We start from the raw sequence: 58,369 nt of genomic DNA on the forward strand, positions 1-58,369 counted from the left end.
AAGCTCAGAAGGTTGGAGCAGGTAAAATAGGTAAAGAAACATTAGCAGCGATTTGAATATACAGTTTCATGAGCCTGTAAATATAAATGTAAGAAACTATACATGTTTTGCAGATTAGACAGATTTTGACAATTGTCTGAATCACTAAAGAAATACTGAGACGTTGCGCCTATCCCTTTAAACAAGGTACCTTTAAACCTAATTTTAGTTTAACTGCATTTCCCACAATGCAAAGAAATCGGAGGGGCTGTGGGCCTTCTTCGTATTCAGGTCAACCAATCACACATATCACAAGGCGAGCGCGTACTTCGAAATTCTTTTACGTTGTGCAATGAGCTTCTCACTTTTTTCAGTTTATAAATTTCAGCCAATCGACGCTGCTCTTCTTCGCGCTGGCCAATAAAGGGCTCCCTATGCCTGGCATGGGCGGTAACATTCTTAACCAATCAGATTGATTGTGGCGTTTAAACGATGAGCGCGGGCGGTCCTAGGTCCTAGTTGTGGGGCGGGTCCATGTACTGGGGAAGCGTGCTCGAATTTGAATTACGGCAAAAGCTAACAACTTGTTAACTTATTGGTGTATTGCTCCGCCACAGAACGTACAGAGACTATTGCTATACTGTATAGCTTGTCGTTTAGTGAAAACTCCTTAAGTTCGTATGTGTCCGATATTTGCTGAGCATCACCGAAAAGTTTAAATCGCTTGAGCATCAGAAGTGGTTGTTTGACGAGAGAGATTTCTACACTTGCAATGAAAGCGGGCGGTAAGTAGTTTTATTCGTCTTTCTACTAATATACGGTAATTTAAATATCTACATGTATTCACTGTTTTATATGCTTGTATTATGTAGCTAGCTGTAAATGTTAGCCAGCACACTGTAGTTTACGTTACTGTGCCGCTTCAAACCGTTTAATGCCCGTAATATTTCTCTCTCATTCTATCGTGCCGTCACTGTACGCATTTGTCTTGATTAAAATTGTATAATGTTAAACTTACTGAAACTTAACATTATGAAACTTCGAACTGGTACCCTAAAGTTGTGTACGAAACAGAGGAGGGAAATTTGGGCGCTCACTTGTTCCAACTTCACGTCACTGCTACAGCTGCTATTTTTTCAAAACGATTTATTACATATTGTTGTGTGCTTGTTATATTGGTGCTCTAATCATGATATTTCAGTGTATTGAAATATTTTTGCGCTAAACCCCAGGGTTTGCCTACAACACCCGGAGATGCTTCAGCTTACGTTAACTATTTGAATGTGATGTCATAACGAGTCCTGCTCTGCCAGGCTTCTAACCAAGGAACTCATCAGTTTCTGTCTTGCCTGAGATGATCTGCAAATATTAGTTTGACATTGTTGTGTGAATTAGTTTGCCAGCTCTTGCATTAAGATGTGAAAATCCTGATTTGTAAGAACACTGTGCTGGTTTTTATACTGACTGAGAATTGTACTAAAGATCAGATAGATGCTTGTTAAGATGAAATATAATTTTTATATGAATGTTTTAATTCTAATTTAATGTTTTTCCATTTTTTTTTTATTTTTATATCTTTTTTTTTTCAGTCCTCCACTGCCGTTGTTCAAAATGTTACTCTGTCCCAACAAGAAAGCGGGTGCGTAAGCGAAATCCAGCCTTAACCTTGCTGTCTCTGCCAGAGGAAGTCCTCCTCTGTGTGCTCCAGTGTCTCTCTGCTGAGGACCTGTTGTCTGTCAGAGCGGTAAGTAACGTACTGAAACCCAGCCACATCGTCTTTGTGCCATCCCATTATAAATGTATTATGCCTGATTCAGTTCATCAGATGTTTCCTACGTTTCAGGGCTAATTGTCATCACTTTCTCTGTAGGTTCACTCCCAACTGCGGGACATTGTTGACAACCACTCAAGTGTATGGGCCAGGGTCAGTTTCAGGGATACCTGGCCTACACCCAGCACCTTATGGCTATTTGAAAGGTACACATACTTCTGTCAATGGAAAATGATACTGTGCTCGTCTACATTATGTAGGGTTAACATGAAATCTCTCTTTCTCCTTAGTGCTGCTGAAAAAGGCAATTTTGAAGCCGCAGTGAAACTTGGGATTGCTTATTTGTACAACGAAGGACGTGAGTTCGCTGATTTTCTAATTCAGTTGTTTAGTCATACAGGTAGTTTTACCATTTGTCCTCCTTTTATACTTCTGTTTCTAAAAAGAGCATCCTTGTAAAACCGAAACTAGGCAACATGAAAATCCTGTTTATAAGCACAATAGTTAATCGTCCTCTCTCACTCCATTAGCATTGCTGAGTGATGAGGGGCGAGCGGATGTGTGTGGTCGCAAGGCCTCTCACTTTTTTAGCCTGGCAGAGAGCTTGCGCTCTCCTATGGCAGATCCCTTCATCTGGGTTTTCATCCGTCCACCTTGGTCGCCCACTGGCAGCTGCTGCAAGGCTGTAGTGTTTGACCATCTCAAGGCTGAGTGTGACAACAACGTGGTAGGTTCATGCCAAATTACACCAGCAAACATGCTCTCTTTCGGAACAATCTTAAATTAAGCTGTTGGAGTGTTCATTAATGTCCTTATTTTACAGGAGAAGAGGGGACCTTTATTGCACTGTTTGGCCAGAGTTTTGCAGCTTTTTGAGGTGAGTGTGAGAATCAATACAAGGGTCTGGGTGTGGTTAGTCCAGTACCTATTAGCCTTTTTGTGTTTGTGTGGAAGCAACACAGACACACACTTGTTGTTTTCTCCTTTCTTTTACTGCCTCAGTCTCTATTTACTCAATCACAGTATTGATGTGCTTCATTGTTTAGCAAATGATTTTGTGCCTGAATAGATTAAAGGTTGTTATTTTTGTTTTTTGGAATGTAGACAAGGCCACATAAGATCACTGTTTGTGTGTGGGAGGAAAACAGTTTAGCATTTGAGTAAGATCTATCATTCATGTGGAATATTATCTTCTTTCTTTTTCCAAGGGTGATGAAAGAAAATCTGAGGCCTTATCTATGCTGGAGGATTCTTCTCAGGCTGGCTGTCTACAGAGCTCCTACCTGCTTTGGGAGCAGAACCGTAAACGAGCTGTGAGTTTAAGTTTCATTTAATATTATCCTCATTTACTGTTACCATGACATTGAACTTATCTATAATATTTGAAATATACACCAAAGTTGATCTAACAAAAATGTCTGAATTACTAATTAAGGGTACAAAAACATCAGCTGACTACTGAGACCAGATGTGATATGTGTTTGGTTTATTTGAATTTCAGATGGCAGATCCAGGCAGGTACCTTCAGTGTGTCCGAACCCTTAGGGATTATGCTGGAAAGGGCTGCTGGGAGGCACAGGTGTGTAATTGAAGATAAAGTGTTGTTTTCAACACTTATGCTAACACAGGAACTGTGTTTTCTTCCATCTTCATATTTCTGCACTGCATCTTTGCCTTTAGACAGGCCATGTTTTAGTATTGTTTTTTGTTTTCCACTTCTCCCTTTTTATGTTTTCCTATTCATGCTCTGTCAGAGTGTCTCCAAGGTCTTGACAGTTGTTGACATACTTAATGCTTGGACTGCTCCACTGAATCATGAGTCATCTGAGTCACAAACTCTGTAATCACCGCACAAACACGTGTCTTCTTTTGTGAACAAATTCAAGAAAATGTCATGTTATTTTAATCGATTTGAAATATTCCAAACCTTCAGGTCTGCCTGGCCAGAGTGTGTAGCAGTGGAAATCCACTGGGCTTGGAGGCAAATGCCTGCTCAGAGTTGGTGGCCCAGCTTTTCAGTTCTTCTAATCCAGCATCACGGCACTGCTCCCAGAATATTCTTAGACAAGGCATCAAGGACACCATGAGGTAGATTTAAATTCATTTTTTGAGAATTAAGTCAACCTTTTCAACACTCAAATGTACTGTAGCCTTCAGACAGATTACCAGGCCTCTGTTTAAGATGGTCCTGGTCACATTTGCCCTACATAACTTCAGAATCTCTCTTGGGTGCTGCCTCTCTAGGTACATCCTGGTGGATTGGCTTGTGGAGGTGACCACCATGAAGGACTTCTCCAGCCTGACACTTCATGTGACGGTGGACTGTGTGGACCGGTACCTGGCTTTGCGCTCTGTCCCCAAGGCTCGCCTTCAATTATTAGGCATCGCCTGCATGGTAGTTTGTACACGGTAAGAACTAATTTCTCCTAAATGTGCATTTGTTTTTGAGAGTATGTGTAAATTTTATAGTTTTGACACCATTTGCTTGTTTCCTTTTTTTAGTTATATCAGTAAAGAAATCCTGACCATACGTGAAGCTGTGTGGCTCACAGACAACACATACAAATATGAGGACCTGGTGCGAATGATGGGAGAAGTCGTCTCGGTGCTGGAGGGAAAGATCAGGGTGAGCACCACAAATCCCTTATACATTGTTTAAAACATGAATAAAATTTGATGTGCTTTCCTTTGTGGTATTCAGACATGGCAACTGTAAAGCAAATGTGTGTATTTCTGCGTCACTGTCTAGAGCCCCACCCTGCTGGACTATGGGGACGTGCTTCTGTCTCTGCTCCCTCTTGGGAGACGGACCACTCACCTGTTCAGCTACATCTGTGAGCTGTCACTGCTCTACTCCGCTCTCGCCACACCACCACCAGCCAAACTGGCCTGTGCTGCTCTGCTGCTTACACGAGCACTACATCATTATGGTAAAAACACTAACTGAAACGTGTCTACACATGAAAAGATTCTTTGTGTTACCGTGTTAACACTGACGGAAAATGCGGTGTATTTAAACAAATGGGATTTATATCTATTATAAGATCAATGTTGGGTTCATTTTTCCTTTGACTTATGCCTGTGGTCTTTTCTGTGCAGCGCCGCTGTGGCCAAGCCAGTTAGCTGACTACACAGGCTTCTCCAAACAAGACCTCCTCTCCCTGTCGGTGCTGCTCTATGTCAAGTGGTAAGTTCCTCATGCTGCGTGTTTCTTGAATTTCTTGGTAGCAAAGCAGGTCTAGAAAGTCAGACATAGATATCGGCTTTCTTTGTTGTGTAAGTTCAAGTAAACAACCACAGTGACATCAGTTGGAACAAGAGCAAGGTTCCACTTCTCCTAATAATCAGTGTTGTTACTTTAGATATATGTTTGGTACCTAAAGTTCCAATCCAACATGTGAACAGAAAGAAGCTGGGTTTAAAAGGTATCAGTATCATCAATTATTTATAAACTGTACTTTCAGATTCAGTCTATTTTGCAAATTGGTCATACAAAATGTGTTTTCTACAGATGTAGATCTATGCAGCAAAAATGTCAATAAAATGTTGCCTTCATATTGTCTTCGTTGTTATTGTGCAGTGGTTCACACACTGCTACACTGAGCTCTCCCTCATTAAAACAGATAAAAAAGAATTGATTTATGACATGTCTGGCTGTTTTCCACATGGTCAGAGTTTCTAATGTCTGGTGCCCAAGGAAATGGATGGCCATTAAGCTTTCTAAGTAAATGTGAAGCCCAGAGACCTGCACAATTATACAAGAGTAGAAGACATTTGAGCTGTAGATGTGGGGATGGATGGGGTGTGTATTTGCAATCATCAGTGAATCACCGACTGAGTCACTGAAACGTGCCTCAGGGTGAGTCACTTTCATAGGTGAGCATCGTATTGACAAACTGTAATTCTCAAATGGGAACGTAACTAGATTTGTGCCCCAGAGATGATTACAGTCATGCAGCAAGGAGAGGGGATCCCACTCATTTTTCCCTTTCCTCTTTCTCTCCCCAGTTTTAGCCCAGATGTTCCCAAAGATTACAGGCATGTGTCACTTACTGGAGTCAAGCAACGATTTGAAGATGAGGCCTACCAGCGTATCAGCAAAGAAAAGGTTTCATTAATTAATTAATTAATTAATTTTATTTATTCCCTCCCTCACTTTCTTTTAAAGTCTTATGGAAAAAAACTCTCCCCTTTTATTGTTTTTGCCCCAAACAAGCCTTTAACTCGGCACAGAATTCATTTTAATTCATTGCCCCTTTTTAAGGTCATGGACTTTAAAGAGCTGTGCCAGATCTTGGAGATTCCCGAGGTGGAGCCTCAGATGGAGCCTCCCAGTCCCACCGGTCAACCAGCTGATATTCACACCTTCCTTGCCTCTCCATCCAGCACCAGCAAGCGGTAAGCCACCTATTAACAAACAGGTTCCCCTTTGGGCAGCGCTCTCTGCTATTCAGAAGAGTGCTCAAAACATGGGCTCTACAGCTGCTGTTAGTGATGATGAATCTAACTTTAAGACTCAATGTTAAGTGAGCTGCTGGATGCACGTTATATAGGGGATAGTAAATGCAGGACTTATTATATGACAGTTCAAACAGAAGAGAACCATGCAAGCTTTTTGTTCATTTGTCCTTACTGAGTCTCCTGTGTGCCATGATTTGTGGACGTCTTGTCCAGAAGGTGTTTGTATTTGCCATCTGTGAGACGCTCCGGTGACTCACTGTAACCCACTGTTTGTCCGCTTCCTCCCAAGGCGACGCGATGACAACATGCAGGCCCACAGAGCCAGCTTCGTGGCAACGCCCACGGCGGAGCTGTCCAATCAGGAGGAGACGCTGCTAGGGGACATCCTGGACTGGAGCTTGGACACTTCCGTTTCTGGTTACGAGGGCGACCTGGAGGAAGAGAGCGAGGGAGAGAAAGATGCAGATTGTGAGTGTTAAGGAGGGATGGGAAGATAGCCGCTGTGCTTGGTCAAATGTATTTCTTTGTGGCATGTTCCTTCTAAAAGCATTCAAATACGTAAAGGAAAATGGTGCATGAGTCATTGCATGAGAATATTATGTGATGAGACATGACTCAACATTTACAATAATCAAATCTAGGATGTTGCATTATGCAGGCTTAATGTCTAGGACAAATGTTAATGGACTACAGTAGCTCTGTAGACATCTCATTTTGTGTAAACATTTTGTAGGATGATAATAATCTTTTTTTTTTCTTTTCTTTTCTTTTCTTTTCTTTTTTTAATAGCCTCCATGATTTCCATCAAACTCGATGCGCTGAATGATTCAGACAGAGGACCTGAGCACTGCAGAGCCCTGTCCAGTGATGAAGACAGTTTGTGTGAAGCCGAAACGGACGCGAACAAGAACGGCCTCTCTTCCTCTGCAGACATTCACAGTTCTGGATACTCCTCTGTCCAGAGCGTGAGCCCCTCTTCCACATGCTCTTCCTCCTCCCTCGTGCTATGCACATTCAAGACCTTTACGCCATGCGTGGGTGGGCCTTCTGCTAATGCCCTGCCTGGCTTCCGCCTTTTGGTGCCCATGCAAAGACCCCGGGGCACCTCCAGCAAACAAGTAAAGAGGAAGAACTCTGCAGCTCATAGTGGCAGTGAGGTGAAAAGAGACGAAGAAGAGGAGGAGGATGGGAAAGGGAATGAGTGTTCTCTCAACGAGGGGTTTCTGAGCCTATAGATGATGGTTGTTCACCTGCTCAGTCATTATCCTCAGCACTTTTCTCATGTTTTCAAGTCTGTTCGTTTCCTCACGTCAGTCTGTACTGGCCTGTAAATAGTCAGTAGATCAAGAACGTTCATGCTTTAAGTAAGGGAAAAAAAATATCTAAATTATGTACTGGCCTTTTCTGTATGATGCATTTCATTTACACGTTAACAAGCGTGGCATGGTAAAATACCTCCCATGAACCCAGACTCAGTCAGCTCTGAAACCACTGGAACGTGACTTGACTTTCCTCAGGACCCTGGTGCAGTGTTTGCCATTTCTCTGGTTTTAAATCCTCTTACAACAAACCTATCTCAGATCACATTAGTGATAGTTGTAAACAAAATCAAACCTCATTGACTGGTTTTGACAATAAGGTCTGTTTTAAAGAAAGATATTTTTCATGGTATAAAAATTGTTGGCTATGTTAGTATCTGATGTGCACTGTCTGTACAAGAATCTTTTTGTAAGTGGCGAGTTCATTAATATACATATATCTAGCTGATATAATCGCCTGCATCTGAAGCCTGAAACATGAATGTATGTTCTTCATGTTACTGTGGTGTTGTCATTTGTGTCTTTAGGGGCATCTGCTAAAAGCAACAGGGCTGTGAAATGAGTTTTTTTAGTAGTCTGCATCTTCTATAAATGTGTTGATAGTTGTGCTGATGAACATTTCTTGTCAGTGTTAAGACCTGTAGCGCACTACTACCATCAGGGACACCAGATGTGTGTTGAGATGTACTTTACCCCGTGTTCCAACATCTACATAAGACTGAGCACTTTTATCATCGCAGGAGCGCAAGTCAGTGAATACACCAACTTCTAAATATGCTTGAACAATCAATATTTAAGTGTTTTAAATAGTTTTTGCTGTCTTGCCTCCTTGGGTAGAAGTGGAAATTCAGACACTAAAAGAAAGTTCTTCCTTAAATGGGGGTTTAGAAGTACTGTTTGCCTGGTTTCATATGGAGTTTATGGTGTGTAGATGTTTGTAACAGACTGTAAATACATGTTAACTGTTACTCCAGGCTGGTTTTTGCCCTGTGTTTCATACATGTACATAGTATTATATGTATAAATGGGAAAAAGACAGAGTAGGCCACTATTACTTGAAACTGTTTTGTTTCATTCTGAGGGAGTATATTTTATTTTTTTAATTGAGTTTTTGATGTTTTCTCATTAGACCTGAGATGTGAATGTATAATAATTCACCTCAAATAAAACAAAGCATCATGGTGGCTTTTTTTTTTTTTTTTGTACTAGCAGAGTTTCACCAAAAGGTGTTTGCTGATTACTCAAGACTGTTTGATACTATGTGAACTTATTGCTGTGAGGTTTTTTTTATTTTTCTTATTTTTTCTTGGACAGAAGTCATCGAAAGAATGTTCCTTGGAGAAAATAAACTGCTTAGTTGAAAGCTTAGTGGAGATAAGTTTGTTTCCCTTTACTGTAAGTTCGGAGACCAAGAGGGGGAGTTTAAGTTGTCTTCATACTCTTATCAAAGTGACTGAGCTAACGCCAGGGTTTTATGTTGAAATAGACATTCTTCTTACTGGATGTTAAAGGAACCTGTGGCAGCCTTCATCTTGGTACTGCACCAGTTTTAAGCAATAATATGTCATGATAATATTTTCTCATGACTGACGGCTCTGGACTGTAGGAAGGTCAAGCTACTCGTGCCAAATATCATCACAGATGCTCCTATTTGAACTTCACTGATGACAGGCCAGATGGTCTTTTTCTCTTCTTTAACCCAGAGGACACAGTGCCCATGTTCTCTGAAAAATGTCTGTCAGTGACTGGATCATTCAGCTTTACACTACTTACCTCTACTTTCCTTACCACTATACACTCTTTGATGTTATATCTTATTTGCATTGTTAATGGGATGACTTTAGGTTTTCAGTTCACCTAAAAGATCATAACCATTCAGTACTAGTTTCTGGATTTGTCCATTACAGACTCTCAACCTAACTCACAATTCATTGTACCTGTAATGTTATAAAGAGCTCTTGTTCTTGAACTCCCTGCAGAGTTCACTTGCTACTGACGTGTTGCTACATACATGCTCAGTGTTTTTTAGTCTCAGAAACAAACGTGTCTTCTGCTACATCTTTTCCCAAATTTTAAGATATGTCAAAAATAGGGTTTGCAGATTCCCAAATCATCGTTTCTGTTTTCATCTCAAACAAAAATCTAACTTTTTTGGGTTATTGCTTTGTGTTTGTTTTGCCACTGCGCTACACAGTTGATTTACATTATGGGAAATGTAGTCTTTAGATATATTTAGAACCTTCACCTTTTTTATATCTACCTAATAGGTTCTACATAAATTTGCTTCAAAATATCCATACATAATGCAACGTGTACAGGTTTCAGGCAGATGTGCTCTCAAAGTCCAGCTGTTGGTTTCACGTGACACCCCGCTGAGGTCACGTGAGCGGTTGTTGACGGTCGTCGCCGCTCTCTGCCATGAATTCACGGCTTTATCCAGCAGCTGGTGCAATGTCATCTCTTCGCTAGCTGGCAGCAAACTAGCAGGAGAAAGCCTTGGCCAAGCCGCAGACTGCTCAGCTTCACTAATGCCTAGCCGAGCCTCGACAATATCGGTGACGGAAGAAGCCCCGCAGTGCTGGTTATGGAGGAGATTTGAGACAATAAGGAGGAATTGTTTTCGTCTCGACAGGAGGAGAGACCACTGACTGGGGAGTTTATGTGCTGAAACCCGCCTCGCTTTCTGGTAAGTTGACATGTTTTTAAAGTCAGACACAACTACATCACTTCCTTGGAGGCGTTCGATGATTATTCGCGTAAAATGAAATCATAGCGGTGAGTCAGTCCGCCTTATTTTACAGCGCTAGCTCGAAACCTAGCATGGTCCCTCAGCCTTATCATTGGTATTCGTCACAATCCTGCAGGGACCTGACGGGCAGGTCGATTGACCAATCAGTTGCGGCAGGAGACTGCGTTTGACCAATCAGGGGCGAGAATGGCCGCATTATATTATTAAGGGCTATATTCACGTTTTTAAGGCTTTTTCAATTTTCTAAAACACACTGAAAGAGAAATAGTCGCTTAACCCGTTCATCACACGGTGCACTGACTTGAATTACTTGGCTCTTAGATTAGAATTATCCCTGGCATCGTAACCAAGATTTACACAGTCCCACTATGAGCAGTTTCTGAACTCGTGGCTGTAAAATAAAACTTCAAAAGAAATAACATATGGCCCTGGGACCTAAGAGCTGAATCACTTTGCTGGAGCTTTATGACCTTTTACCGACACCATCTGTGGACTATTAAGTATTTAGTTCATACTTGTGTTTATTAGCTATTTGATCCACCATGAAAACATTTATAATTGTTTTGAGAGTCTTACTAACCCAGTTTTGCCCTCACATGATCCTCTCTATTGGCCGGTCCAACTGGTTGATCATGTCGTCAACTGCATTTCATCTGTTCCTCATTTTCTTTGGCTTTTTATGTTTAATATCTTTCTATGGGAAAACTACTAAAATACTGTTTTGATAAAACATTTTGGGTTATTTTCACTTCTGTTCTTTTCAGCCTCTTCAGCTACAGCTGTTACAAAAACATGGCTCACCAACAAAAACTACATTGTGATGCACTGAAATTGAACATCACAGTTGTTTCACATGTAGATCTAATGTTGTCTGCATGTGTGTTTCCAGACGCTCCTCGAAGGCTGACTGGACCGTCAACTAAGCAAAATGGCAATCGCTCGACAATTTGGACTATTGGTGTGGAAAAACTATCTTCAGCAGGTGAGTTGGAGGACGGTGAAATTTCATCCTGCCTGCTGTACGTGTCCTTATTGAGCGCTGGCATTTTTTTTTCAAACTCTGAGTGAATGAATAAACTCCTACGTAACTGCGTTTACAGAGCAGATTCCTGCATGACAGTATTTATTGAGTTAGGTTCATGTGACATCGTAAATACAGTAAACTGACTAACATTTAGCTTTTTATGGTGTTTCTTATGTTACCCAGCTACTTGGAGTTTGGTTGAACAGCACGTTTAATACAATGGCAGCTTTCGCATGCCTTTCTAGCCTGATTTGGCTGTCTTTGTCAAAATACTCATTGTTTCATTGCGTTTGCTGCTTGCAGTTTCTTTATTGTTGTGTCATCACAAATAATATCACATCCCAGACCAAGAGATCTACGGTAGCAGTTCACCTGTGGGCTTTGCTGTTGCATACTTTGTAGAACACCATATCATCACGTTTCAGAGTTTGCCTTCCGTATGCAGGAGATTGGAATAATGTTTTCACTCTAAACTCTGGCTTATTGCACAATTCTGTTCAGCTATTCTGAAATGGAGCTGGGAATTCGCTTGTTACTGTTGTACTGCTGTGGTCATTGCTCCATCACTTGCTATCCAGTTGAGGTTATCCAGAAACCACATGACTTCATCCAGAAAAGGCAGATGCGTCTTAATTTGGCTTGTCTGTCTTTGCAGCAGAACAACAGAGGAAATATTAATAACAAACTCTCTTGCTACATCTAATGTGTGTTGACATCATCGTTTAGGCCTCTGTGAAACATCTTTTCAGTCGTGCCATATGTATAAAACTTTCTTTCTTTTAATGGTTTTTAGTGGCATTTAGTGTTAATTAATGTCAAATATGCATTAAATTACCCACTGCCAAAACAAGGAAAACCTTTTAGAAAGACAAGTTTAAATTGATTTTAGCTGATCTGATTTCCTCACTAAAAGCAGCACCACTGACCTCTTTCACAAGGTCAATGACAGTGGCTGATAATCCAGTTTTACCAGAAAACAATGTTATTTTGTTCCTGTACAAGTGTCAGTTGCTGCTGCCTAAATGTCACACCCCGTTCAACACACGGACCCTGTCTCAGTAGCATTCGCAGCACCATGACGACCCCCAGTCTCCTGGATACTGAAATTGTAAAACAAAAATAAAAAACGGCAACAGTAAAACCAGATGTGGAACGAAACAGTGTTTTCATTTTCATTTGACTAATAAACACTTCAGGTGTTTGTGCCTTTGTGTAACAAAGTAGCAATTCAAAAATACCCCAGTAAATATTCATATTTAGACATATAGACACTATGTTCTTTATGTGCATGGTTATTGCTCATATTGGTTATTTTATTCTGCTAGGTAATGAGAAGGGCTGCTATTGGTTTTGTTCTGAGATTGACTGTGTGGCGTCCTGAAACTGTCCAAGTCACTTTATATTCCAATCACTCAACAGGAGGAGGCGGCCACATAAATTATGCTTTCTTTCAATTGTCTGCAAAATTAAGTAGTTTCAAATCTGAAAAAAAGTGTATAAGAATAAATTGAAGTCTAGACATCGTCTTGACTAGAAATATTTGTAATTGGCACCTTCAAAGCATATTAGCATCTTTTGAAATGGAACTGTGAGAGTGGTAATATTCTCAGCTGTGTCTTTCAGAGGAGTTAAAGTCATGTTATTTCAGGACCAACCTGGAGCTCAAATCTGGAGGCAGTTATCAACGTACATATTGGTTATTGAGCTATAAATATTCTGCTGATTCCAAAGAATAGGAGATGCAAATTCCAATTACGATGTAAATAACTAAACGCTATTGTCCTTATATTCTGTAATAAACAGTTACCCACCTAATAGTGATATATAATTGTGTTATAACCACCTCCCTCCAATAACTCACACCTGTGTATCTGCTCCACAGAAGCGTCAGATCTTTGTGACGCTGGTGGAGATCCTCCTGCCTTTGCTCTTCTCCTGCATCCTCATCGTGCTGCGTCAGAAAGTGTCCTTTCAGAAGTACCCAAATGCCACCATATACGAGAGCTACTCTGTTGACTTCCTACCCTTGCAGCTGTTGCCGTTGCAGCTGGCCTACGTGCCCAGTAACTCCAGTGTGGTGCGTCAGGTGGCGGGGGACGTTTGCGCCAGCTTGAAACTCTCAGCATGTGAGTTATGGCAGCAATGGCAACTTCAAAGATCAGTCTGCTGTTAGGGGGGTGATACTAGCAGATCACACTGTCTCACATATGTATGACCTACAGCTCTAACATGCGGACTGCCGGATGAGCAAACATGCTGTTGAGATATTTGCTTTTACACCGTCAGATAATGAGAATCATGAGCAAACATGGAGCAACGTGGAGCTTCTACATGAAGCCGAAGACACGTGTATCTGCAGGTTCTTCGGCACACAGCTGTTTCAGATCCCAGCTCAGCCATTAATGAATAATTTAGCTGGTCTCACAGTTCAGTGGGAAATGTAGGAAATGTATTGTTGTCTGAATCTCCACGCACAAACATAGGCTTCTGATAACACGCCTGTGGTGTCCTGATGAAAACAATTCATTTGTCATGTCATAAAATCAAATGGCTGAAGTGACACATTTGTTGTAAAACTGAAATATTTAGTCCACATTTCTCATGTTGTGAAATCCTTCATGGCATATTGTGTAATGCTTGTTATTGTCAGTAGTCCAGACATTACGTGTTATCTTCTTTAGCAGCGCGCTGTCTTCAAAACAGGAAAACAAATAAGTGTTTGTCTTTAGCTGATTGCTGTGTGTAACTATTTAAAATTCTGTTAATACATTTCTGTGATGTAACTAGAGCCACATAGAGTCTTTACATTAACTAATAGGAAAAGGCAACTGGGCTTAGCAGCAACTGTGTCCAGGGTGTGTTTTGTTTGTTTTCCGTCTGGACACTTCTCACCCATCTGTGTCCCGGAAGTGTTTACTTAATGATACTGACTCCGATTTAACCCCAGACCTTACGTGTTCACAGGCATAGATAGGGAATTCCTTCAAACTTGGAAGTGTGAAATGCATGTAAAATCTTTTTATAAATAACTTTTCATTCAAGTGTTTATCATTAAGTCTTGACTTTGTATTTTTTAGGATTTGACCTGATGCCTAGATAGTATTAGACTTAGTATTCAGTATTCCAACAGCATCCACCGCCTGTGAGAGCAGTAAACAAAAAGGTCATGCAATGAGAAACAGCACACAAGATGAATAACACAGCACCACTAATAGAATCTGTGTGTGCGTGTGTGTGTCTTTTCTAGCACATGGCTTTGAGACGGAGGAGCAGTTTGAGGAATACGTAAGAAAGAACCCCCTGTCTGAAATTCTGCTGGCTGCTGTGGTGTTTGAGCATCCGTTCAGTCACGACGACGAACCTCTGCCCCTGCAGGTAAAACCCAGTACGCACAAATACAAAGACGTGAATGCAAATTGTGTCACACTGCAAATATTTTACTGATCTCAGCTTACAGGGAATAAACATTGGAAAAGTGCTGGAACCAGTTGTACTGGCTCGGTCGGTCCTCGCATAAAGACTGTTTATTCAGACATTAGGCTGCTTTTTGTCAGCCTGAACTGGCTCATCATGTTCACGCTATGATTACAGGTGGAACAAAGATTACAGCTGAGGAATGTCCTCTCCATTACTTTGCAGTGCAGAATGATAAACCTGACAGAGGACACACAAATGAACCGCTCTCATATGGGAAAACCTTCATTTGAGTGAGATGGAAATGTCTGACGGACTTAATAGGCTTGAAGGCCTCAGACAGGGTGATGCTCACTGCAGGACTTGGCAGAAGGAAACCGAGTGAATCATCTCTTATTTGTCAACAAATGTTCTAATCGGTCTGTGTGTGTGTGCGCGCTCATCTGTCGCTGTCTTGGTCAAACCCATTAAATTCAACCTCATTGTCCTTGTTGAGGAACAGGTGGCGTCTCTGCCAGATGTATAAATGCGGATAAAAAAGCACGAGCATAAATCCATGTTAATAAAATGTCCTCTGAAGGTGAACAAATGTTGTTGTTCACAGGTGGGCTACCACTTGCGCTTCTCCTTCACCCCACGCAACGCTCCGGCCAAAGAGAAGTCGGAGCTGAACCCCAACAGTGACCTGGACTGGCACACGCTCAGCCTATTTCCCCTTTTTCAGCTGCCAGGGCCACGAGAGCAGTACGACAAGGAGGGCGGCACACCTGGTGAGAACGGTCACTTCCCTTTTTTTGTGTTGCAAGCCAGACTATGCTTAGATGATGCTCAGCCTCCCTGGTTAGATCTTAAAAGGCCTCGTATGTCTTTGAGGAGCTGTTCCAGTGAGGGATTTTGTGGTTTTACTTAGAAAAACGTCTTGGTAGATAAACCTCTTAATCTCCCACTATATCTAAAGTGAGAGCTTTTGCTGTGTTTCCATGGTAACTGCAGCCTTGCACATCATCGCCATGATCAGTGTTAACAGGTTTTGCCACTGCCAATATGCCCTCATGTCAGTTTTGGGATGGTTTGTTTGGGACGGCTCAGGAGGAATCAGAGGTTCTCAGATGAATCTCGTTCCCTCAAATTTGAGATCAAATATTTCAATAATTAATCTTTTGGCAGTTTAATTGGGGATGAGAATAGATGCTGTTCTGCTGACCCCTTTTCTACTGAGGTTCTAAACTATAATGGAACAAAGAGATGTCCTTTTTAATAGATGAAGGCATAAGTGCCTAATGTTCAAGCTTTTACAGTCACATGAATATGGAGTTCCAGTCTACAGTATCTCTGCATGTTAACCTCTAGAGGGAAGTTTAAAGGACTTTGCCTTGTGCATGTTATGTCTTAAGTAATAGTGATATTAACATATTTTTCCCATTGGCCTCCTAAGGATACTTCAGGGAGGGCTTTCTGGCGGTGCAGCATGCAGTGGACCGGGCCATCATGCGCTCCTACAACAGAACTGCGGCGACGTCTCTGCTGCGACAGATCCGAGTGGTCCTGTCTCGGTTTCCGTACCCGGCTTTCATATATGACGTCTTCATCCTGGCTATTCAGAACCAACTGCCCCTGCTGCTGGTGCTCAGCTTCACCTACACTTCCCTCAACATCGTACGAGCGGTGGTGCAGGAGAAGGAAAGGAAGCTGAAGGTGTGTTCGCATGTGCTCCTCAACGCTTAAAGGAGTATTCAGACTGTGATACTAATGCTTTGCCTCTCTCAGGAGTACATGAGGATGATGGGTCTCAGCAACTGGCTTCACTGGAGTGCCTGGTTCCTCATGTTTTTCCTGTTCCTCTCCATTTCAGTGTTTTTCGTTACTCTGCTGCTCTGCATCCATGTGAGTCTCTGTTACGAACTCTTGTTACTACATTTACGTTGTTTATGTAATTAAACAGTAACTGTCAAGTATTTTAACACAATGCTGCATTAAATATTTAAAGCCAAATGGACTTTGGACACTTAACGAGCTACTGAAATCCTAACTGAGAACTGTGTGTTTTAGGTGAGCCCCAATGGGGCAGTGCTGACCTACAGTGACCCCACCCTGGTTTTTGTCTTCCTGCTCGTGTTCACTGTGGCCACCATCAATTTCAGCTTCATGATCAGTGCCTTCTTCTCGCGAGGTTCGTGCGTTTGCTTGTCTTTCCGCTCCACTCTCTGATCACCCCCATTTAATAAGAATGTCAATGCTACTGTATTTCCTCAGTAAGTGGGAGATCCTTGCAGCCATATGTGATTAAAGCACATGAACTGACTTGCCAGAACAGTCCAAGTGAAAAAGAAAGCCATTTACAGCATAACACTCTCTTTTCCTATGTTTCTCCTCCATTTCCTTCTCTGCATTATTATTTGGTCCAAGCCTCTCAAATTTCTCAGCAAAGCCAGCCACATTACAAGTGCTTGGCAGCTAAAGTTTTATTTAGCCTTTTGTTTTTTGCAGCCTAATACTCATTAGCATTTACAGTTATCACAGGAATCCTAAACTACAGTGTAACAAGGCTGGACAAAAGCCTTTTGTCCACATGGACAGAGAAGTGAAAATTAGTTGAATAAGGGTCCATTTTGTTGATTTACAGTGAGGTGTGGAAATCCTCCCTCCAGTGCTCACACTCTCCGTCCCCTGAGGAAATGAGACATTCTGTGGCACTTACCTTTGAGGCTTTCGTCATGGTTTGACCTATTGAGTCCATTATTTTGAATCTTGCCTGCTCTGTGTAGAATGCCCTCTTTTGTTCTGATTCATGAATGATTATCCAACTATAATATTTAAGATACAAAGACATTGTTGTCCAATAAACCCCAGCCTCGTCCTCTTTCCCTTTAAAATATTGTGGCTTGCAGACAGAAAAAATAGGTCAAACCACAAAAAGGTCTCTTTCGTGCCCTCCTCGGTCGCCTCTGAACAAAGACAGGGTGTGTTTCTCTGTGGGCTGTCTTTGTACGTGCAGATGTCTGGACACTTCTGCTCGTGCACTAATACCCCTTCCAGCACTACTTTGTAGGAGCAGATAAAGGCATTAAATCAGTGCATGTTCCACACAGGCTCCAAATGTCACACCGTCCACCACAAGTGCTCTTTTCAGAGTTCTCACCATGCTGCCTAAAAATGGGAGCAAAAACAGCCCCAGTCTTTCATTATATTTAGCTTTACTTCCCATGTGCTCCGCGTTTCTCATTTGTCCTCCTTGGGGCTTCATCTGAAAAGCACTGCGTCAGTCTGGATGAATGGCTTTTACTGGCAAAGTAGTTCTCTTCACATAGTAATTACCGAGACGTAGGTCTCCAGATGCCTGTGTGTTGTATGTGTGAGCAGTGTTCCTCGTCTGTACCTGTGATAATAACCGTGAGCTCAAACAGATTTTTCTTTGTCAGGTGTGTTATATAAAACTACATGAGTGTTATTAGTGTTACTCTTCAGCATCTCCTCAACCTTTATTCTCTATTCTATTTTTTAATACAGCCAATGTGGCTGCAGCGGTCGGTGGATTCACCTATTTCCTGAGCTACCTGCCTTATTTGTTCCTGTGGCCCCGCTACGACTTGCTGAGCCATGCCCAGAAGGTTTCAGCCTGTCTGATCTCCAACGTGGCCATGGCCATGGGTGCTCAGCTCATAGGGATGTTCGAGGGCAAAGGTAAGACTTGCTATTGGGATTGGTATAAATGTTTCTGTCTCTGCTCACGTTGTTATTTTCCTGTGTTGTCTTCTGCAGGTACGGGCATCCAGTGGCATAACTTGTTTGAATCCGTGACGGTGGATGATGACTTCACCCTGGCCCAGGTTCTGGGTTTGCTGCTGTTTGACGCTGTGCTTTATGGGCTGGTGGCCTGGTACATGGAGGCAGTTTTTCCCGGGGAGTATGGAGTGCCTTTACCGTCTTACTTCTTTGTACTGGTATGTGTCAATTCACTGGAGTCCATCAATATAAGCCAATACAAATATACAAGCAGAATTGTTTTGTAGCAGCTCTCATATTGTGAGATTGTGTGGGATTGAAAGTCAGCAGCCACGACTTATCAGCCAAGAGATCTTTGAGTTCGGCCAAACTATAATAACAGGAAGTGTCTGACTTTGTCCAACCCAGACAAAAAAGCTTTATCAACATCTATAGACGATCACAAAAGCTCAGCACAAAAATAAACGTGTACTGACCGATTTCCCACTAGTCAGGAATTCAACACACTACCAGCGGGGTGTGGATTAGATATTGACGCACTTTACTCTATGTCCATTGTGTGTGTGTGGGTGTGAGATGCTGCTTCTACGTCTCAGAAAAAGGCAGTGCATGCTTTGGTCAGGAAACAATCCCCTCTAATTAGAGTGTACGTGAGCAATGTTGATGTTGGCCCTCTCTCTGTGCTAGTTTTATGAATGACTGTATTCCTTGGCTTCCCTTCTTGCATCCTGTTATGGATTGATTACCTATTTCACTTTAATCTGCATATTGTAAACCGCTTTTTAACAAAGACCACCCCCACCCCCCACTACTGTTAACTTCCTCTGTCCATCACGTCCTCTTAATCTGCACATGTGCAGCCTTCCTACTGGTGTGGCAGCCCTCGCGTCGCCTTGGTGAATGAGAAGGAGGAAGAGGAGGATGCAGAAAAGGCACTGAAAGGGGAGTTCATCGAGGAGGAGCCAGCCGGACTTGTCTCCGGGATCAAGATCAAACACCTCTCTAAGGTGAGCAGTAGTCGGGTCATAAACAGACCACGAGATTAACTCCCCCCTGCTTGTTGACGTGATGCATGTACGTTGTCCCTTCGACAGAATTTCAAAGTCAGTAACAAGACCCGTCAGGCGGTGCGGGATCTAACCCTGAACATGTTCGAAGGACAAATAACGGTGTTGCTAGGACACAATGGCGCCGGGAAGACCACAACCCTGTCCATGTTAACAGGTGTGCTAATTACACCATGTTCACACACACACACACAACCAGACGATCCACCTCAATGGCATTAACCCACCTGCCTCCGTGCCCCAGGTCTGTTTCCGCCCACCAGCGGCAGAGCCTATATCAATGGTTACGACATCTGTCAGGACATGGCTCTAATCCGCCGCAGTCTGGGACTCTGTCCACAGCACGATGTCCTGTTCGATAACCTGACAGTCAGAGAGCACCTGCTGTTCTACGCGCAGGTACGGACGTGATTAAACCCACGCTGCCCATACGAATGCTACTGCCTCTCTGTGTTTCCTCTCTGTGTAGCTGGAATTTAACTGCAGTCCCAGTGTCTTTCTATGATAAAGATGAATGCAGCATGGCTGCAGACCATTCTGTGGAACCAGTGCTGGTAGCTCGGGTGAAAATATGCCGCAGTCATACCCCATGTCGCTTCCTGTCTCACTTCCAGTTGAAAGGCTTCCCCAAAGACAGGATTCCAGATGAGGTGGACCGCATCATCGGCATCCTGAATCTTGAGAACAAGCGTCACGCCCGCTCCAAAACGCTGTCTGGTGGCATGAAGAGGAAACTCTCTATCGGCATTGCCCTCATTGGCGACTCCAAGGTAAAGAATTAAGCAAGCATTACTCTCATTCTTTTCTGTTCCTCTCCCATTTACATTTTGCAAACTTTGCCCGCTTCAAGGTGGTGATGCTGGACGAGCCCACGTCGGGAATGGATCCGTCAGCTCGACGCGCCACCTGGGATCTTCTGCAGGGGGAGAAGCGTGGGCGCACCATCCTCCTCACCACACACTTCATGGACGAGGCCGACCTGCTCGGGGACCGCATCGCCATCATGGCGGGAGGAGAGCTGCAGTGCTGTGGGTCACCACTCTTTCTCAAGAACAAATATGGTACGTGAGGAGTGGTCCTGGAAACAACTCCCAACATAGACATAATACAAGACAGCACAATATTTTCCTACATCCATAACTGGCTTGTCCTTCCTCCTGCTCGCCAGGTGCTGGCTACCACATGGTGATAGTAAAGGACGCCCTGTGCAACGTGTCCGAGATCTCTCGCCTCGTCCACATGTATGTACCTAATGCCACGCTGGAGAGCAGCGCCGGAGCCGAGCTTTCCTACATCTTGCCCAAAGAAAGCACCAGCAGGTGAGTCATGAACAGAATGAATACAATAACAATAACACAGTGGATGTTTGACGCGGCGTAATAATAAACTCATGACGACGCCTCTGGGGTCCAAAAATAAATGGAACAGGAAACGAGTGATATAACACGCTCACATTGTTACGTTACCTGACCTGTATGAAGCATGAAACATATGAGCAGTATGAGGAAAAAATGAGAGTTACACAAGGCAACAGGTAATTCCCTCACTGTGCTGGTTTTATTGGTTAGTTACCACTAATACAAAGTAATGATATAATGTTGGCCTCTAATTTTTTTTCATCCTCAGGTTATTAGTTTTTTATGTCCATCTACCCTGTTACTTTGTTTTATGGCCCTTCTTATATGCTGTAAATCAATACACACTCCTCTACTAACCACCCAGAGACTGGGCATTGATCCCACGCTGCCACACTTTGCTGCAGCTCCATGATTAGATTTAGGTGGTAAATAATTTCAAATTATGTCTCGGAGTAAAAGTTGGTAGCTTTACACTGTTTGAGGCCTCGTACGCAGTGTGAGATCTTGTGTGATGTGCTGGTATGAACAGTTTCTCCATTTGCACAGGTTTGAGCTTCTGTTTGCGGAGCTGGAGATGAACAGAGATGAACTGGGCATTGCCAGCTATGGAGCATCTGTGACCACAATGGAGGAGGTTTTCCTCAGGTACAGTAGCATCTCATGCAGTATAACAAGCTGAAGCATCTGATGACCAAAGGTATTATGACCCAAACCTTGTTGTGTGTCTGTATGATCTAATACAGACTCTATATTTGCCAGTATGAAGGCCATGAGTGGGTGCTGCCCTCCTGTGTATGCACCTTGATTGGAAAGTCTCGCTAATAATTAGTTTTTAGTCTTGAATGTTTGCGAGCATCCCTGGCTATTCTCACCTCTTTATGCTTCTGAAAGGAAACCGAATAGACAGTGGATGGGTTTCTAGAGCAGACGACTTCCCTCATATAAAATAAATATTGTAGATGTAGTTTTTAGGTCCAGTTTTCAGCATTTTGCTTGCTTTTTCATGTTAATAAAATAGGACACTCATTGTGATACTCAGGATATTATTTGTTGTGTTTAGAGTGGGAAAACTGGTGGATTCTAGTTTGGACATTCAGGCTATCCAGCTTCCGGCTCTGCAGTACCAACATGAGAGGCGTTCACATGACTGGACCACAGACGATGCCAGCAGCATCAGTGGCATGACCGATGTCACCGACTTCACAGACAGCGGGACACTCATTTCAGAGGACTGCTCCAACATCAAGCTGAACACAGGGGTGGGGCTTAGTGAAAGCAAACTGATGTGCACCAATTCCCTGCGTATCATTTCCATTGGTGACATGTCACTTCCCCTTTTCTACCCCCAACAGGTCAGACTGCACCTGCAGCAGTTCTACGCCATGTTCCTTAAACGGGCCCTCTACAGCTGGAGAAACTGGAAGGTTATGGTGGCTCAGTTCCTGGTTCCTCTGGTCTTCACTATCGTGGCCTTAGTTGTGGCACGGACCTTTCCCAGCGACCAGGATGCTCCTGAGCTGAAACTGGATCTCGGTCGTTACGGCCCCACCAGGGTCCCTGTGGCTGTGCCGCGCGGGGCTGGATCCCTGGCCTCCGCCTTGGCAAACACATACAGCTCCCAGCTCTCTGCTCAGTTGGGCCAGCTCATCAACATCACCGGTAAGCACAGTGAGAGGATGAGAAAGGCTTGGCTGCCTCGTTAGGTGTCTGCTACAACATTAACCCTCTTTCTCCATCTCTCCACAGACTTTACTGATTACGTCCTGACCCAGGCAGGGGAGGAGGGCGGCAGCTTTAATGAGCGCTGTGTCGTGGGTGCTGCTTTCCGCGGAAGCAGCCAGTATGCCGAAGCAACAGCCTACTTCAACAATCAGGGCTATCATACGACCGCCACAGCCCTTATGATGGTGGACAACGCTCTGTTCAAACTTCTGGCCGGCCCGAATGCCTCCATCCAGACGGGAAACTACCCCATGCCACGCAACCTCTCCGAGATCGCCCAGAGCCAGATGACTGAGTGAGTGGGGAGGGAGTGGGGCCTGTGTACAGAGTCTCGACCAACGAGGTGACCCTTTTCCCCGTTGCCCTCGCTCTGCAGGAGCAAGACGGCCTTCGCCATCGCCATCAACCTGGTGTACGGCATGGCCTCGCTGTCCAGCACGTTCGCCCTGCTGCTCGTCACCGAGTCTGCCATCAAGTCCAAGCACGTCCAGAAGGTCAGCGGCGTCTACCTGACCAACTTCTGGTTCTCAGCGCTGGTGTGGGACCTGGTCAACTTCCTGTTGCCTTGTCTCCTCATGCTGGTGAGTACGACATGTGAGCCTGATGAGACCGGTCCAGTTTGTCTAGGCTAAAAATAGGCCATGCTTTTGTAACGCAGTCAGGTATTAACTTGTTTTTGTTGTTCTCAGGTGGTATTCAAGGCATTTGGAGTCAAGGCCTTCGTAGAGCATAACCATCTGGTAGACGTCCTGTTGTTGCTGCTGCTCTATGGCTGGGCCGTTGTGCCCCTCATGTACCTGCTCAGCTTCTTCTTCTCCACTGCCGCCACCGCCTACGCGCGCCTCACCATCTTCAACATGATCTCTGGCACGGCCACCTTTCTGGCTGTCACCATCATGACCATCCCAGGTGAGAGGAGACACTGGTGTCACCTGAGCGCAGTGGACAAAGTAAAACACATTTATTCCAGGGCCAACCTGGCTTTTTGCTGAAAGTAAGGATCACACTCAGGCTGGTCCTGTTTCGTGTATGATGATCCTGTATGTATGATTATGTGACTCTCAGTCACACGCTTACTACTTTTACAGTCATGGCATATTCTTTTACAGCTGAAACCATTTTTCTTTTTGACTTCCTCATAACATTGTGCAGCTTGAAGGAATGTTCAGCCCCCAGTTGTTTACTGCATTTATGTTTACACTCTGAAACAAAAAAGAAAAAATCTACTTCCTTCTGTACATCCTTCTGATTTGAAGTGGGGAAAATGTAAACTATTACACCATCTTCTTTAATATTTTATCAAACACAATATGACATGGTTTTGCTTTGCTTTGTAAAACCTGAAACAGTGTTTCCTTAGTTTTTTGTTGACTGGTTCTCTGTGATTTTCTTCTTTAGAGCTTAACCTCAAAAACCTGTCCCACTTACTGGATAAGGTTTTCTTGATCTTCCCAAATTACTGCCTCGGCATGTCGTTCTGTCAGTTCTACCAGAACTATGAGTTCATCTCCTTCTGCACCTCGAGTGCTATGAGTGAATATATCTGCAACTGTTTAAGTAAGTACTGCAATGTGTGATCCATTACAGTTACTCTGTATTGATTATAGAAACGAGCTACCTGACCTATTACCTTTCCTGTTTTAGACATCACATACCAGGTGAACTACTTCTCCATGTCGGAGCCCGGTGTTGGACGCTTTCTCGTGGCCTTTTCAGTTCAGGGAGTCGTCTTCATTCTGCTGCTGTTTGCCATTGAGCTGCAGTGTCTCCGCACTCTCTGGCGCCTCCTCACCTCCCTGGGCAGAAGACGCAAACGGGTAGATGAATTGTGTTTCTTCGGGTGCATGCGTGTTATTTTGGGAACAATACACATTTCTCAGTTTCATCAAAGATTTCCCAGCAACCACAGCTTTCCTCACTTACCCCACTGGGAATAAGCATTTAAATATATTCAAACTGAGGCTGAGAGAAAACTCTGACCTCTGGTTATGCAGATTTAATTAAATTGGTGAAAACAAAACCTGAACTTGAAGCTGCTTGGTCACAGAAACGCTGCTGCTGGGGTTTATACTGGGCTGAATGCCAGCTGGCAGCAGTGCTTGGTCATAAAAGAGGCCTGGTAGTTAGCACAGTGTTTAGAGAGCAGCGTGAGAGTAATAACAAAACTCCATGCGCTGATTTATTATAAGTCTGTGTTTATAGATGTTTTTATTTGTTTCCCTAAAATATATATTGAAGATTTTTCATATAACGTCTTATATAACGAAAGAAGAGACCCAGCTGCACTTTATCAGTGAGGTGCTACTTGAAGCTCTTGGCACCTCTAAGATTCATCACCACCCCTGCATTAATCAGCAGCGAGAATATATTAGAGGGTTTTTACATTTCAAGAATTTCATTTCTCTCCAGAGAGACAAACATTTCTTCATATGTGTTAGAAAGTTAGAAGGAAATATATATAGAAAGAAATAGTATGTGTGTGTGTGTTTTAGTTGCCTTTAATAGAGGATCCAGGATTATGTCCAGAGGACAGAGATGTGGCTGAAGAGCGGAAGAAGGTCTTGGAGTGCCAGCCTGTGTTAGAGTCCATGGTTGGGAGCCCGCTCGTGCTCCAGGAGCTCAGCAAGGTATGAAACACAAGAAAGTGTCACATCTTAGCGGCGCTATTGAGACAGTGGAGGTGTGTGTCACAGTGACATAAGACGAGGTGATGCAGAGCCCCCGTCGTCTCCTCCTCTCAGGTGTACAGCAGCGGGCAAAGACTGCTGGCCGTCGACAGGCTGTCTCTCGCGGTAGGAAAAGGGGAGTGCTTTGGGCTTCTGGGCTTTAATGGAGCCGGGAAGACCACAACCTTTAAGATGCTGACAGGCGACGAGAGCGTGACCTCCGGGGACGCCTATATCGATGGATACAGCGTGCTGAGGGACATTAAGAAGGTAGGAGCAGCGAGACATGATGGAGGCGGGGGCTGCGGGTAATAATTGCCAGTGTGCACTCACCATGTGCCTCTGCCTCGCAGGTGCAGCAGCGCATTGGCTACTGTCCTCAGTTCGATGCCACGTTGGACCACATGACAGGAAGAGAAACCCTGAGTATGTACGCCAGGCTTAGGGGAATACCCGAGAGGTATGTGTCTGGCTGTGTGGAGAACGTCCTCAGGTCGCTGCTGCTGGAGCCACATGCTGATAAGTTGGTCCGCAGCTACAGGTTGGTGCACCCTCCCTTCAGCCTAAATGATGCTCATCATTTGAGCCTGAGTGATGATGAGGTCACTGTTAATTTATGCAGTGGTGGTAACAAGCGGAAGCTGAGCGCGGGTATGGCTCTGATTGGTGGGCCACCGGTCATCTTCCTCGATGAGCCTTCCACTGGGATGGACCCTGTGGCCAGGCGCCTCCTGTGGGATGCTGTCACACGCACACGAGAGTCTGGCAAAGCTATAATCATCACATCTCATAGGTGAGATTCAGTGTTCACATTACTTGTTTCGTGACCAGCTACTTTTCAGAATCTCTCATCATTGATGGTGTTTCCATTTCTGTTCCGTTACCAGCATGGAGGAGTGCGAAGCCCTGTGTACCAGGCTGGCAGTGATGGTCAATGGTCAGTTCAAGTGCCTCGGGAGCCCCCAACACCTGAAGAGCAAATTTGGTAGTGGCTACACGCTCCTGGCTAAAGTGCACATAGCAACTGAGGTGGAGGACAGTGACTTGCAGCTGTTTAAAGACTTTATTGAAAGCACCTTTCCAGGTCAGTCAACGTTCACAATCACATGCACAATAATACATTTATAGAAATAAATCAAACCTATATTTTTTAAAAACTAAACTAAAATAAAATGAATAATAAGACATATTAACCATGTCTCCCACCACAGGAAGTCAGCTAAAGGACGAACACCAGGGAATGGTGCACTATCATCTGACTGACAAGACCCTAACCTGGGCTCAGGTACTGTCACCCATTCACAGACAAGCTGCCTGTCCTTGTGTTAGAGCGCCATCTAGTGAGGAAAATGGTTCATTGTGATGCTCAGTTAATGTAGCGTTCAAACTCTCTTTATTTCCATATTGTGGTGTTTTGAATTTAATTTGAATGTATTTGATGTTTTTGCTGATGGTTACTTGGGTAATAGGAGGGAGATGATAATGTCACACTTTCTCCCTTGGTATTTGGCATCTAGGTGTTTGGCACCTTGGAGGCAGCCAAAGAGAAGTATCGCATTGAAGACTACTGTGTGAGCCAGATATCACTGGAACAAGTATTCCTCAGCTTTGCCCAGTTCCAGCACTGCACAGAGGCGGAGAGGAAGTAGGTGGAGCGGGGACTCCATCCATCCGTTGTCCATTTGTTTAACATTGTGCGTAGGACTTGTGAATATGGTACTGTCTCCATTCTACATCAGGCGTGTACACAGGCTGGAGCAGAGCAGAGCATGGTTAATCTTTAGCGCTATTTTAATATTAAACAACAATACACAAATACACAAACATGCTCCAAGACACAGACTGGGCCGGTCCTCAAACATTAACTACAGCATTTCTACTAATGTTTCATGTCGGTGTGTTTGTGATGTTCATGCTGTTGACTGTGTGATGCATAAGTAGGAACGTGGGCTCACACCAAGTAATGAACTCAGAGCACTGCGTCTTTTTTATTGAGTGCTAAGACGAACGGCAGGAACATTTTAACAGCTTTGTTCTAAAACTCTTTTCTATTCTTCCATTTGTTTTGAGTCAGATTAACCAGACTTTCTTAACTGCACATATCAACTTCACAATTAGCCCCAAACCAACAAACTAAAACATAACTAACGTAGCCGTCCCTGGATTTGGTAGAGGAGCGAAAACCTGTTGGAAAGTGGTATTTCAGTCAATGCACAAGGAAGAAGAGCATCACAGTGTGCCTCACTATATATATTTATGGTCATTTGGTATCATATTAAACATGGCACAGCGCTCTTACATGTCACTACACTGAATTGTGTGAAACTGGGTTTATTTATATGTGTGCTTACGTCTGAGCAGCTTTCCTTTTTGTTATATAGGACTTCTTGGGTGATCGTCAGTCCTCACGAAATCGAACCACATAATTTGATACATTTATGAAATCATTGCACACCTTTGCGCCTTATCTGATCATTGTGGGTTCTTGTTTCTTTTTATTGGCCTTTGGAGAGCGTCTGCTTGTCCTTAGGAGCCTCTTAATGTTGTTACGTAAAAAATGGAACACGTAAAGTACTCAAACTGGAGGCAAGAGTTTACTGGTGTAAAGCCTGGTTTGAGCTCGTTAATGAATGAATGCATGCGTAGAACGTGACTTGCAGACTGCATGATTGTGGGAAAGGCAACACTAGAGCTACCTTATCGAGGGTTAGTACTTAAAAAGCGTCCGTCCAGACCTCCGCTACCACACAGCTAGTCGTTGACAAATCATGGCAAGAAATCTAGACTCCAATGGCCTTTCAGATGTTTTTTTTTCTGCTGCTATGCATTTTGTGTGTGTGTGTGTGTGTGTGTGTGTGTGTGTGTGTGTGTGTGTGTGTGTGTGTGTGTGTGTGTGTGTGTGTGTGTGTGTGTGTGTGTGTGTGTGTGTGTGTGTGTGTGTGTGTGTGTGTGTGTGTGGCTTCTGAATTAATTTACAATATATGAAAGTGTGTTACAGGAGCGAAGCGTAACAGTCAAGCAGAGATTGCTTTTGTACAGTGGACAAACCTTACTGTAGGAATGTTGGGAAATGCATCAAGACCCAAGAATGCTATGGCTAGTGAAATTATTATTTTACTACAAAGATGGTCCAAATACTATATATGTACGTCTATGACTTCACACATGTGATATGAATGTATTGTTAAACACAAAAGCAGAAGAACACTTGTTTTAATCAACTTAGTTTTTTTACATCTTCGTCTGATTTTTTTTTTTTTACAGTTTGTCATTCCAGGACATGCATATATAAAAATGCTTATTGATTTTTAGTGGATTTAATCTCACTGTTGTTACATTTGCACACCATCTCCTTACATGTATGACTTGAATCAATGATGATTTGGGGTAAAGAGTCTAAGCAAAAAAAGACACGTTTGTGCTACGGACTAAAGAAAGACTGACTTAGCAGAACTAGACTGTATCATATTATAAAAGGGAGCTGTCATCAAAGTAACTGTAATGTACTGTACCATGGAACTGACTGTCAACTGTATATGTATCACTTTTTTAATAAATGAGGCTCTACGCAAATGGAGCAAACATTCACATCTTGTCTAATTCTTTCTTCATGAAACAATGTTTAACCGTAATTGCATCTCAATGTCAGAGTTTCAGTTAATAAACAAAATCATAAAAGAAAGGTGGTAATGTTTGCCTGGAAATATCAAGTCAAGGTCCACCCAGCCGTGTGTTTACGCCACCCACAGGCCCCATTCCTGAGGATAAACCTGGTTTAACCAGTTTAAAGAAAAAGTTCACTCTGTACTGGCCACATGTGATGAAACGATTACAGGCGTTGGAAACAAAACACAGTCCCCGTGTCTGAAATTAGATGCACCTGAATTCTGAGAAGCTGCCAGGTGAATGTCCTGTTCTTCCACATACCCTCTGCTTAGTAGGTAGCTGCCAAAGAGGAGGGATTTACACGTTGTGTTTAACGTGCCTGTTCAGTCAAACCCTGTGGAAAATTGAGCCCGCAGGCACACACACACAACATTTGTTTCTCAGGTTGGTGAGAGAGCACAGCACAATCTGTTTACCCTGTGTGTTGGTACATCGTTCCAACCTGTTTACTCAATTTGGACACATGGTCACTGCTCCGAGCAGCCGGGAACATGCACCAGTGACCACAAGTTTGTTCATTGCGAAATCCCACCCACAGGTTGCCAACCCTTTCAAAGGCTCTGGGGGGGTTATGTCATTTGATGCTGTTACCCAGATCAGCCTGTTGACGCAGCACAAGAAATGTCTCCCTCAGACCATTTGACTATTTTGTTCCATTGCAGTCCCAGCTAAAAAAAGAATTGTTTGAGGAGGGGGGGGTCCTGTAAAAGGTGTGCACGATGGGGAGCGCTGCTGTGAACGCTTGGCCAGTGATGCGATGTTGTCAGACCAGGTTTTCTGCGATGCTGTCAGACCACATGATGCTTCTCACTGTTTCCACCGTCACGTTGCTGATAGTCAAAAAAGCATGCTGAGCGTGAAAACTCTCCTGAAGTCAACAACGAGAGCCTCGCCAAGATGGAGCTGTTCCTCTTCTTCACCTGCCTCCTGCAGCGCTTCCGCTTCACTCCTCCACCTGGAGTCACAGAGGAGGAACTGGATCTGACACCAGCTGTGGGCTCCACTATTCCTCCTGTGCCACATAAGCTGTGCGCTGTCCCACGCTGCTGATCAACATGTGAATGAGAGTAGGCAAAAGTTGAATGTGTGTCTTTTACTATCAAACTGCTGCTGTTTAAATTTACTGTAAATACATTAAAAGCTGCTTTTCTTTTGACTGAAGTTAACTAAAATTAAACTATATTTACACAACACTTTGGTTTTGACACTGCACCACTTCCTGTTGGCGTTCCCTCCTCCCCCTCATGTCACCGTTGACTGGTTTTATCCCCGATCCTCACACCATGCCTTCACCTATTACCCTGTTGGACTGGCAAACAACAGGCAGTCTGTCGTGTAGCTTGGACCGTGTTGGGTTTGAATGCGTGGATTTACTGATTGGCTCCCCACTGGGAACGTTTTTACCTGTGGCTGGACCCAGATCTTCTGAAGGTGGTCTCCAGGTAAATCTGCTTCTCATCTTTCATTAAAAGTGTGAGATCTAAAAACATGATTTATTGATTGATTTATTATAAACATAAAGGAAAATTAAAAGAATGGAGAAAGCAAATCAAAAACATGGATGCTGATTGTACACGTAGACAAGTTGCCTCTTAACCCATCTGTCCGACTATGGTGGAACGTCTGTGTAGCCCAATCAGATTGCATGCACTATCTCATCCCTGTCGCTGTGTGTGTGTTTACATTCTGACAGCTACATTGCTGGCGTCTGACTATCAGACTATCAGACTATCAGATAGGAGCACTAAGTCCCAACAGAGAGACACAACTCCCCGGCCTTGGGTTTGGTAGCTAGAGTCCAGAGTCTATCAGGCCGGGACAACCATTGAACAATCTAGGTGAAATGTCAAATACTATAAAACAGATGTAGGACAAAACATAAGATTAATTAATTGCAGAACTTAAGTCATAAATCATATAATAACCGCATAAAATAAGGAAGAAACATTTTTTTCATTACAAAAGACACAAAAATATCCTTTTCTTTCTTGAGAATTTGTTGACATTGGTTTGGTACATGACCACGACCTGACGTTTCTATACGTCCCAGTGCAGTTTTACTACATTCTTACAGGTTGGTGTAGTTTTATCTTTGTTTTAGTCTCTTTTAGGCCTCATTCCAAATCTAAACACACCTCTCGACAGGTGACGTCAAAGCAAAAGCCACTTGTACCATTGCTTCTGCATAGAATTAACCCTGTTAGCAGGTTTTTGACTGATTTGATCCGTTTCATGCCCATTTCCTAAACAGCTGAGGAAGGTGTTGTGATTTCATTTGAGCAGCATGTCTATGAAGGCGTGGGCTGATTTCATTGCTCCACCTAGATTAGAACTGCAAACAGGCCACTACCAAATGCTGCTTCTATAGCACCTTGGCTGCTATGTCTTGATTTTATTAAGGAGCCGTGTAAATTGCCTTGGAGCTCTTTGTTATTGAACGTTCATTTGTGTTCCTAAAAGGAGTCGGGAGAAGGTGACTAAGTGTAGGATCATGTTGGACAAGCTTTTCCAGTCCTTCCCATTCTACCTCTTGGGGGCTGCTGTTGGCCTCCTGGTCCTCCACCTTCTTTACTACAGGTTCAACTCCACAGACAGGAGGAGAGAGCCTCCAGGACCCAGACCTCTGCCCCTGCTGGGAAACCTGCTGCAGCTCGATCTTAGGAGGCCCTACAGAACCCTCACGGAGGTGAGTTTAGTGCAGAGATTGTTTTCTGCATGTTTTCCTGCCTCATGAGCTGCTTCGTTTTACATACTCTTGTGCCTCTGTCACTTACAGTTTTCAAAGAAATATGGATCTGTATTTACCGTTTACTTTGGACCCAATAAAGTGGTGGTACTGGCTGGATACAAGACGGTCAAAGAGGCACTGGTTAACCATGCTGAAGAATTTGGAGACCGAGACATTGCTCCAATATTCGTGGACATGAATCTAGACCATGGTATGAATCCTCTTTGTACCCAGTCCTAATGTGCATCCAACATTACAGTTTTGAGGATAACAAACTTCACAAACTGTACCTGGTCATGATTCCTGTTTTTCCTGCATATCCATTCAACCACTGACAGTCATAGAACAGAGTTCTGAAGCCACGTTCTCTAGTTGATACAAAACCAATGTCTGTAGCATTAGTGCATGAAACATGTCAATGCAATGTTTTATAGGAATTATATTTGCCAATGGAGACTCATGGAAAGAAATGAGACGTTTTGCTCTGTCCACCCTAAGAGACTTTGGGATGGGAAAGAGAACAGTTGAGGACAAGATCTTAGAAGAGTGTGAACATCTGATCCAAATGTTTGAAACACACAAAGGTTTGAGCTTCATATGAAACATGAACTTTTTGAGTTCTTCTATTAATGTAGACCTGTACTTTTTTAGACACCTATCTACTTTGTTTGTTACAGGTAATGCCTTTGACACAGCACGTGCCCTAAATTACGCATCATCCAACATTATCTCCTCAATTGTGTATGGAAGCAGATTTGAATATGATGACCCACGATTTATAAGTATGGTAGAACAAGCCAGTGAGAATATAAGATTTGGAGGGTCTGTGTCAGTCCAGGTGAGCCTCATTTACTTTGCTTGCGCTATTTAATTATTTATTTTGTCTAATGGATCTTTCAATAATCTTTGTTTTCACTGCTGTGTCACAGGTTTACAACATGTTTCCCAAACTTACTGGTTGGGTGAAAAACCGAAAGCTGTTACTAGAAAATTTAGAGAGCACTGTCAGAGATGTCAAACTTTTAATTAGGCAGCTGAAAGAAACACTAAACCCCAACACATGCAGGGGGCTGGTGGACTGTTTCCTGACACGCCAGCAGAAAGAGGAGGTGAGGAAACACGTTCTAGATGTAAAGTTTGTAGAGTAGAAATAGATTTAGTCTCTTTACCTGATTTTCTTTTCCTCAGGACTCTCCTGTCTTGGACTCACATTACCACGAGTCAAATCTAATCTATACAGTGACCAACCTGTTTGTTGCTGGCACTGAGACAACAGCAAGCACACTGAGATGGGCTTTGCTGCTTATGGCCAAATACCCACATATACAAGGTAAGAGAAGAGCAGACTGGGGGTCAGTCATTGGAGCTGCAGCTGCCACAGATTCTGTCATTCAGTTCCTTGGTGTCTGCAGATCAGGTCCAGGAGGAGCTGAGCAGGGTGGTGGGAAGCCGCTGCGTCCGGGTGGAAGACCGCAAGAACCTGCCGTACACTGATGCCGTGATCCATGAGACCCAGAGGCTGGCCAACATTCTCCCCCTGTCTGTCTTTCACAAAACCAGCCAGGACATCACCTTCCAGGGCCACTTCATCAAAAAGGTCATTTATTCTGCACAGATCTATTTGTTTTGTTGGTGCATTGTGTAAAACCGGAGCTTCTTCCATTAGTTTTATTGTTCTGCCTGCAGGGGACGACAGTGATTCCCCTCCTGACGTCTGTACTGTATGATGAGAGTGAATGGGAGACTCCCCACACCTTCAACCCTTCTCACTTCCTGGATGACCATGGTAGATTTGTGAAGAGAGACGCCTTCATGCCCTTCTCTGCAGGTACGACCACGCTTTTGTGCTTTTATATATTGACCTTTATTTTGTCTCATCCAAACTTCACCTGATGTAACTGTCAGGTCGCCGGATGTGTCTCGGAGAGAGCCTCGCCAAGATGGAGCTGTTCCTCTTCTTCACCTGCCTCCTGCAGTGCTTCCGCTTCACTCCTCCACCTGGAGTCACGGAGGAGGAACTGGATCTGACACCAGCTGTGGGCTTCACTATTCCTCCTGTGCCACATAAGCTGTGCGCTGTCCTTTGCAGCTGATCAACAGCTGGATCACTGCAACATTTGTCTCCAATGGTAACAAGGGTCAATTATCAACAATGTGTTGGTCTTTTAGATTGTAACCAAATATTAAATGTGTGTGTTTTAATATCAAACTGCAGCTGTTTATACTTATTGTAAGGATACAAGGCTTCGTGTTTAGCCTCTAATCAAGTCATATTAAACTATATTCCAACAATCCTTCACATTCAAGTTTGTTTATGACACTGCACCAATTCCTGTTGGTGTTTCCTCCTCCCCCTCAGGTCACCGTTGGCTGGTTTTAGCACCGATCCTCACATCATATCTTCACCTATTAACCTGTTGGATTGGCATTTAGAAGCCAGTCATTCCGTAGCTTGGACTGTGTTGGGTTTGTGGCTTTTATTGCCTGGCTCCTCACTGGGAACGTCTTTACCTGTGGCTGGAGCCAGACCTTCTGAAGGGTGCGCCATTAAAGGGGACTCCATGTAAACCTGCTTATTATGTTCTTTAATATGTTTAAGATTGTGATCAGAAAACATGAAGGAGCTAAAAGATCTGTATCTATTCTATTCTATCTATTCACAAACCCTATAAATAGATACAAATTATCCTTTTATCTTATCACAGAATTTGTTGACATAGTTTTGGTACATGATCTGACATGTTTACACGTCCCAACACAGTTTTACTGCATTCCTATTGGCTGGTGTAATTCTGTCTTAATTGTCAAGTTTCACTCCTTTTTAGGCCTCATTCCAATTCTAAGCAGACTTAGCTTCCCCTCTCAACAGGTGACTTAAACAGTTACTGGTACTGTTACCTCTGAATTGAATTTAGCCTGTTTAGAGGCTTTGGGCTGATTTGTTTTTACAATTTCCTGAAGAGCTGAGGAAGGTGTTGTGATTTAATCTGAGTAGCATGTCTTTGAAGGCGTGTTCTCAGTTCATTGTTCCACCCAGATGAGGGCTCCAGAAATGCAAAACAATCCACCTTCGCTGTTATGTCTTCATTTTACTGAGGAACCTTGTAAGTTCCCTCAGAGCTCAGGTGGATCCCAAGACTCAACAGATGCTGCTGCTCTTGTTCTCAGATCAACCTAGTGACAACACACAAGAAATGTCTCTCTTGGACCATTTGACTCTTTTGTTCCATTGCAGTCCCACCACTCTGCTGGGGACTGTTGCTGTCCTGTTGCTGCTTTATTTGGTCTCCAATAGTTTTTTCTCAGAGGAAACCAGGAGAGAGCCTCCAGGACCCAGACCTCTGCCTTTGTTAGGCAACCTGCTGCAGCTTGATCTTAAGAGGTTCTACAGAACCCTCATGGAGGTAAGTTTAGTGTAGAGATTGTTTCCTCCTCTCATAAGCTGCTTCATTTTACTCATTTTTGTGCCTCAGCTTTCAAAGAAATATGGATCTGTATTTACCGTTTATCTTGGACCCAAAAAAGTGGTGGTACTGGCTGGATACAAAACAGTCAAAGAAGCACTGGTCAGCTATGCTGAAGAATTTGGAGACCGAGACGTTGCTCCAATATTTATGGATGTGGATCATGGCCATGGTATGAATCTTCTTTTTAATCGGTCATATTGTGTGCAGTCTGCAGCTAAAGAAACCTGTTTTGAAGGTGACAAACTTCACAAACTGTAACCGGTCATGATTCTTGTTTTTCCTGCATATCCACTCAAGCACTGACAGTAATAGAACAGACTTTCTGAAGGCATATACTGTAGGTCATAAAAATCTATGGAGCTAAATTGGGGGCCATATGATTGCACTGTGAAATAAAAAGACTTGAAACTGAAAGCTAAAGAAAATAAATAAATAAAGTGTTTCGAAACTTTTCAATTGAAATATAAACTATGTATTATAAGAGATAAGGTAAGATAAGAAAAACCTTTAATAGTCCCACAGTCGGGAAATTACCTCACACAACAGCAAGTACAGATTAGAGAGAATACAGCGACAGAACAGTTCGTGTTGGCACAGTACAACGCAGTATATAGTATGAGGATATTGGGAGGGTTATTGCACAGTATATGAATGATATTAATATAAGTCTTGTACAGGTTTGCACAAATGTTGCCTAGCAAATTTCTTGCACATTGTGTAAATTTAGAATAGATATGTAATAGTGCACAGGGTTTGCACTAGTTTGCAGTGAGTCCTCCAGTGGGTGAGAGTCCTGGTCCAGGATGGATGTGAGTTTAGCCAGGACCCTTCTCTCACCCACCTCCTGCACCGTGTCCAGAGTGCAGCCCAGGACAGAGCTGGACTTTTTGACGACCCTGTCCAGTCTCTTCCTGTCCCTCACTGTGATGCTGCTGCCCCAGCAGACCACACCCTACAGGATGGCTGATGCCACCACAGAGTCATAGAAGGTCTTCAGGAGTGCCCCCCTCACTCCAAAAGACCACAGTCTCCTCAGCAGGTAGAGTCTGCTCTGACCCTTCCTGTACAGTGCATACGTGTTACGAGTCCAGTCCAGTTTAATGTTCAGGCAGCAGGCTGTCATCTGCGGAAATCTACGATCATCTGCTTCCTTTTCCCTGCATGGATGAGGAGGGGGTTTCTGCTGGCACCAGTCCACAAAGTTCTGAGTAAGTCCTCTATACTCTGCATCGTCATCATAGGTGATCAGTCTGACAATCGCAGAGTCGTCAGAGAACTTCTGCAGAACACAGCTGTCTGTGTTGTTTCTGAAGTCTGGCGTGTAGAGGGGAAAGAGGAAAGGGGCCAGTACAGTCCTTTGTGGGGTCCCCACACTGCAGGTCAGAGTGTCAGACACACTCTCACAGACTGAGGCCTGTTTGTGAGGTCCATAATCCACTCCATGAGATGGAGGTCCACACCAGCCTCCTCCAGTTTGTGTTTCAGAAGCACCGGCTGGATGGTGTTGAAGGCACTGGAGAAATGAAAGAACATGATCCTCACAGAGCTGCCAGGCTTCTCCAAGTGAGAAAGAGCTTGATGTATGAGGAAGATGATGGCGTCGTCTACTCCTATTGCCTTGTTGGTAGGCAAACAGCGGGTCCAGGTAAGTTCGCACCTCAGAGCGGAGGTGACCCAGGACCAGTTTCTCCAGTGTCTTCATCAGGTGTGATGTCAGGGCCACTGGTCTGAAGCTGCGGAGGTCTTTGGCGTGCGGTGTCTTGGGCACTGGTTCCATGCAGGAGGTCTTCCAGAGCTGTGGTAACTTCCTTAGCTTGAGGCTCAGGGGGTGCACATGGCACGTAGGACCTTCACTGTAACTAAAGGCAGACTTCACCACTTTTCAATGGGGTTGACCAAAAAACATGTTGGGTAGTCTTCAAAGATGACACATTCATCCATTTTTGACCGCTTATCTCCAGAGCAGAGAGCTCCAGACTTCAAGAACCATGACTTTTGCTCTCTATTTACTGTATTATTTTGTTAATTTCCTGTCTGTTCCTGATCGTGTTCCACATTACCAGCAATCATGTGGCGCCAGCTGCTCACTCTTTTCCAGATTGTCTGTTCATGTCACCCTGCAGTTCAGTCATTTGTCCTGTGCCTGTTTTGACCTTGTCCTTGCCTAGTCCATGTCTGTACCTTTCCGGAGCTGGATTCCTGGTTTTTGACTTTCGGCTGTCCGACCACACTACTTCCTGCTGTTTCTGTGCTGTGTTAATTAAAAGACCCTTTATCTAAGCCCTGTCTGAGAGCTGTGCGTTAGGGTCCATCATCTAGCAAACCCTGACACCTCCAGCTCTAAGGCATTCCCAGGCCAGCCGAGAGACCTAGTCCCTCCAGTGTGTCCTGGGTCTTCCCCTGGGCCTTCTACCGGTGGAACACACTCAGAACACCTCCCCAGGGAGGCATCTAGGAGGAATCTAGAAACAGATACCCAAGCCACCTCAACTAGCTCCTCTCGATGTGGAGGAGCAGCTACTCTACTCCGAGCTCCTCCCGGGTGACAGACCTAGTCACCCTAACACAGATTCCTCCATATTTTCTATGCAGAGACATTTTTACTCATTCCTTTGCATCAGCTGAAAATCAGCTGCCCTGGTGGAACCTTAGTTCTCTGCCAGATCCTGATCGTGTTCCACATTACCAGCAATCATGTGGCGCCAGCTGCTCACTCTTTTCCAGATTGTCTGTTCATGTCACCCTGCAGTTCAGTCATTTGTCCTGTGCCTGTTTTGACCTTGTCCTTGCCTAGTCCATGTCTGTACCTTTCCGGAGCTAGATTCCTGGTTTTTGACTTTTGGCTGTCCGACCACACTACTTCCTGCTGTTTCTGTGCTGTGTTAATTAAAAGACCCTTTATCTAAGCCCTGTCTGAGAGCTGTGCGTTAGGGTCCATCATCTAGCAAACCCTGACACCTCCAGCTCTAAGGCATTCCCAGGCCAGCCGAGAGACCTAGTCCCTCCAGTGTGTCCTGGGTCTTCCCCTGGGCCTTCTACCGGTGGAACACACTCAGAACACCTCCCCAGGGAGGCATCTAGAAACAGATACCCAAGCCACCTCAACTAGCTCCTCTCGATGTGGAGGAGCAGCTACTCTACTCCGAACTCCTCCCGGGTGACAGACCTAGTCACCCTAACACAGATTCCTCCATATTTTCTATGCAGAGACATTTTTACTCATTCCTTTGCATCAGCTGAAAATCAGCTGCCCTGGTGGATTGCTGTGTGCCCACAGATTACAACTAGTGCTTCCTGGTTGCCCCAGCAACGGACGGACTGAGAGGAGGGCGGAGCCAGCCTGTTGCAGATCAGCTGGTGTCTCCACCATTGTTTATCCTCGCAATACATGTACACATGAAATATTGAGTGGTCAAAGGTCCTGCTCCTATAGATGATTTGAAAGATGAGTTATATAGTGTTTTAGCTCAGTCTGATATTCATGGTTACTTGTATGAGCCAGATATCAGATCTGCATGTTATTTCCTGTTTTATTTTGTAGTCATTCTCGGTTTCTGTTTCACCGTGTTTTTGTCTCGCCTCATTTCCGGTCACGTGATTAGTTTAGCTGCTGTCAATCTGTTAATCACAAGCTCTCTATTTAACCACCAGTACTCACCTTAGTTCTCTGCCAGATCATTGAGTATTCTTACCCGTTCCAGCGTTACCTCGTCCTGCTTACCTGAGTACCTGTCGTGGTTTTGGATTGTCCCTACGTTTACCGTAGCCTCACCTGTTGTGTATAACCTGACCACCTGCTCACCAACACTTCGCTTGCCTGCTCCTCCTGTACCGTTGCCGTTCTGCCTGCCTGGTTTTACCGCTGCCTATACAATGAAAACGAGATTGAATTAAACCCTTTTACCTGCCTGTCCGTCTCCTGAGCTGTGCATTTGGGTCCGCCATTTTAGACATCAGCGCATTCGTGACAGTACGATCTGGCCAAACTTGGACCCAGCCAGCCCCAGGAGGGGTTTGTTCAACTCAGTTCATCAGCTTGAGGAGGAGAGCTTCGCAGCGTCATGAATTTTCTGTGTGCCGATCTACCCGGACATCTCTGCGCCAGTTCTTCATCGCTGGCAAGGGACTCCCGGGAGGCGGCCAGTCCGAAGGCCCAGCTGAGCACCATTATGGTAGCAGTTCTCGTCCTGGAGGACAAGGATTGCGGGCTAGACTGTCCCGGCGTTTGCTACCTTTACGACCGAGTGTGCTCAAGGTTTCCCGGTTCCTGTTTGGTCTCATAACCCTGGTCTTGTGTTTGCTCCTGCTTTGCGTCTGTCCCCTGCTAATATCTCAGCTCTGGCGTCCCAGCGGTCGCTAGACCGGACTCTAGCTCCATCTGCTAGGAAGCATCCACAACCGGATGCTGCAGGAATCCCTCTGTGCAGCGGGGTTTTTTTTCATGGACTCTGGCCAACGTTGGAGGAAGACAAGTCAGAACTTTGAAGACTCTGAAGTTTTCCCCCAGCCTCACTTCTCCCAGCTTGCTCCCACCACAGAACCGCTTGTGCCTGGTGGTGCTCGGATGAGCACGTCTGCCGTTTGCACATCTTCGGTGGTCAAAGGGTTATTGCACCACATCGGGCACAGCCCTTGATGGTCTGGACTCAACCAGGTCTGTTTCGGCTCCTGATAATCCAGCGACGACCACGTCAGCCACGGCTCCACGTCTGGGTTTGTTTCTGGTCTCGGCTCCACATCGGGGTTTGTCTCTGGTCTCGACACAGCTTTCACAGCTATAGCACCGTGCTATATAATAAATTGAATTAAAAATTAAATTGAAAAAAAAAAAAAAAAAAGATTTGAACCTCAAAAAACTGAAAAACGGTACGGTAAAATTAAGACTTGAAAACATAAAAACTAGAGCTGAAAATAATCCAGTTTATATTTCAATTGAAAAAAAACTTTGCATACGTTTTGAATATCAGACTGAGCTAAAGTTCTTAAGTATTTCAGCTTTTAGTTTTAAATTGTTTTGCTTTCAAAAACTAATCCAATTTAGATCCATACAGAACAGTGTCTGCAGCATTAGTGCAAAAACATTATAATGTAATGTTCTGTAGGGATTGTGTTTGCCAATGGGGAGTCATGGAAGGAGATGAGACATTTTGCTGTGTCCACCCTAAGAGACCTTGGGATGGGAAAGAAAACAGCTGAGGACTTGATCTTAGAAGAGTGTCAACATCTGCTCCAAATGTTTGAAACACAAAAAGGTATGAACTTCATATAAAAGATGAACATTTTGAACTCTTCTATTAACATACACCTGTGGTTTTTTACAGCTAATGCCTTTGACACAGCTCATGCACTCTATCACGCATCATCCAACATTATCTCGTCAATTGTGTACGGAAGTAGATTTGAATACGATGACCCACGATTTATACGTATGGTAGAACAAGCCAATGAGAATTTAAGAATTGGAGGGTCTGTGTCAGTCCAGGTGAGACTTATTTGCTTTGCTATTTAATCATTTATTTTGTCTAATGGATCTTTCAATAATCTGTTTTCACTGTTGCGTCACAGATTTATAACATGTTTCCCAAACTGGCTGGTTGGGTGAAAAACAGACAGCTGGCACTAAAAAATTTGGAGAGCACTGTCAGAGATGTCAAAACTTTAATTCAGCAGCTGAAAGAAACACTGAACCCCAACACATGCAGGGGGCTGGTGGACTGTTTCCTGACACGCCAGCAGAAAGAAGAGGTGAGGAAACACGTTCTAGATGTAAAGTTTGTAGAGTAGAAATAGATTTAGTCTCTTTACCTGGTTTTCTTTCTTTCAGGACTCTCATGTCTTGGACTCACATTACCACGAGTCAAATCTGATTTCTACAGTGACCAATCTGTTTGTTGCTGGTACTGACTCCACAGCAACTACACTGAGATGGGCTTTGCTGCTTATGGCCAAATACCCACATATACAAGGTAAGAGAAAAGCAGACTGGGGGTCAGTCATTGGAGCTGCAGCTGCCACAGATTCTGTCATTCAGTTCCTTGGTGTCTGCAGATCAGGTCCAGGAGGAGCTGAGCAGGGTGGTGGGAAGCCGCTGCGTCCGGGTGGAAGACCGCAAGAACCTGCCGTACACTGATGCCGTGATCCATGAGACCCAGAGGCTGGCCAACATTCTCCCCCTGTCTGTCTTTCACAAAACCAGCCGGGACATCACCTTCCAGGGCCACTTCATCAAAAAGGTCACTTATTCTGCACAGATCTATTTGTTTTGTTGGTGCATTGTGTAAAACTGGAGCTTCATCCATTATTTTTATTGTTCTGCCTGCAGGGGACGGCAGTGATTCCCCTCCTGACGTCTGTCCTGTATGATGAGAGTGAATGGGAGACTCCCCACACCTTCAACCCTTCTCACTTCCTGGATGACCACGGTAGATTTGTGAAGAGAGACGCCTTCATGCCCTTCTCTGCAGGTATGATCACACTTTTGTGCTTTTATATATTGACCTTAATTTGTTCTCATCCAAACTTCACCTGATGTAACTGTCAGGTCGCCGGATGTGTCTCGGAGAGAGCCTCGCCAAGATGGAGCTGTTCCTCTTCTTCACCTGCCTCCTGCAGCGCTTCCGCTTCACTCCTCCACCTGGAGTCACGGAGGTGGAACTGGATCTGACACCAGCTGTGGGCTTCACTATTGCTCCTGTGCCACATAAGCTGTGCGCTGTCCCACGCAGCTGATTAACAGCTGGATCACTGCAACATTTGTCTCCATTAGTAATAAGGGCTGATTATCAACAATGTGTTGGGGTTTTAGATTGTAGCCAAATATTAAGTGTGTGTGTGTTTTAATGTCAAACTGCAGCTGTTTATACTTATTGTAAATATACAAGGCTGCGTGTTTAGCCTCTAATCAAGTCATATTAAACTATATTCCAACACTCCTTCACATTCGAGTTTATTTATGACACGGCACCACTTCCTGTTGGCGTTTCCTCCTCCCCCTCAGGTCACTGTTGGCTGGTTTTAGCACCAATCCTCATATCATACCTTCACCTATTAACCTGTTGGACTGGCAATTAGCAGCTAGTCATCCCGTAGCTTTCGACCATGTTGGGTTTGAATGTGTGGGTTTTATTGCCTGGCTCCTCACTGGGAACGTCTTTACCTGTGGCTGGAGCCAGACCTTCTGAAGGTTGCACCATTAAAGGGGACTCCATGTAAACCTGCTTCTTATGTTCTTTAATATGTTTAAGATTGATATCAGAAAACATGAAGGAGCTAAAAGATATGTATTTATTCATAAACCCTATGAATAGATAGAAATTATCCTTCTATCTTTCTTCACAGAATTTGTTGACTCCTTTGACCTAATTCCAAATCTAAGCAGACTTAGCTTCACTTTTCAACAGGTGACTTAAACAGTCACTTGTACTGTTGCCTCTGATTTGGATTTAGCCTGTTCGAGGCTTTGTACTGATTTTTTCCCAATTCCTGAAGCGCTGAGGAAGGTGTTTGTCTTCATGTGAGCGAGCGCAATACATCCTGTTACTCAATTTGGCCGCACGGTCAGTGCTCAGAGCAGCTGGGAACATACACCAGTGACCAGGAGTTGTTTTGAATCAGTTTGTTAAATGCAGGATGTAATCCTGACCCCTTAACAACATCTCAAAACAGGACTTTGCCACGCTTTTCAGAGGCACGTAGGGGTGGGCACGTTATTTGGTATCTGTTAACAACAAAAAAGAACCCAACCCAGAGTCTAAAAAATGGATATATCAAAAATAGCCTATGTTAAAAAGACAATATATAAGTAGGCCTCTTACATTTTACAAATGCACTTGTATCCTGGGGAGTGACTGGTTTTGATGAACTCCCTCTAGGAATTCCTTCAGCCGCTGCTTTCCAGTGTTCAGGCTGAGTTCATGCACTCTGCATGCGTCAGTGGTGGAGGTGCAGGTCCTCCACCAGTTGTTCTAGCCTCTGCCTTCTTTCTGTTGGCTGAGTAGAAGTCAAATGATTTAACTGTGTGAAAACATTACACCCATGTTGAAAATGCTGCTGCACGGCTTTACTATGCTATTTAGTTATTTAATATGTCAAATATTTATTTAGATATAATCGTGCCTTACCTGTTTGAATCATGTTTCTATATGGCATTTTTAGCTGCTGCCACGTCCTTTCATGCCCGCAGAATTGAAACTAAATTCTCATATAATTACATCAGTGTTGGGTAACTTTTATAAACGTAATTAGATTAATGTACTAATTGCTCCAAAAAACGTATTGGATTATTGGTATATCATTACTTTACAAATCCCACATCAACCATTGTGAAATATAACAACAATACTAACATTATTTAGTAATTAGTTACACCGCACACTGTATGATTAAAATGTAAACTTACGCATTGACTAGGGCAGCTATTTTTTTCCAAGCTAATTCTTTCTCTTTCGCCGCTGCGGCCGTGTTGCTTTTTCTACGGATTATAGACTCGTAGTCGCTATTTGCTTGAAGTATCATATCCATTTCCGGACCTCTTTTGTTGTCCTGTTGCCATGGTGACTCGTAATAGCGTCACTCCATAGATCAGGGCTTTGTGTCGTCGCGGTGCACGCGCTTAATTCTGAGTCAATCAACTCGGAGTTGCTTAAACCAAATCTTCTCAGCTGTTCTAAAACCGAAACCTCCAGGTTTTCAAACTCAGTGTAAGTCAACTCAGAGTTCAGGTTTAAACTTAGAGTTTCTTAAACCTCCTTCTTGAAACGGACCCCTGTTGTCTGTTGGAGTTTGTGTGTTGGAGTGTTGGATGTAGCATTAGCTTACATTAGTAACAGGCGTAGCATTAGCTTGTGCACGATTGACTGGCGGCAACTCTAACGCTAAAAAAATATTTTGTTTTGTAGGTAATACCATATGGGGTGCTAAATATAAAGGGCGCACCCGTAACTGGTGTTCTCGCATTTACTTAAATGTGCAAAAGCATAAATTAAAATGTTAAATATAAATGTTAAACGTTCGCCGAGTGTAAAACCACCTCACACAGTGCGCACAGCTCCGCCCACATCTGACCTGGAAACCTTCGTTTATAGCGTGGACGTAACTTCGGCTAGCTAGTAAAGTTAGCTAACTAATACTCCACAGAAATATTCCATTGAAACCTACTTAACTCCTCATTAATGGTGTTCACGACGGAACAGCAGTTTGAAGCGGAGCCTCAGCCCGCACACCCGCCGTTACAGCCCGTTCAATCTCCGCTAACGGGAGGGAGTCGGAGCTGGCGGCCATGATGGCTTCGATTTCAGGCTTCTCTCCAGTATTGTCGTCCACTGATTCAGATCGGTGATCAGTTTTGCCAGCCACCAACAACAGATGAAAAAAAAAGGGTTTAGCTAAAGAAGTAATCTGTGGCTTTCCAACAACTGTCTGCTTTGGTTCAAAATAAAAGGCTTTTAAACAATGTGGAAAGATGTCTTTATTAAAAAACGCTGTTAAAATATAACCTTTTGTTAAAAATGTAAAACAATGTTCAAATGTTTTTTAGACGATCAATTTTAAATGCTTTTCTACATTTCAACTACTAAATTGTCAGTTTTTTTAACACAACCCGCTTTTTAGCGACAAATTAGCTCCCAAATTGTTTGATGCCCATTTTGTTCAATGCCAAATTAGCAACAAAACTTGGTATCATAACTCTCCCAGGTCCCACAGCTATAGCACCATGCCCATACGCCCAAATTAAACGATATTTACATAGGACTCTTTGACATTTGGCTTTATCTCTGACACTGCACAACTTGCTGGTGGCGTTCCCGCCTCCCCCTCATGTCACTGTTGACTGTTTTTATCGCTGATCCTCACATCATGCCTTCACCTATTAACCTGTTGGACTGGCAAACAACAGCCAGTCTGTCGTGTAGCTTGGACCCTGTTGCGTTTGAATGCGTGGGTTTGTTGATTGGCTCCCAACTGGGAACGTATTTACCTCTTCTTGGACCTAAACCTTGTGAAGGTGGACTCTTGGTAAGTCTGCTTCTCATGTTAATAATATGTTTAAAGTTTGAGATCAGAAATCATAAAATAGCTAAGAGATCTGAATTTAAACCTTATGAATAGATACAAATGATCCATTCATTTGTCTTTGTTGACATTGTTTTGGTACATGATTTGACATGTTTACACGTCCAAACAGTTTTACTGCATTCCTGACAATCTCAACAGGTGACTTCAAATTGTTGTAATAGTTATTGAACGTTCATTTGTTTTCCTAAAAGGAGTCGGGAGAAGGTGACTGAGTGTAGGATCATGTTGGATAAGCTTTTCCAGTCCTTCCCATTCTACCTTTTGGGGGCTGCTGTTGGCCTCTTGGTCCTCCACCTTCTTTACTACAGGTTCAACTCCACAGACAGGAGGAGAGAGCCTCCAGGACCCACACCTCTGCCCCTGCTGGGAAACCTGCTGCAGCTCGATCTTAGGAGGCCCTACAGAACCCTCACGGAGGTGAGTTTAGTGCAGAGATTGTTTTCTGCATGTTTTCCTGCCTCATGAGCTGCTTCGTTTTAAACATTCTTGTGCCTCCGTCAATTACAGTTTTCAAAGAAATATGGATCTGTATTTACCGTTTACCTTGGACCCAATAAAGTGGTGGTACTGGCTGGATACAAGACGGTCAAAGAGGCACTGGTTAACCATGCTGAAGAATTTGGAGACCGAGACATTGCTCCAATATTCGTGGACATGAATCTAGACCATGGTATGAATCCTCTTTGTACCCAGTCCTAATGTGCATCTAACTGGCTTCTGGTTTTAGATTTAGAATAATACAAGTCTCTATTTATGTCTAACAGCTGACATTGAGTAAAAAAGGATAACAAACTTCACAAACTGTACCTGGTCATGATTCCCGTTTTTCCTGGATATCCATTCAACCACTGACAGTCATGGAACAGACTTTCTGCAGACACTTGCTGTAGTTGATGCAAAACCAGCGTCTGCAGCATTAATTCAATAAACATTTCAATGTAATTTCTCTTAGGAATTATATTTGCCAATGGCGACTCATGGAAAGAGATGAGACGTTTTGCGCTGTCCACCCTAAAAGACTTTGGGATGGGAAAGAGAACAGTTGAGGACAAGATCTTAGAAGAGTGTCAACATCTGATCCAAATGTTTGAAACACACAAAGGTATGAGCTTGATACGTATGAAACATGAAACTTTTGACCTTTTGACTTCTTCTATTTACATACACCTGTGCTTTGTTTTCTTACAGGTAATGCTTTTGACACAGCACATGCCCTCAGTTACGCAACTTCCAACATTATGTTCTCAATTGTGTACGGAAGCAGATTTGAATACGATGACCCCCGATTTACTCGTTTGGTAAGACGAGCCAACAAGATCATGAGCATTCTAGGGTCTGTGTCAGTCCAGGTGAGCCTCATTTGTTTTGCTTGTGGTGTTTAATTATTTATTTTGTCTAATGGATCTTTTAATAATCCCTGTTTTCACTTCTGTGTCACAGATTTACAACATGTTTCCCAAACTGGCTGGTTGGGTGAAAAACAGACAGCAGATACTAAACAAATTTGAGAGCATTGTAAGAGGTGTCAAAACTTTAATTCAGCAGCTAAAAGACACACTGAACCCCAACACATGCAGGGGGCTGGTGGACTGCTTCCTGACACGCCAGCAGAAAGAAGAGGTGAGGAAACACGTTCTAGATGTAGATTATACTGTGTAAAGAAATGGATTTAGTCCCTGGTTTTCTTTTCCTCAGGACTCTTGTGTCTTAGACTCACATTACCACGACTCAAATCTAGTCTATACAGTGACCAACCTGTTCTTTGCTGGCACTGACACCACAGCAAGCACACTGAGATGGGCTTTGCTGCTTATGGCCAAATACCCACATATACAAGGTAAGAGAAGAGCAGACTGGGGGTCAGTCATTGGAGCTGCAGCTGCCAAAGATTCTTTCATTCAGTTCCTTGGTGTCTGCAGATCAGGTCCAGGAGGAGCTGAGCAGGGTGGTGGGAAGCCGCTGCGTCCGGGTGGAAGACCGCAAGAACCTGCCGTACACTGATGCCGTGATCCATGAGACCCAGAGGCTGGCCAACATTGTCCCCATGTCTGTCTTTCACAAAACCAGCCGGGACATCAACTTCCAGGGCCACTTCATCAAAAAGGTCACTTACTCTGCACAGATCTATTTGTTTTGTTGGTGGATCGTGTAAAACTGGAGCTTCTTCCATTAGTTTTATTGTTCTGCCTGCAGGGGACGGTAGTGATTCCCCTCCTGACGTCTGTCCTGTATGATGAGAGTGAATGGGAGACTCCCCACACCTTCAACCCTTCTCACTTCCTGGATGACCACGGTAGATTTGTGAAGAGAGACGCCTTCATGCCCTTTTCTGCAGGTATGACCACGCTTTTGTGCTTTTATATATTGACCTTTATTTGCTCTAATCCAAACTTCACCTGATGTAACTGTCAGGTCGCCGGATGTGTCTCGGAGAGAGCCTCGCCAAGATGGAGCTGTTCCTCTTCTTCACCTGCCTCCTGCAGCGCTTCCGCTTCACTCCTCCACCTGGAGTCACGGAGGAGGAACTGGATCTGACACCAGCTGTGGGCTTCACTATTCCTCCTGTGCCACATAAGCTGTGTGCTGTTCCACGCAACTGATCAACAGCTGGATCACTGCAACATTTGTCTCCAATGATAACAAGGGTCGATTATCAACAATCTATGGATATTTTAGAAGCCAAATATTAAGTGTGTGTGTTTTGATGTCAAACTGCAGCTGTTTATACCTATTGTAAACATACAAGGCTGCGTGTTTAGCCTCTAATCAAGTCATATTAAACTATATTCCAACACTCCTTCACATTCGAGTTTGTTTATGACACTGCACCACTTCCAGTTGGCGTTTCTTTCTCCCCGTCAGGTTACCGTTGGTTTTAGCACCAATCCTCACACCATGCCTTCACTTATTAACCTGTTGGACTGGCAATTAGCAGCCAGTCTGTCTCGTACCTTGGACCCTGTTAGGTTTGAATATGTGGGCTTTATTGCCTGGCTCCTCACTGGGAACGTCTTTAATCACTCAATCAATCAATCAATCAATCAATCAATCAATCAATCAATCAATCAATCAATCAATCAATCAATCAATCAATCAATCAATCAATCAATCAATCAATCAATCAATCAATCAACCAACCAACCAACCAACCAATCAATCAATCAATCAATCAATCAATCAATCAATCAATCAATCAATCAATCAATCAATCAATCAGTCCCCCAGCCAAAGACCCCCGCATCCATCCATCCATCCATCCATCCATCCATCCATCCATCCATCCATCCATCCATCCATCCATCCATCCATCCATCTATTTGGTTGTCAAGTTTCAGTGTCCTTTAGGCCTCATTCCGAATCTAAGCAGACTTAGCTTCACCTCTCATAAGGTGACTTGCTTCTTAATTGGATTTAACCTGTTCGGAGGCTTTTGATATGATTTGCTCCCATTTCCCGAAGAGCTGAGAAAGGTGATTTCATCTGACTAGCATGTCTTTTAAGGCATGGTCTCAGTTCATTGCTTCAGCCAGATGAGGGCTCCAGAAATGCAAAGCAAGCCACTACCAAATGCTACTTCTGTAGCAGCTTCACTGTTATGTCTTCATTTTACCGAGAAACCATGTAAGTCCCCTCATTGTTAGTCAAATTGTTTGTTTAGGCTCATTTGCATCCCTAAAAGGAGTCAGGAGAAGTTGAGTGACTGTAGGATCCTGTTGGACAAGCGTTTCCACTCCTCATTATTCTACCTTTGGGGGTCTGCAGCTTCAATGCTCAAGACGGGAGGAGGGGGACTTATGGGAGGGGACATTATTTGCAGCCCTGCTGCTCTTGTTACTCAGATCTACCTGGTGACAACACACAAGAAATGTCTCTCTTGGACCATTTGACTCTTTTGTTCCATTGCAGTCCCACCACTCTGCTGGGGGCTGTTGCTGTCCTGTTGCTGCTTTATTTGGTCTCCAATGGGTTTTCCTCAGAGGAAACCAGGAGAGAGCCTCCAGGACCCACACCTCTGCCCCTGCTGGGAAACCTGCTGCAGCTCGATCTTAGGAGGCCCTACAGAACCCTCACGGAGGTGAGTTTAGTGCAGAGATTGTTTTCTGCATTTTTTCCTGCCTCATGAGCTGCTTCGTTTTAAATATTCTTGTGCCACTTTCATTAACAGCTTTCAACGAAATATGGATCTGTATTTACCGTTTATTTTGGACCTAATAAAGTGGTGGTACTGGCTGGATACAAGACAGTCAAAGAGGCACTGGTTAACCATGCTGAAGAATTTGGAGACCGAGATGTTGCTCCAATATTTGTAGATTTGACTCGAGGCCATGGTATGAATCTTCTTTGTACCCAGTCCTAATGTGCGTATAACTGGCTTCTGGTTTTAAATTCAGAATAATAACAGTCTCTATTTATGGTTAACACCGACAGTCTGCAGCAGTTTTGAGGATCACACACATTTTCCAGCATTTCCATTCAATTATAGAACAGACTTTCTGAAGCCACCTACTGCAGTTGATAAAAAACAGTGTCTGTAGCATTAGTGCATGAAACATTTTAATGGAATGTTTTTTAGGAATTTTGAGGGCCAATGGAGATTCATGGAAAGAGATGAGACGTTTTGCTCTGTCCACCCTAAAAGACTTTGGGATGGGAAAGAGAACAGCTGAGGACAAGATCTTAGAAGAGTGTGAACATCTGATCCAAATGTTTGAAACACACAAAGGTATGAGCCTCATATGAAACATGAACATTTTGAACTCTTCTATTAACATACACCTTTGCTTTGTTTGTTACAGGTAATGCCTTTGACACAGCACGTGCCCTCAATTACGCAACATCCAACATTATCTCCTCAATTGTGTACGGAAGCAGATTTGAATACAGTGATCCTCGATTTACTCGTTTGGTAAAACAAGCCAACGAGAACATCAGCGTTCTAGGGTCTGTGTCAGTCCAGGTGAGCCTCATTTGCTTTGATTGCACTGTTTAATCATTTATTTCATCTACTGGATTAATAATCCCTATTTTCACTGTTGTGTTACAGGTTTACAACATGTTTCCTAAACTGACTGGTTGGGTGAAAAACAGGAAGCTGTTACTAGCAAATTTTGAGAGCACTGTCAGAGATGTGAAAACTTTAATTAAGCAGCTGAAAGAAACACTAAACCCCAACACATGCAGGGGGCTGGTGGACTGTTTCCTGACACGCCAGCAGAAAGAGGAGGTGAAGAAACACATAGTATAGTAGATGTAGAGTTCATAGAGTAGAAATAGATTTAGACTCTTTACCTGGTTTTCTTCTTTTCTTCTTCAGGAGTCTCGTGCCTTGGACTCACATTACCACGAGTCAAATCTAATCTATACAGTGACCAACCTGTTTGCTGCTGGCACTGACACAACAGCAAGCACACTGAGATGGGCTTTGCTGCTTATGGCCAAATACCCACATATACAAGGTAAGAGAAGAGCAGACTGGGGGTCAGTCATTGGAGCTGCAGCTGCCACAGATTCTGTCATTCAGTTCCTTGGTGTCTGCAGATCAGGTCCAGGAGGAGCTGAGCAGGGTGGTGGGAAGCCGCTGCGTCCGGGTGGAAGACCGCAAGAACCTGCCGTACACTGATGCCGTGATCCATGAGACCCAGAGGCTGGCCAACATTGTCCCCATGTCTCTCTTTCACAAAACCAGCCGGGACATCACCTTCCAGGGCCACTTCATCAAAAAGGTCATTTATTCTGCACAGATCTATTTGTTTTGTTGGTGCATTGTGTAAAACTGGAGCTTCATCCATTATTTTTATTGTTCTGCCTGCAGGGGACGGCAGTGATTCCCCTCCTGACGTCTGTCCTGTATGATGAGAGTGAATGGGAGACTCCCCACACCTTCAACCCTTCTCACTTCCTGGATGACCACGGTAGATTTGTGAAGAGAGACGCCTTCATGCCCTTTTCTGCAGGTACGACCACGCTTTTGTGCTTTTATACTGTATATTGACCTTAATTTGTTCTCATCCAAACTTCACCTGATGTAACTGTCAGGTCGCCGGATGTGTCTCGGAGAGAGCCTCGCCAAGATGGAGCTGTTCCTCTTCTTCACCTGCCTCCTGCAGTGCTTCCGCTTCACTCCTCCACCTGGAGTCACGGAGGAGGAACTGGATCTGACACCAGCTGTGGGCTTCACTATTCCTCCTGTGCCACATAAGCTGTGTGCTGTTCCACGCAGCTGATCAGCTGGATCACTGCAACATTTGTCTCCATTAGTAATAAGGGCTGATTATCAACAATGTGTTCGTGTTTTAGACTGTAGCCAAACATTAAGTGTGTGTGTTCTAATGTCAAACTGCAACTGTATATACTTATTGTAAATATACAAGGCTGCGTGTTTAGCCTCTAATTAAGTCATATTAAACTATATTCCAACACTCCTTCACATTCAAGTTTATTTATGACACGGCACCACTTCCTGTTGGCGTTCCCTCCTCCCCCTCAGGTCACCGTTGGCTGGTTTTAGCACCGATCCTCACCTCATGCCTTCACCTATTAACCTGTTGGACTGGCAAATAGCACCCAGTCAACCTGTAGCTTGGACCTTGTTGGGTTTGAATGTGTGGGTTTTATTGCCTGGCTCCTCACTGGGAACGTCTTTACCTGTGGCTGGAGCCAGACCTTCTTAAAGTTGCGCCATTAAAGGGGACCTTATGTAAACCTGCTTCTTATGTTCTTTAATATGTTTAAGATTGAGATCAGAAAACATAAAGGAGGTAAAGGATATGTATCTATTCACAAACCCTATGAATAGATACAATCTATCCTTTTATCTTATCACATAATTTGTTGACGTATTTTTGGAACATGTTCTGACATGTTTAAACGTCCCAACACAGTTTTACTGCATTCCTTTTGGCTGGTGTAATTTTGTCTTGGTTGTTAAGTTTTCACTCTCTTTTAGGCCTCATTCCGATTCTAAGCAGACTTAGCTCCCTCTCAACCTCTCAACAAGTGACTTAAACAGTCACTTGTACTGTTGCCTCTGAATTGAATTGAGACTGTTCGAGGTTTTGGACCGATTTGTTCCCATTTCCTGAAGAGCTGAGGAAGGTGTTGCAATTTCACCCAGATAAGGGCTCCAGAAATGCAAAACAAGCCACAACCAAACACTACTTCTGTAGCACCTCCGCTGTTATGTCTTGATTTTACTGAGAAGCCTTGTAAATTTCCTCGGAGCTCATTGTTAGTCCAGTCGTTTGTTGTTCCTCAAAGGAGTCAGGAGAAGGTGAGTGACTGTAGTATCCTGTTGGACAAGCTTTTCCGGTCCTGTTCATTCTACCTTTGGGGCTCAGTGTTGGCCTCCTGGTCCTCCACTATGTTTCCTTCAATGCTTCAGATGGGAAGAGTGAGTCTCCAGTTGTAATCCCAACCCTTTAACAAAATCCAAACAGTACATTGCCACGCCTTTCAGAGGCACGTAGGGGCGGGGATGTTATTTGCAACCCTGCTGCTCTTGTTACTCAGATCTACCTGGCGACAACACACAAGAAATGTCTCTCTTGGACCATTTGACTCTTTTGTTCCATTGCAGTCCCACCACTCTGCTGGGGGCTGTTGCTGTCCTGTTGCTGCTTTATTTGGTCTCCAATGGGTTTTCCTCAGAGGAAACCAGGAGAGAGCCACCAGGACCCAGACCTCTGCCCCTGCTGGGAAACCTGCTGCAGCTCGATCTTAAGAGGCCCTACAGAACCCTCACGGAGGTGAGTTTAGTGCAGAGATGGTTTTCTGCATGTTTTCCTGCCTCATGAGCTGCTTCGCTTTAAACATTCTTGTGCCTCTGTCATTTACAGCTTTCAAAGATATATGGATCTGTATTTACCGTTTACCTTGGACCCAATAAAGTGGTGGTACTGGCTGGATACAAGACAGTCAAAGAGGCACTGGTTAACCATGCTGAAGAATTTGGAGACCGAGACATTGCTCCGATATTTGTAGATTTGATTCGAGGCCATGGTATGAATTCTCTTTGTACCCAGTCCTAATGTGCGTATAACTGGCTTCTGGTTTTAAATTCAGAATAATAACAGTCTCTATTTATGGTTTACAACCGACAGTCTGCAGCAGTTTTGAGGGTCATACACATTTTCCAGCATTTCCATTCAATTATAGAACAGACTTTCTGAAGCCACCTACTGCAGTTGATAAAAAACAGTGTCTGTAGCATTAGTGCATGAAACATTTTAATGGAATGTTTTTTTTAGGAATTTTGATGGCCAATGGAGATTCATGGAAAGAGATGAGACGTTTTGCGCTGTCCACCCTAAAAGACTTTGGGATGGGAAAGAGAACAGCTGAGGACAGGATATTAGAAGAGTGTGAACATCTGATCCAAATGTTTGAAACACACAAAGGTATGAGCTTGATATGAAACAAACTTTTTGACCTCTTCTATTAACATACACCTTTGCTTTGTTTGCTACAGGTAATGCCTTTGACACAGCAGGTGCCCTCAATTACGCAACATCCAACATTATCTCCTCAATTGTGTACGGAAGCAGATTTGAATACAGTGATCCTCGATTTACTCGTTTGGTAAAACAAGCCAACGAGAACATCAGCGTTCTAGGGTCTGTGTCAGTCCAGGTGAGCCTCATTTGCTTTGATTGCACTGTTTAATCATTTATTTCATCTACTGGATTAATAATCCCTATTTTCACTGTTGTGTTACAGGTTTACAACATGTTTCCTAAACTTACTGGTTGGGTGAAAAACCGGAAGCTCTTACTAGCAAATTCTGAGAGCACTGTCAGAGATGTGAAAACTTTAATTAAGCAGCTAAAAGACACTCTGAACCCCAACACATGCAGGGGGCTGGTGGACTGTTTCCTGACACGCCAGCAGAAAGAGGAGGTGAAGAAACACATAGTATAGTAGATGTAGAGTTCATAGAGTAGAAATAGATTTAGACTCTTTACCTGGTTTTCTTCTTTTCTTCTTCAGGAGTCTTGTGCCTTGGACTCACATTACCACGAGTCAAATCTAATCTATACAGTGACCAACCTGTTTGCTGCTGGCACTGACACAACAGCAAGCACACTGAGATGGGCTTTGCTGCTTATGGCCAAATACCCACATATACAAGGTAAGAGAAGAGCAGACTGGGGGTCAGTCATTGGAGCTGCAGCTGCCACAGATTCTGTCATTCAGTTCCTTGGTGTCTGCAGATCAGGTCCAGGAGGAGCTGAGCAGGGTGGTGGGAAGCCGCTGCGTCCGGGTGGAAGACCGCAAGAACCTGCCGTACACTGATGCCGTGATCCATGAGACCCAGAGGCTGGCCAACATTGTCCCCATGTCTCTCTTTCACAAAACCAGCCGGGACATCACCTTCCAGGGCCACTTCATCAAAAAGGTCATTAATTCTGCACAGATCTATTTGTTTTGTTGGTGCATCGTGTAAAACCGGAGCTTCATCCATTATTTTTATTGTTCTGCCTGCAGGGGACGACAGTGATTCCCCTCCTGACGTCTGTACTGTATGATGAGAGTGAATGGGAGACTCCCCACACCTTCAACCCTTCTCACTTCCTGGATGACCACGGTAGATTTGTGAAGAGAGACGCCTTCATGCCCTTCTCTGCAGGTACGACCACGCTTTTGTGCTTTTATACTGTATATTGACCTTAATTTGTTCTCATCCAAACTTCACCTGATGTAACGGTCAGGTCGCCGGATGTGTCTCGGAGAGAGCCTCGCCAAGATGGAGCTGTTCCTCTTCTTCACCTGCCTCCTGCAGCGCTTCCGCTTCACTCCTCCACCTGGAGTCACGGAGGAGGAACTGGATCTGACACCAGCTGTGGGCTTCACTATTCCTCCTGTGCCACATAAGCTGTGCGCTGTCCCACGCAGCTGATCAACAGCTGGATCACTGCAACATGTGTCTCCTGTAGTAATAAGGGCTGATTATCAATAATGTGCTGGTTTTGTAGATCATAGCCAAAGGTTTTGGCTATGTGTGTGTTGTAATGTAATACTGTAAATACAGTGAAAGCTGCTTTTCTTGTGCTAGAAATGAACTAAAATTAATCTATATTCCAATACACCTTGATAGTTGGGTTTGTCTATGACACTGCAACACTGCACATTCATTTACTGTCACATTTGTGTGTGTTTTGCTTGTTAAAACAAAACTCTTGATAAAGTGCTCTTGGCAATTTCTGGCAACTCCCTCCACAACATATATTTTCTGGGTACTTGTGTTGGGACATACTTTGTTCCATGAAAATATTATGGAATACAACAGAGTGCCTATATTAGATTTAAATCCAAAAATTCATGTAGCCCATTATGGCCCCTAGCATTTCTCAATTTGTGATGTACGTGATCAAGTGCACAAAAACTTAAACAATTACTTTCCTGAGAGTAAATGTTTACTTGTGTACTAATTTGTGTCCTAATAATGCATATTGCAATTACAGTTGATACGTGTTAACCATTATTGCTGCATGTGGCTTTTGTTGGTTTTAGTTGTGTAAGGTCTTTAACCTTACATTGTAAAGTGCCTTTAGATAACTTTGTTGTGATTTGGCGCTATATAAATAAAATTGAATTGAAAGTGTATTAATAGCCTGTATGTAGTACACTAATAGTTTAGTTGTTCAGTATACAGTAGTTAGTAGCCTAGACGTATATAATTAGTATGTGCACATTTAAAGTTCACTAATAATACCTATCTGTGGATCGGTTTGCTCATCTGGCCAGGTCACTGTGTTTATTTAAAGGTTCAGTCCCGATGTAAAGGCTGATACAGTATATGAGCAAGCAGTTCAAGCCCCCACTTCGTATCACAGGATAAGGAGAGGTTTGTTTTTGCTGATTTCAGTCGACTGTCAGGGCCCTTTTCAGATGATCAAAAATGATAATCAGGCCTCCCCCATTTTTAGCTCCAAAGAGGCAATTCCAGGGTAAAACCAAAAGGTGGAGCTTTAGTACAGACAATAGTCTGTCTAAACAGTCAACTAAAAAGTTGAGAAAACTTGAAAAGTTGACTTCATGTTAGAGTTGAAGGTTGAACTTACTTTTTTTAATCGTAGATAAGCATCGGCAGCTCACGCTGCTACAGCTGCCAAACTGCCTTCTGGAGGTTTATCAGTTACTGGCTGTATTACAGGTTGTAGGTTGAATTGGACTTTACTAATGTACTTAATGAAATCCCTAAAATTTCATTCCATATATTTGGCCATATTCACTTGGATGTAGAGTGTGTCAGTCTGCCTGCTCCAGGAGCTGTTTTAAATTTAAAAAAAAGAGCATTTGAATCTTCTAATTAAGCTTAGATGAATATAGAGAACAATAGAGAGCCTCTTTTCAGACAGGACGACCAATCCACAGCACTAGTTAGACTGGTTTCACACCACCCCCTTCTCCCCAAAGCACCAGAGTCCTGCAGTGCTGTTACCTTATGTGATGTAACCAGATACGTTTGTGAACTACAGTACTTATACAGAGGATTCTTCAGAGATCCATAACTCCAAAGTGTCACGATCTGGTTCTACTTCCTGTTTTAATTTTGTGGACTCCCTGTTTTCACCCAGTACGCACATGTTTTCTGTTATCTCCGGTTCATTAAGCACACCTGCCAATAGTTAGCAATTACACCCGGTATTTAAGCACCACCTCCACCAGCAGACGCCAGATTGTTGAGTATCAGTACCACTTTCCAGCGTTCATAGTATCGTATACCTTGTCTTGGATCACGTCCGTTTTCAGACCGCCGATTCCTGTCTGTTGTCAGGAACGGCAGGGAGAGGACCCAAATGCGCAGTGCTGACACGGTAGACAGATGGTATGCGTAAAAGGGCTTTAATACAGAAATCGTAGTCACAAACAGTCCAGGTCACTCACGTATGGGCACAAAGATTGAGGCACAGAGGGAGCAGGCTTAATCAGGTCCAGTTAACAGGAAGGGTTCAGTAACAGAATAAGCAGAGTACGGTACCGGTCAGCATCAGGCGAGAACAGCAGTCGGGAACTCGGAACAGGGTCGAAGACAAGGTAAACTGTACAAGGAGTGCTGGAAGGTGATGACATGCGTGCCACGATCTGGCAAAGACCATGGTGACTGGTAGTGGTTTAAATACACAGGTGATTATAGACTAATCCAAGACCGGAGTGTGTAATGAGAAACGGAAGTGAGACTGGAACCAATAGGGTGAGAACGAAAACCGGAAATGTTACAAAATAAAACAGGAAATGAAAACTGGAACCAAAACACGGATGACAAACTAAGACCTTCCAAAATTAAAACTGGAAACGAGACCAAAACCTGACACCTGTTCCTCGATTGTGCCTTCGCCTGGATCTAGTGGTAACCATCCGACTGTCTGACCTCGTTATTTTCCTAGTCCTAGTCTGTACCTCTGCTGAGCCCATCTGTGCACCGAACCCTTGCTTGTTTTCTGGATCCAAGTATTGCCTACTCCTGTTGTGCCGTAACCTGAGAAACCTTGTGTATGACCTGGACTGCCTTGACTACGTGGAGAATAAAGGATTGTTTGCTAATTGATCTTCGTGTCCGTACTGTGCACGTGGGTCCGACATCTGCCGAAGCCTGACACAAAGAGCCTAGTGGTTAAGCAGACAACTTCCCATCTACAGTTTTTTAAACAAACCGTTTTTGTTAGTTGGTGGTTTAATAAAAAAAAAAAACATTTATATCCTGAAGCCATGAACTTAACGTTTATAAGTTTTACAGTTTTTTTTTTACAAATTTTATAAACATCCAGTTCATTTGACCATTTTCTAAACCAGGTCTGAAAGTTGGGTCACTACATTCTTTTAGAGCAGAAATGTTTCTCAAGGAGCTTCTACATTATAAGTCCTTCATGAGGGACGTGGTCTTCACACCTTCTCACAGTCCTTTGTTTAACAGATGAGCCAGTTCTTTACAGGTAGAAGTACGTAATTAGTATCTGCAAGTTCATTTGAACTGCATTTTAATGCAGTTAATACTAAATAAAACGCGATTAATTCTGTGCTTAAAGTTTACTTTTCATACATTTAAAATATGCTCCAAGTAAACTTTTGGGGACTGAAAAGTGGACCAATTTAGTATGAGTAAACTTAAAACGATACCATAAGGAAATTCACATAAATCTACTTCAGTATACTTGATCAAATAAACTCAGAATTTGTTGACA

At 43.7% G+C, this 58,369-nt stretch overlaps 7 protein-coding genes and 1 long non-coding RNA gene across 8 annotated transcripts; 7 read left to right on the top strand and 1 right to left on the bottom strand.

Annotated features, from left to right (window-relative positions):
• The first annotated feature begins 478 nt into the window (after positions 1 to 478).
• Positions 479 to 8,714, top strand: ccnf (cyclin F). The gene is made up of 17 exons (XM_029159957.3): positions 479 to 764; positions 1,569 to 1,723; positions 1,850 to 1,956; positions 2,041 to 2,108; positions 2,281 to 2,477; positions 2,574 to 2,627; positions 2,959 to 3,063; positions 3,252 to 3,329; positions 3,684 to 3,838; positions 3,995 to 4,159; positions 4,253 to 4,376; positions 4,500 to 4,680; positions 4,850 to 4,937; positions 5,759 to 5,858; positions 6,015 to 6,148; positions 6,501 to 6,679; positions 7,001 to 8,714. Exons 1-17 carry the CDS (start codon positions 752 to 754, stop codon positions 7,444 to 7,446), a joined length of 2,349 nt encoding a protein of 782 aa, XP_029015790.1. The 5' UTR covers positions 479 to 751; the 3' UTR covers positions 7,447 to 8,714.
• Positions 8,715 to 9,918: 1,204 nt separating this feature from the next.
• On the top strand, positions 9,919 to 28,841 carry abca3b (ATP-binding cassette, sub-family A (ABC1), member 3b). The gene is made up of 31 exons (XM_029159224.3): positions 9,919 to 10,216; positions 11,169 to 11,261; positions 13,186 to 13,429; positions 14,551 to 14,678; positions 15,322 to 15,487; positions 16,153 to 16,412; positions 16,485 to 16,601; positions 16,767 to 16,887; positions 18,225 to 18,398; positions 18,477 to 18,658; positions 19,301 to 19,447; positions 19,535 to 19,664; positions 19,752 to 19,906; positions 20,122 to 20,277; positions 20,358 to 20,568; positions 20,676 to 20,826; positions 21,412 to 21,510; positions 21,926 to 22,124; positions 22,218 to 22,524; positions 22,612 to 22,882; positions 22,964 to 23,168; positions 23,277 to 23,496; positions 23,986 to 24,144; positions 24,232 to 24,404; positions 25,080 to 25,214; positions 25,329 to 25,523; positions 25,607 to 25,794; positions 25,876 to 26,046; positions 26,141 to 26,337; positions 26,465 to 26,538; positions 26,771 to 28,841. Exons 2-31 carry the CDS (start codon positions 11,208 to 11,210, stop codon positions 26,900 to 26,902), a joined length of 5,121 nt encoding a protein of 1,706 aa, XP_029015057.1. The 5' UTR covers positions 9,919 to 10,216; positions 11,169 to 11,207; the 3' UTR covers positions 26,903 to 28,841.
• On the bottom strand, positions 28,106 to 44,800 carry LOC114860411 (uncharacterized). The gene is made up of 3 exons (XR_008695401.1): positions 43,513 to 44,800; positions 42,929 to 43,304; positions 28,106 to 30,399 (listed from the first exon to the last, which is right to left on the bottom strand). It is a non-coding gene; the product is annotated as an uncharacterized LOC114860411 (long non-coding RNA).
• On the top strand, positions 30,221 to 33,941 carry LOC114860405 (cytochrome P450 2K1-like). Its single transcript, XM_029158975.3, has 10 exons — positions 30,221 to 30,361; positions 31,380 to 31,605; positions 31,696 to 31,858; positions 32,082 to 32,231; positions 32,325 to 32,485; positions 32,577 to 32,756; positions 32,836 to 32,977; positions 33,060 to 33,244; positions 33,334 to 33,475; positions 33,553 to 33,941. The coding sequence occupies exons 2-10, from the start codon at positions 31,411 to 31,413 to the stop codon at positions 33,738 to 33,740; spliced, it is 1,506 nt and encodes a 501-aa protein (XP_029014808.1). The 5' UTR covers positions 30,221 to 30,361; positions 31,380 to 31,410; the 3' UTR covers positions 33,741 to 33,941.
• On the top strand, positions 34,082 to 42,046 carry LOC129602890 (cytochrome P450 2K1-like). Its single transcript, XM_029158970.3, has 9 exons — positions 34,082 to 35,051; positions 35,121 to 35,283; positions 40,217 to 40,366; positions 40,436 to 40,596; positions 40,680 to 40,859; positions 40,939 to 41,080; positions 41,163 to 41,347; positions 41,437 to 41,578; positions 41,656 to 42,046. The coding sequence occupies exons 1-9, from the start codon at positions 34,794 to 34,796 to the stop codon at positions 41,841 to 41,843; spliced, it is 1,569 nt and encodes a 522-aa protein (XP_029014803.1). The 5' UTR covers positions 34,082 to 34,793; the 3' UTR covers positions 41,844 to 42,046.
• Positions 44,801 to 45,410: 610 nt separating the features above from the next.
• LOC114860406 (cytochrome P450 2K1-like) lies at positions 45,411 to 47,990 on the top strand. The gene is made up of 9 exons (XM_029158976.3): positions 45,411 to 45,605; positions 45,696 to 45,858; positions 46,141 to 46,290; positions 46,377 to 46,537; positions 46,629 to 46,808; positions 46,884 to 47,025; positions 47,108 to 47,292; positions 47,382 to 47,523; positions 47,601 to 47,990. Exons 1-9 carry the CDS (start codon positions 45,411 to 45,413, stop codon positions 47,786 to 47,788), a joined length of 1,506 nt encoding a protein of 501 aa, XP_029014809.1. The 3' UTR covers positions 47,789 to 47,990.
• Positions 47,991 to 49,023: 1,033 nt separating this feature from the next.
• LOC114860401 (cytochrome P450 2K1-like) lies at positions 49,024 to 51,592 on the top strand. The gene is made up of 9 exons (XM_029158971.2): positions 49,024 to 49,263; positions 49,354 to 49,516; positions 49,762 to 49,911; positions 49,985 to 50,145; positions 50,233 to 50,412; positions 50,503 to 50,644; positions 50,727 to 50,911; positions 51,001 to 51,142; positions 51,225 to 51,592. Exons 1-9 carry the CDS (start codon positions 49,054 to 49,056, stop codon positions 51,410 to 51,412), a joined length of 1,521 nt encoding a protein of 506 aa, XP_029014804.2. The 5' UTR covers positions 49,024 to 49,053; the 3' UTR covers positions 51,413 to 51,592.
• A 1,051-nt stretch (positions 51,593 to 52,643) lies between these two features.
• On the top strand, positions 52,644 to 55,790 carry LOC114860403 (cytochrome P450 2K1-like). Its single transcript, XM_029158974.3, has 9 exons — positions 52,644 to 52,933; positions 53,024 to 53,186; positions 53,435 to 53,584; positions 53,656 to 53,816; positions 53,904 to 54,083; positions 54,174 to 54,315; positions 54,398 to 54,582; positions 54,672 to 54,813; positions 54,896 to 55,790. Exons 1-9 carry the CDS (start codon positions 52,724 to 52,726, stop codon positions 55,081 to 55,083), a joined length of 1,521 nt encoding a protein of 506 aa, XP_029014807.1. The 5' UTR covers positions 52,644 to 52,723; the 3' UTR covers positions 55,084 to 55,790.
• Positions 55,791 to 58,369: the final 2,579 nt, after the last annotated feature.

This window comes from Betta splendens, chromosome 8 (genome assembly GCF_900634795.4).
Source record: "Betta splendens chromosome 8, fBetSpl5.4, whole genome shotgun sequence".
Classification (NCBI taxonomy): Eukaryota; Metazoa; Chordata; class Actinopteri; order Anabantiformes; family Osphronemidae; genus Betta; species Betta splendens.

What these genes read in the sequence shown, in the direction of transcription:
- ccnf (XM_029159957.3), top strand. An exon ending in ACCTTATGGCTATTTGAAAG is followed by an intron (nt 1,957 to 2,040) that starts GTACACATACTT and finishes CTTTCTCCTTAG; the next exon opens with TGCTGCTGAAAAAGGCAATT. An exon ending in AGCGTATCAGCAAAGAAAAG is followed by an intron (nt 5,859 to 6,014) that starts GTTTCATTAATT and finishes CCCCTTTTTAAG; the next exon opens with GTCATGGACTTTAAAGAGCT.
- abca3b (XM_029159224.3), top strand. Translation starts at nt 11,208, where the DNA reads ATGGCAATCGCTCGACAATTTGGACTATTGGTGTGGAAAAACTATCTT. An exon ending in GGAAAAACTATCTTCAGCAG is followed by an intron (nt 11,262 to 13,185) that starts GTGAGTTGGAGG and finishes TCTGCTCCACAG; the next exon opens with AAGCGTCAGATCTTTGTGAC. An exon ending in CTTTCTCAAGAACAAATATG is followed by an intron (nt 20,569 to 20,675) that starts GTACGTGAGGAG and finishes CCTGCTCGCCAG; the next exon opens with GTGCTGGCTACCACATGGTG.
- LOC114860405 (XM_029158975.3), top strand. Translation starts at nt 31,411, where the DNA reads ATGTTGGACAAGCTTTTCCAGTCCTTCCCATTCTACCTCTTGGGGGCT. An exon ending in GAGGGTCTGTGTCAGTCCAG is followed by an intron (nt 32,486 to 32,576) that starts GTGAGCCTCATT and finishes GCTGTGTCACAG; the next exon opens with GTTTACAACATGTTTCCCAA. An exon ending in CTTCATGCCCTTCTCTGCAG is followed by an intron (nt 33,476 to 33,552) that starts GTACGACCACGC and finishes TGTAACTGTCAG; the next exon opens with GTCGCCGGATGTGTCTCGGA.
- LOC129602890 (XM_029158970.3), top strand. Translation starts at nt 34,794, where the DNA reads ATGCTGCTGCTCTTGTTCTCAGATCAACCTAGTGACAACACACAAGAA. An exon ending in CACGCCAGCAGAAAGAAGAG is followed by an intron (nt 40,860 to 40,938) that starts GTGAGGAAACAC and finishes TCTTTCTTTCAG; the next exon opens with GACTCTCATGTCTTGGACTC. An exon ending in CTTCATGCCCTTCTCTGCAG is followed by an intron (nt 41,579 to 41,655) that starts GTATGATCACAC and finishes TGTAACTGTCAG; the next exon opens with GTCGCCGGATGTGTCTCGGA.
- LOC114860406 (XM_029158976.3), top strand. Translation starts at nt 45,411, where the DNA reads ATGTTGGATAAGCTTTTCCAGTCCTTCCCATTCTACCTTTTGGGGGCT. An exon ending in CCTACAGAACCCTCACGGAG is followed by an intron (nt 45,606 to 45,695) that starts GTGAGTTTAGTG and finishes CGTCAATTACAG; the next exon opens with TTTTCAAAGAAATATGGATC. An exon ending in GGACATGAATCTAGACCATG is followed by an intron (nt 45,859 to 46,140) that starts GTATGAATCCTC and finishes AATTTCTCTTAG; the next exon opens with GAATTATATTTGCCAATGGC.
- LOC114860401 (XM_029158971.2), top strand. Translation starts at nt 49,054, where the DNA reads ATGTCTCTCTTGGACCATTTGACTCTTTTGTTCCATTGCAGTCCCACC. An exon ending in AGATTTGACTCGAGGCCATG is followed by an intron (nt 49,517 to 49,761) that starts GTATGAATCTTC and finishes AATGTTTTTTAG; the next exon opens with GAATTTTGAGGGCCAATGGA. An exon ending in TAGGGTCTGTGTCAGTCCAG is followed by an intron (nt 50,146 to 50,232) that starts GTGAGCCTCATT and finishes GTTGTGTTACAG; the next exon opens with GTTTACAACATGTTTCCTAA.
- LOC114860403 (XM_029158974.3), top strand. Translation starts at nt 52,724, where the DNA reads ATGTCTCTCTTGGACCATTTGACTCTTTTGTTCCATTGCAGTCCCACC. An exon ending in CCTACAGAACCCTCACGGAG is followed by an intron (nt 52,934 to 53,023) that starts GTGAGTTTAGTG and finishes TGTCATTTACAG; the next exon opens with CTTTCAAAGATATATGGATC. An exon ending in AATGTTTGAAACACACAAAG is followed by an intron (nt 53,585 to 53,655) that starts GTATGAGCTTGA and finishes TGTTTGCTACAG; the next exon opens with GTAATGCCTTTGACACAGCA.